We start from the raw sequence: 72,089 nt of genomic DNA, 5'->3' as shown, positions 1-72,089 counted from the left end.
GCAGCTGGCTATCATTGACTCAAAAATGCAGTCTCTCCAAGAAAATGAATCGAATATGGGGGTTTCATTCTCATCCAGCAACAGCTTCCGGCCTTTCTAATTTACTGGGAGCTTTTCTTCTCACTTTTGTTCTTGTGGTTACAAAAATCAATTAGATACAGAGGTGATTTTTCCAGAAGGTATTTGTGAGGGAGCTCAGATGGGTGCATTTTTGGTCTGCGTGGTTGTATATACCGTCATCTTAAATCGTTAAGCAGTCTTAGTCCTGTTGTCACCAGTTTCATTGGTGCCATACTTTTGTGTAAATCTTTAATTTTGTTTTATTGTATGGAAATGCTGGGTTATGAATCTACATCGTACATTTCCTGTTTCATCTACACACCATACCAAATCTACATCGTACATTTCCTGATTTTGTCAAAACATGGAAATCCTGTTTCATCTACACTCCAAACCACCTGGCTAGGCTTATAGATGTTGCCAATCATGGCCTTTAGAATCACTTCTGATCTTGAGTCTTAATATGATTCAGTTGTGCTAAACTCACCAATAATCGTTGCATGAATATGATCCAGCTACAAACTCTGAGGTTCTTCACCATCAGTATGGTCTCTCCAGCATTTGAGTTGATCAGCCCAAAAGCAATTGCCAACTTTTAGCTGTGCCGAGCAAGCACATTTTCTTTCTCTTCATCCAAGTCCAGAAGCACCTTTGATGTGTTTGGCTTATAACCCACCCTCTAATCTCTTACCAATTTCATCCAACATAAGGTAGATTTCTTTTGTTTGTGGGTGTGTCTTATCTCCAACTATAAACTCATGAATCAGGCCATCCATTTCTATGAATGTACAACCAGGAGGCTTCTTCACTCCCAAATTTTTCATCATCTTCCTCACCCAGACTGCATCTTCCCACTGACCAGCCGAGCAGTACATGTTTGATTGGAAAACATATATGCCACTGTTTAATGGGTCTAGTTCGGTAAGTCGTTTCCCAAACATCCACAGCCAGCTCCACATTGCCATGAACCTGGCAACCTCCAAGCAGAGCTCCCCAAACAAAACAAACCTGTCTGGCTCAACTGGCATCCCCTCTATAAATTCTTTTGCTTCTTGAAGTAGCCCAGCACGGCCGAGGAGATCAACCATGCATGCATAGTGTTCCATATCAGGCACAAGGCCATACTCGCTGTTCCTTGCCTTAAAAAGCCTACGCCCTTAGTTAACTAAGCCTGCATGACTACATGCACATAGGACCCCCACAAATGTGACCTAATTGGGCTTGACCTCCGCAATTTGCATTGTACGAAACTGCTCCAGAGCATCTCTGCCATGCCCGTGCAAAACCAACCCTGTGATCATTGCAGTCCACACTGATACATCCTGCTTCAATGCTTCCACACTTTGAATACATATCTATGAGTGCAGCCACCACAAACTCATCGACCGTGATCTTGTTCCTCTCCAAGTAAACATGTGCCCACATTCCGTGTTGAAGTGCACCCAAATCAGCACAAGCAGAAAGCACACTGAGCATGGTGACCTCATTGGGTTTAACTTCAGCCATCAACATATCCTCAAACAGATTCAGAGTCTCCTTGCTCATCCTGCTTTGGGCATACCCAGCCAGCATAGCATTCCAGGTCACTAAGTTTCTCATGAGGCATTTCATCGAAAACTTTCCTCGAGGCTCCCAAACAGCCACATTTTGCATACATATCAACCAGAGCAGTTTGTAGGACCACTTCAAGCTTCAGCCTACTCTCCATAATCCATGAATGAACTCGCCGCCCTGTCTCCAAATTCCCCGCTTGCTCACAGGCCTTCAACACAGTGACCATCGTGACCTCATCCGGCTCTACACCCGCACCCACCATCCTCTCAAACATATCAAGCGCCTGCGCGTAATCTCGAGACTGCACGCAGCAATTGATCATGGTGTTCCAGCAGACCAAGTGCCTCTGAGGTATTTCTTCAAACACTTGTCTCGCAGCCGCCCGATCCCCACAACAAGAGTAAAGATGAATCAACGCATTCTGAATAAAACCATCTTCCCCGAGCCCGACCGCGATCGCCCGGCCATGAATCTCCCGACCCTGGTCGAGCGATCCCGATCGGGCGCACGCCTTGATCAGGAAGGTGAAAGTGTGGTGGTCGAATCCGGCGCCAGACTCCTGAATTTCTCGAAAAAAGTCGATGGCGAGCTTAGGGGAGACACTGCCGGCGTAGCCGCGGATGAAGGTGTTGGGGTGCTGAATTTGGGAGGGCGTAGTCGAGGCTGCCGTGCGGCGACATGGCGCAGAAGGCGACGACGCGGCTGATGGGGAAGGTGAGGGAGGAGAGGTGGTGCCTGATCATGTGGGCGTGGATCATTTTGAGGGTCCTCATGTCTCTGCATCTCTCTAGCAGGAGGCATGGGTGGTGGGAGATGGAGATGGCTGAGGTGTTCCATTTGGGGGTGAGCTCAGGTGGTGGTGGGAAGTGCAGCAGCATGGTTGTTAGAGAGAGAGCTGGGCGGTGTGATTGGATGATTTTGCAGAGACCAAGATTTGGCATTGAGGGATTCTCATGATCTGCATCACCACCACCATCATCAATCCCATCATTGGTGAGAGCTAGATTGGGATTTAAGGTAGCTCAGGTGGGCGTGGAAGAGTGTGCAATGCAGTGCAGCAGAACGAGGGTTGTGACCAAAATTTGGTGACCATATTCGTAGTAGTGGCGGGCTACTGTTAACCCAAGAGTGGGTATATATTTGCTGGGATAATGTTTACTACAGTTTACATTTACAACTCATTTGGCAAACAGCATTTTTCTTTTCTTTTATTTTCTTTTCCTCACATCTAATACCATAGATGTGGTCTACATATTTTTATTAGTGGTAGCTGACTTTTGTATTGATGAAATCTGATCCGTATAGAAGTTTTTCTGGCGATTAAAAAATCAACTCTAAATGCATCAATTTTTTCCACTTTAAAACTTTTTTTCTGTCAAGAAAACATGACCCAAGGATTGATTCATACTAAATAGAGCATGCTGAACACATCTATGAGGTTAGATTGAGTCAAAACAACTCGAGATTCAACACGATTATAGCAAATCTATATCCATATTTGCTGCAGTCAATTGTACCTATAATCTAGTTGGGATCTTGCAATTGCAGTCTTTTTTTACTCAATCTAAACTTATAGATATGTTCAAGATGGTTAATTTAATGGGAATCGACCCTCTGAATAATGTTTTTTCTATGAAGAAGATTTTTTAGTGGGAAAGATTGGTGTATTTACAAATTATCGTTTTTTGTATCACTGGAAAAACCTGTACACAGGTTGGATTCAAGTAACTCAAAAACTGGGTTCATAGTAAAAACAATATATAAATCACATCTATACAGTTAGATTTAGCAAAAAATGAAAAGAAGAAGAATGAGCTTTGCTAGATTGATTGTAGCAAAAGATTAATTCCCCAAGAGTGCCTCTCTCTCTCTCTCTCTCTCTCTCTCTATATATATATATATATATATATATATATATATAGAGAGAGAGAGAGAGAGAGAGAGAGAGAGAGAGAGAGAGAGAGAGAGAGAGAGAGAATGTTATCTCATTTTGACCTTCTTTTGTGAGCACTCTTTTGCGTTGTTCTTAATATACGTGAATTCAACTGGAAAAGACTATAGGTGGACACTGGCATCTCTCTCTCTCACATGCACGAGTGCAGGAATATAAATGGCGCCTTAGGCATTCTCTTGCATTTCTAGTTTTGGGGTGGTTGGTGTCGCTAGGTCCAATGACTTCGAGCTTTGCTAGTTTTGGCCAAGCTAACTTTGACAAGTAAAAACTAGGACTGCACTCTGGCTCAAACACGGCTAGTAAAAAAACTAACTATTCAAGCTCTCGAGCTTGAACAGCATTTGTTCTAAGCTTGGCTTGGCTCGAGCTGAACCTCTTTATTTCAAAAAGTTTGTTGAAATCAACATAACCCTTATTGGGATTATTGAGATTGAAACTCAAATCTTTTGAGTAAAAGTCCAACGCCTTTCCTGTGGGCAAAAACCTTTTTTATTGTTACATTTGTCAACAAAATATTTACTTATAATAAATCTAAACACATTAACTATGTGAACTGAGCTTAATGGGGCTAATCAATCTTAACTGAGTTTCATTGCCTATTCAAGCTTGATTCATTTATGTGTATCGAGCTTAACGAGTTTTGTATGTTGGTTAACTTTAATCCAACTCAACGGCGAGCTGTTCAGCCTGTTTCTAAACAACATATTTAAGATTAATTTTGAGTTGCTCACCTTCAATCACATAATATGATTCATTCACAAAGTTGATGAGGTCCTAACGGTATATAACAGACTCGATTTAAAAGCACCATAACAGATAGTTGTTTCAATCAAGTTTGACGGACACCGACCAGGAAAACACATTTCATTGTATGGCGAAGTTATGAACCAGGGATTTGACTTATGTCCACTATGGGGTCTCTCTTTTGTTTTTCACACTCCTGAGAGAGGGTCTGTACCCTTTTATTCATGTGCCCAAAGATTACACATTTTTTAGACTTCTCCCTGCATATATGGAAACCCAATTATAGCCAGACTCCTTATGATTACAAGTTTCTTTTTACAAGTCTTCTTTTTGGAAGAAGAGCAACTACTCACATGAGAGACCTGATTGGGATCCTTATTTTCAACATTTGGATCCACCTCTACGTGTGAACTTATGTGCTGGAGATCCTGTGCAGCACGTCCAGGACCTGGATCTGGATCTTGTACAAATCTTGGATCAGGATCTCCCTTCACACCGTGGACGCGTGCGTTCTGTGCATCAAACGCCCCCTTATTTTTCATCATCTTGCTCATCTTCACCGTATCTTCCCACCGTCCAGCCGAGCGGTACATGTTTGATTGGAGAACATACACACCACTTTTTGATGGGTCTAGTTCGATAAGCTATTTCCCAACATCCACACATTGCCTATGAACCTGGCAACCTCCAAGCAGAGCTCCCCACACAAACCTGTCTTGCTCCCCTGGCATTCCATCTATAAATTCTTTTGCCTTTTGAAGTAGCCCAGCATGGCCAAGTAGATCAACCATGGACGACGCACGCGTGATGATCCATATCAGGCACAAGGCGATAACCACTGCCCATTGACTACACCATTAGTTAACTAAGCCTGCATAACTACATGCACAATTGCACATGTTCCCCCCATAAATGTGACCTTATTGGGCTTGACCCTGCAATTTGCATTGCACGAAACTGCTCCAAAGAATCACTGCTTTGGCCATCCTGCCATGCATAGACAAGCATGTGATCATTGCAATCGACACAGATACATCCTGTTTCGATGTCTTTGCATATACCTTTTATGTATTGTCGATGATTCCACAATTTGATTACAGCAAATCCAAGAATGCAGTCACCACAAACTCATCGACGGTGATCTTGTTCCTCTCCAAGTAAACAAGTGCCCACATTCTGTAACACCCCGATCTGGGACCTCAGGAGTCCGAGTTCGGTTGGTATTACTTCCCAGAGGGAAGAGTGCAAAGATTACACAGTGAAAACGTGGCTAAAAAAAAAAAACTTTTTATTTTATTTCATAATAAAACTTTTTCTTACATTGATCATCATTCATAACATAGAAAAGCAATTACAATTTATTCTCAATGACAAGGAAAGTAAAAGTATACCACTGCTCTGCTGAAGACTGAAAAGAGAACTGGTCACAAGCGACTGATTTAATACCTGGCACCTACAGTTGTAATTAAACACAAATGGGGGTGAGTCTACAACCCAGTAAGAGATAATCATAAGTAAATAAACAATAATTTACAACTGTAGTGGGCTCTAAGCCCCTAGTCTTATTTTAATTCTCGACACACCACACATGTTTGTATATTTTAATTTCCCCCATTATCATTCTCAAAAACTCTTTCTCTCTCTACTATCAATAGGCTGGCTATACCGGTAATAGCCATCTATGGGCGTAGCAACCCTGTAGAACACCCCAATTCTACGTGTTGGCCAGACTATGAACCATACACTCCCAGTGGTCCCCAGACCACCAGGCACTGCAGTGAACCACCACGGGGACCCCACCGGTAGCTAGCCGGGAGGTCAAGCTCTCAATCTCGGCATGGTTCATGCTACATCCTAACCATGATGGTTATTAACCATCCATGGTCCTCTAGAGTCTCAACCCAGTGTGAGTGAAATCCTAAGTCATAACTAAGTTCACACATTGAACAATATTCTCAAATTCAAAATTCACTCGTTCCCTCACGAGTGGTGTCATGACTAATCACAACAATCTCATTCTCAATCCCATGATGACGTTAGGACTCACACCGCTCTCACTTAGCACGCAATGATGTAGTGTCTCTACATCATTAAATCACCGGCGGCCCACTCTCCATGGTGGCTGCACTCTGGCCGCGAACCAGGTAGCCCTTGCCACAGGTCGCCACTTCCGGGATTTAAGGGGTACTGCATGCTGAACTCTAAATATCCATTCACACCACATGAATGAATTAAATGAGACTCTAATCTAACTCAATTTCATCACAATGCATGATATAAATGCTCAATTAACATGCAATCATAAACACAATCTCTTTCTATCATGCATGACATATTAACCCTAACATGCATCTCAGAATAAACATGTATTTAAAGTAACTCACAATTGTCAAGCATGAATTTTATGCATGTCATGGTCTAACTCAAAGCTATCATGCTAATCACATAACCTCTATAGCACTACGATAACAAGCAACGTGTAAAGGGTTTATTCACATCTAAAATTACTTATAGCATCCCTTACCTCAAGTGCGAATCTGTACTTTCACCAAGAGTGAGTCTCAAGATGCTCTAACAGTAGGATCTGGTAATTAAAGCAATATATTTGAATTAATCACAAAACCTCTTACTAAAATTACCAAAATACCCTTCCCGAATCTTATTAAAGAAACCACGGTTTCTGTATTACTATTTTGACTGAAGTTCATAGACCAATGGATTCCTCTTTTTAATGCGAATCCAACGCACCAAACCTCGCTCGATTCCGAGTTCGGAGTGCGAAGATATGTCCATTTTACTGAAATGGATCTCACGGATCCAAATGGATCTCTTGGTACATTTCGGATTTCGGGCCAATCCGAGACTACTTTCTGATCCAACTCTGATCTGGATCCAAACCCTGTCTGTTTGGATTCAGATCCTTCTCATAACTGAATCCAAAACTGCTCGTCGGATCCAGAAAGTCTGATTGGGTCTGAACCGGTTCGACCCAGACCGGTTTACCCAATAGGTTCGGGTCTGAACCGGTTCGACCTGAACCGGTCCATCAAACCGGTTTGGGTCTGAACCGGTTTGACCCGACTCGGTTTACCCAACAGGTTGGGTCTGAACCGGTTCGACCCGAACCGGTTCACCCCAAACAAAATTTTTTTTTAAGGGACTCGGTCTGGGCACGACCCAGACCGGATGGCTCGGTCTGGGTCGCACCCAGACCGACCCGGTTCGGTCCGGGGGTCCCCTCGATAAAAAGGGGCGGAAGGGGCTGTGCCCCTTCCGAAAACAGTGGCAGAGGGTCGGCCCCTGCCGACCCTTTCTCTGCATCCACCCACCTGGGTCGGCATCCGGGGCCGACCATCGGTGTTGGTCGGTCGCCGGATGCCGGCCATCGGTGTTGGTCGGTCGCCGAATGCCGGCCGCCACAGAGCCGGCCGACCTCCCCCCTTTCTCTCCACCTCTGTGACTTTTTTTTTTTACTGTAACTCGCCGGCAGCCATGGCTGCCGGCCCTCTGAGCTCTTAATAGGAAGAAAGGACGAAGAAGATGAAGGGCTTACCTTGCTGCTGTCGCCGCCGCCGCCGCCGTCAGGTAAGTCTTCCTCTCTCTCTCTCTCTCGCTCCCCCTTCACTCTCTGTCTCACTCCCTCTGCCGCTCGTTTGGTGCGGTGGAGGGAGGCTGCGTGAGGGTTTATAACCCTCACGCAGGGTGAGGATAACCCTCACCCCCCCCCCCCCGCGGATATCGGGGGGTGAGGCTTATCCTACCCCTTCCATTACGCGGTTTCCCCTGTGGGGAAACCACAGTTACCAATTTTTTTTTTTTTTAAACTCATCCCCTCCGGTGACTTTGCCGGAGGGGGTTTTACACATTCCTTGCTGCAGTGCATCCAAATCAGCACAAGCAGACAGAACACTGAGCAAGGTGACCTCAATTGGTTTAGCCTTAGCCATCAACATTTCCTCAACAGGCTCAGAGTTTCCTTGCTCATCCGGCTTTGGACATACCCAGCCAACAACATATTCCAAGTCGCCAAATTTCAGAGGCATTTCGCCGAAGAGTTTCATTAAGGCTGCAAAACAGCGACATTTCGTATACATATCAACCAGAGCAGCCTGTAGGATCACTCCAAGCTTCAGCTTACTCTCCATAATCCATGAATCAACCCGCTACCCATATCTCCAAATTCCTTGATTCCGCACAGGCTGTCAACACTGTGACCGTCAAGACCTCATCCGGTTCTACACCCGCACCCACTATCCTCTCAAACATATCAAGCGCATGCACAGTCTTGAGATTGCACACAACAATTGATCATGGTATTCCAGCAGACCAAGTCTCTCTGAGACATTTTGTCAAACATTTGTCTCGCAGTTGCCTGATCCCCACAAGAATACATACGAATCAACACATTCTGAATAAAACCATCTTTGTCAAGCCTGACTGCGATCGCCTGGCCATGAATTTCCTGCCCGGCTCTTGTGGATCCCAATTGGGCGCACATCCTGATTAGGAAGGTGAAAGTGTGTAGGTGCTGCTCTCCTGAATTTCTCAGGAAAGGTAGATAGCGAGCTTAGGGGAGGCGCTACCGGCGTAGCTGAGGATGATGGTCTTGCTGATGAAGGTGTTGGAGCGCGAAATCCCAGAAGATGAGGCAAGCATAGTTAGAAGCTGCCATGTGGCACGACTTGGCTGATGCTAAAACATATTCGGTCTTTCATTACGTGGAACCCTTTGGGTCTGATATAAAATGTAGCTCTGGTCTTCATTACCTAAAACCCAATCATTATTCTTCTACTTTGGACTCTACCCAAACCCATGAGTACCCCCTAAGAGAGAGAGAGAGGACTTGGGCTACATTGCTTGTAATTGGGCATGCATGCGTGCACCTGCGCACACACGTACACATGACAATGTACCTATATGTATAGGGGTATTTTAGTCTTTTATTCATGTAAAAGTATAATGGTTTTGTACATATATTTTTCCTTTTTCTTCTCGTATTTATTTTTATTTGAGTATGTAATTTAGATTTAGGGTTTGGGCATTTTAGTCAATAGGCTAGAGCAGTTGGGATCTCCCCCAACGACTATATATCTAGTTATTAGGGAGATCCCAATGGCTGCATGGTCTCTCCTTTGTTGTAACCCCTCTCTAATGCATGCTTTTTCAAGGCATTTGTCAACAAAAAAAATCCTATATTTTCAAGTGTGTGTTGTGCCCATAAGTGATTGATTTGTGTATTATTTATCTACCCATAAGTGGTCATTGTATTTATACTTGCCCATAAGATCAACTCTTGGTGTTTGTTATTTGGTATGAGAGTAAGTGCTCTATTGCTCATTTTGGAGATATCTAAAGTCTTGTGATGGATCATAAAGATTGGATAGAGCTTCGATAAGCATGCCTATAGTCTTGAATATTGGATATGCTATTGGTTGTTTTAAAGATTGTGGAGCTTTTGTCGTAACATCTATTCAAGTACCTACAATTCTAAATATTTTCTTTATCTAGCCTCTTCTCTTTTATGACCCCACAAGGAGGTGTCGGTGGTTCCAATTAAATTTGATGAAAATAACTATAATTGTAAGTCACCGCCGTCAAAAGAATTTTGATCGGCTTTTAGGAATATGTTGATGGTTTCACAATGAAACTATAATCTGTTTTGACAAAGACTACTAATAAAAAAGATGAAACTACAAAGAAGAAAGAGAAAGCTTTTTTGAGCTATAAAAAAATTATGAAAGAATGAGAAATTAGATATGCAAAGGTCTTTTTCTTATTTATAAAACTATCAGTGAAGATACTTGTGAGAACCGATTGTAGTTTGAAAGAGACGATGAATCTTGGCTCTTTATCAAACAAACATATATTCAAAGTGATGCCACATATAGATGAGAATTACAAGACAAAATTCATAATTGTAAGCTAGGATAATAAAATGTGAGGGTAATATAAGACTTTAAAAAGGTTGTGTGATCAAATGGCAAGATAGAGCCCATTTAAAATACTCCTAATGATGCCCAACAAAAAAAGAAACAAATTATTAATGAACAATTCTTTCAACTTATAAGGGGTCTAAGATATGAATTTGAACAAATAAGAAGTAACATTCTTCATAAAAAGCAAGAGAAACTTTCATATATTCATAAAGTTTTGGCTCAAGTTTGCAAGAAAGAGATAAGATTAAAGTCTGTAACTGAATCAAAGAAGTCCATGAATAATGCCTTAGTTGTGTTAAGATCGGGGCAAACTCTCATTTGTATAGGCCTCCTCATTTTTACAAAAATAATTTTGAAAAACCTCATGTTTTATGAAAAAAAAGTTGGAAATAAAAAACCCATTATTGTATGTCATAACCGTGGAGAATCTAGACACATTAAGCCATATTGTCTATAATTTAAAACTAAAGAGGAAAAGAAAGTTGATTCAGTTGGTACTTCTCAAGTCGACAAAGAAACTCCAAGCAAATCAATAGAGAACATGTCGTTATCTCAATTAATGAAAGTCTTGCAACCCCGCCTCAAAAGTTCCTCCATAACTAGATCTGGTATAACTCACCGAATTATAGATTCTGATGATTCATTTCATATGACTTATAATGGTTTCATGCTTACTCATCATAGTATTGATTGCAGTAAAATAAATGATTTCATTGTTGATGGTTCATCTCTTGATATTAAAGGAATTATAAATTTTTGTATTCCAAAAGCAAGAAATCTTCCAAAACTCAATTTAAACCTACATTTTGTTTCTCAAATCATTGATCAAGGTTGTAGTGTTTGCATTACATTTTCAGTTAAAAAGCATATCGGGAAAGGGCATAGAGAATGACACCTCGACTACATGGATCGGTTAATTCTTTCCAAAAAACCCTCTTTGTCTCAATGTACAAAAGTTGGATATATTTTTGCAGCATTAAATATTAGGTCATCCTAGTATTACCAAGTTATACAATGTATCTCATTTAAGAAATTTTTTTAATGAAAAAATCCAATGTACTTATTGTATTCTTTTGTTTAAAGGTAAGCTCAGGTTAGGCAAACCCCTATCAGTTATAAAACTATACCATTGGGTTTTAAACCTGCAACATCCCAACACAAGGTGACATGCACTAGCTCCTCTTACCAGACAAACAAAGCCCTCGTTGGTTGTACTTATTGCACTCTTGCTAAAATGAAATTCAATTCTTATCAAGAGAGAACATTTTATGCTTGAAAGCCTCTTGAATTAGTACATTCTCATGTTTGGGGACTTGCCCAAAAAAAGTTTAAAGGAGGATATTTATATTATGTTATTTTTATAGATGATTATTCTTGATTTATATGGATCTACTTTCTTAGGCACAAACATGAAGTATTTGAAAACTTAAAAAAAATTCATAAATTAGTTGCAAATCTTTTCAAGACCAACATTTCTATTTTTCATTCTTATTCAAGGGAACAATGCATGTCAAATGATTTTAAAAACTATTTGAATTCAAACAAAATCTTTCATCAAAGATCATGTGCAAATATACCATAATAAAATAATTTGACTGAAAGAAAACATAGACATATAATAGAAACCACAAGGACCTTGCCCATTTCCAAAAGTATTCCAAAATATTTTTGGGCTGAAGTTGCCCTCGCTGCTGTTTATTTTATAAATCATCTTTCATCATCAAATATTAAAAATATATCACTATATAAAAAACTTTATAAAATTCTTTCTGACTATTTTAGACTAAGAACTTTTGGATGTAAGTGTTTTGTACTCACCAATGAAAAATAACAAATTATTTTTAAGAGCCTTTTCTTATATATTTCTAGGGTATGGTGAATAAAAAAAGGTTTAGATATTATTTCGAAAATGATAAATTATGTGTATCAAGAAATGTTATCTTCTTGGAACAAAAAAGTTTTTTTGATAAAAAAGTGCCTAAGAGAGAAGATAAATGTATAATTTTAGAATTAGATTTTAAAAGCTATAATGATTTGAAATAAGATGAGAACTTTGATGATAATAATGAACCTTAAACACATGCTTAATGTGGTGGACATCAGGATCACTCTCAAATTATTCAATATAAAAAAGACAAGATAGTTATCATCCTAATACCTTAGAAAAATATTCCAACCTAGAAGACCAAGAAACTATAAACATTAGGCATTCATAAAGGCTGCATAAAGTTTCAATAGATTTGTTGCGTATGAGTCCCTTGCTCGTCAATATAGAGCATGTTTAGCAAAAATCTTCTTACTTTGAATCAACTTCATATAATAAAGGCAAAGACTACCCCGAATGACAAAATGCCATGAGTGAAAAAACAAAAGCCTTATAAAAATCTAAAACTTGAAAATTGATCAACTTGCTTTTCAAAAATAAATAAATAAGTTGTAAATGGGTCTTCAAAGTAAAAACTAAAAGTAACAAAACTTTAGAGAGATATAAAATTCGGTTAGTAGTCAAAGGGTAGTCACAAGAATATGAGACATATTGTGATGAATTTTTTTTCTATAGGTTAAGACTCACATAGTTATGACTGCTATTAAGAAATGGTCTATCTACCAAATGAACGTGAAAAAACCCTTCGTTAATAGAGAATTAAATGAAGTTTATATAGATCTACCATCTAGGTATCAAGTTTTGGTCTTAAGAAGGCTTTGTATGATCTCAGACATGCACCAAAGGCCTGATACGATCATTTTAGTTTTGTTATGATTAATCTTGAATATTCTTACTGCTTTATTTATTAAGAGAACTGATGAAGGTATTGTGATTTTGCTTATTTATGTTGATGACATAATCATAAATGAAGGAGACAAACATAAAGTAAATCATATTAAGCATATACTTAAACAAAATTTTGAAATGAATGATTTAGGCTTTCTTAGATTTTTCTTGAAGATTGAAGTAGCTATTCTCCTTGAAGATATTTGTTAACTCAATCTAAGTTTGGAACTGTGATTATTGACATCTCTAGAATTATTGACAAAAAAAGAGTACACTCATTAAGTTATTAATTCAAACATGAAGATGGATGATGAAACTTTGAAGACGATCCCACTCCATATCGATAGATGATCGATGCCTTAACATATTTGACTATTACTAGAAAAAATATATCTTATAAAGTTCACACAACTAGTCAATTTCAGCACATACCTGTGATGTTATGCATATTTTTAAATATTTAAAAAATTCTGTTACTAAATTATTATTGCTATCTTCCTTTCACTTTAATTGATTGCATATTCTGACTTTGACTGAGAGAAAATACTAATGATAAACGCTCGACCATTGGTTTATATATTTTATAATTAATTCATTAGTGTTGAAAATATAAAAATCAGCAAAAAGTATCTCTATACTCAACCAAAGAAAAATATCATAACATCCACAACATTAAAAATTATTTGGTTGAGCGGCTTACTAAAAGACATAAGAATACTATTAATGACATCAAGATTATGTTGAGACAACAAAGTGTTATACAGAGTACTAAAAGTACATTGAGATGAATTGTCATTCATTATGTTTATGTTAAAGAAGAATTTTTGCAAAAAATTATTTGGGGTATTATCTTGATGACTTCTTCACTAGAGTTCTTTCTCTTAGGTTTCGTTTCTTGTTAAACAAACTTTTGGTGATCACACTATAAGTTTGATGAAGAATGTCAATGTAATATATAGGGATATTTTAGTCTTTTACTTATTTAAGACTATAATAGTCGTGTAGGCACATGCAGGTGCATGAGCGCGCACACACACACATCTCATCCTTCTGCAATATGTTAAATCTTTATCAGATGAACAGTAGATAGACAAGCAAAGCAATCTACCTTATAAATTATAAAGGCTGAAAACTTCTTACAACCCTAGAATATGGGTTCCTAAACACCAATTTGCACATATAAACCTTCCAACAGAACGTAGCGCTCAAAATTTTCAGAACAGAATTCCCGTGTGCACCTAAAACGAACACAGAGTACCACTACATCAGCCAACTGTACATTTATCAATAATACCAACTGTAAAACCAATTTTACAAAACTCGTGCCAACACCATCCACCTCTGTACACACCCAACTTTCCCTTCTGTGATCACCTACTGAGACCACTTCGTTAATGGTAGCTTCAAGATCTTTCACACCTAGCCGAAACTGAATATAGAACTTGTCAAGTGCTCATAATCCACAGCATATATATCCAACTGTTAGATAAAAACATTAGCCAAATAGTGGCTGCTTGCATGCATGACTCGTGAACACTGATCAGTAACAAGGTAACATTCATCATGTGGTCTGTGATATCAGGTTGCAGCAGATGTCATGTTTGCAGCAGAACCGTCTCTCAATTGCTGGAGAGAGTTTTGAAGCGCTCGCAGCAAGAACTCTGCAACTATTCTTAACCTTCCCTGATTACCATCACCTCCGGCATTTCCACTCCCATAGACCTCCACTGCTTTTGTTACCCTCTGTTTACATCTCTCCCAGTCTTCTAACCGTGACCAGCAAGCTCGGCCACCATGACTTCCTTCCATTCCCATAAGAGACATATGTGTTGTCTCACCAAAAGTGTACCTCAACCGAATGGAAACACAGTATGGAAGCCAAGCTGCACCACCGGCAGCATTTATGTGTGGTACATGAGTTGGGTCTAAAACAAGAGTAAGGCCAAAAACAACAGAATTATGCACCCGGTCATAGTGAATGCTACTCTTTGATATTCCACGGCCAGAGTTTCTTGTATGCTCATCCACAGAAAAGCCAGCATGACTCTCAAGACACAGCTCAATCTGAGACCTTTGTACTGAGGCAACATCACCAAATTGTCCCTGTAACAACCCTTTCTTCCAGGATATCAGCTTCAAGAATTCCCGGAGAACTGAAACAGGCAATGTGAGTAAGGTAATAAAAGAAGCTACTCGAGATGCATCATAAGGCTCTGATGCTACACGTCGACTGAAGTAGTCACATATCTCTGATATTTCAGAGGCAGTGAGCTCCTCCTGTGCATTGAGTAGATTTTGTTGTTGTTGTTGCTGCTGATGGAACCGTTTCACGCTCAGGACTTGGAGTAGAAGCTGCATGCGGTGTACACTCACAGCAAAAACATAACCCCTGCAAAGGAAATGGAGGTAAGTACGACAGTAATTACAACAAAATGAACAAATTAAAAGTAAATCTTATGCGTGTTTGTGTGTGTGTCTGCTGTTTAGCAATTTTATAAAGAGAACACTAAAAACATTATGTGTTCCTAAAGTGCACTAACAGTTGTCACTATAAAAATTATGAAAATGCCTACGGTGGGACAATGCATGAAACCACCATGTCATTTCCGCACCTCGTAGAGGTATAAATTTGTGGTGAAGTTGTTTTATATATAATGCACAGCATAAAATGTGTGATCCAAGTCAGCATTGTATAGACCTCAAGTGTATACGACCTCAAAAAAGAAGAGCAAGCTTCATCCTAATCAATCTCGACACAAAGTCTTAATGGATGAAATGTCTCGATGCCAGCAAACTAATTACTTCTGACTTCATAGAATTTTAGTTTTGTTTTTCAAGGTTAAAAAGACAACATAATCGGAAAACACGTGCAGAAGAAATGTGCAGAGGTCAAAGGTGTTGGAGACAAAAAAAATAGAGAAAAAAAAGCCAGGATAAGATGCCAAGAAACAAAATCATTTTCCATAACAGAGATTGCATATAGATGCTCTTACCCCACAAAGAACCGCAAGGCTGGCTGCTCCAGGTCCAAGTTCAAGAGTTTTCCTTCGTTATCTTTCAAAATTGAACCAAGGATTTCCATGAGAAGGTCAGGTAACTGTGCAAACAGCCACAAGACTCCTAGATATTTTAGGATACTTCTTAGGACCTTCTTCAGAGCAGCAAGAGGAACCCAACCACCTCCATAGCCACCATCATCTCCAAGCCCCATGAAAGCAGTACTCAGTTCTCCTCTAACTTGGACCCCAGTCCCTGGTGAAAGACGTACCGGCAAGCCTGAGTTTGCAGCAGCCAAGTTTGAGGCTCCGAGCAGGTTGCTGCCTATTCGGCTCAAACCAACACCTTGGCTTCCACCCACAGTACCTGATCTAGAAAATCCAACAGAAGCAACAGTATTGATTCGGCTACCAGAGGCGGCAGTCGCCTGCAAAGACATTGAACTTGAGCTTGGATTTGCATTGCTTGAATTCACAGCCCCAACTGCACTTGGTGCTCCCCCACCAAAATTGGTATCCAAATTGTTCAATCCCTGAGCAACATGCTCTATTATAAAAGGCCGAAACTGTGGACAAGGAAGGGAGCCACCAGCTGCAGCACCACCCTTTGGAGGTGTTGCTGGCTGTAACCACACTTGATCGCCAGCAAAGCAGCGCATATCAACTGCAAAGTTTTTACGATAGATGATGCGTATCCAATAAGGACCTCTTAGTGCGACAGATACATCAGTAGGCAGCAGTGAGCTAGGAACAATTCCAGGTCCACCTCTTCCAGCAGCAGAGAGCATAGCAGCATTATGAGGGCCATGACTGCTGATGGACCCCATTGCAGAAGTGCTTCCAGCAGGATTCCCAATTGCAGGACCTGATGCAGGTTGGTTTGTGTTGGAAGACAAACCGCCTGGAAGTAATCCTTGAGATGCTACAATAGCATTTTGTCTAGGGACTGTAGAGATGCTAATGGTTGTGGCATGGACTGAAGGAGAACCAGGACCAACCATACGAGCAGGGCGAATTGCACCAGCAAGAGCAAGCAGTGGCCCAGCAGTGAGGCGGATACAGTCTAGAAGAGATGATACCTCGGCTCCATTGATGAAATCCTCCAAGAACTTCAGGGAAAGAGAAATTCTCAAATTAAAAATTATGCCAGATGGTATGAAATCAAATTGAAAAAGTTTGGGCAAAAAGAAGCATTTTAGAGTTGCCAACCAGGTAGTTTTAGTGCAAGCAATTTCAATAACTACAACAATGACAATGTTCAATCAGGAACAGGTAAAATTAGCTGTCAGAACTGCCAACTGTAATATTGTAAAATAAATCAAAACAAACACAATATTAGAAACATTTTCAAATTAACCCTAATTAAAATGGTCAAGGAAATAAGTAATGGTACCAAATAATTCAGTCAAGTTGGATATGGAAATTTTAGATCTCAACCATGTAAATGCCCGTTCAAGAGGAAATGTTATAGACTCTTGGATAAGTGCAAACTTCAAAGTCCATCGCTTGAATAATGTAAAACCAACCATATAAATTAAGTGGAGGAGCTTGCTAACAATCCAATTAGGTCAAATGAGTGGTAACGGGTTCTTCTCAAAAAAAGGTAAATGGATGAAAAATAACCAGCAGGAACAGCATAATGCTTTGAAATAAGTTGGACCTTTACATATGCTGATATTATAAGCAAGTCAATTTTCATATAAGTGCACACAATAGACCGACCCATGAAAAAATAATCAGAAGCAAAGAGCAAGAAATTAGATCAGAGAGAATAGAAACACTCCTACAAACTTCTTAAAGGCATGCATAATGTCAATTTAAGTTAAAAAGCTTGGAATATTTTGAGGGAAAAAGAAGTCTCCAATTGCTTAATTAAACTGGCAAGTGCATTCAATCAAAACATTAGCTTCAGAAAAGGGAAACTGTCAAGGTTAAAAAGGCCTGGTAACATTAACAAACTAGTAAAGCTATTGGAAAACACAAACAAAGATCTAAGCATCTTGATCGAGCAACAAGTTGAGTGGCAATCAAGAAGATGATTGATGAAAAGAAATACAGAAATGTCATAGCATGGAGAAACCAATACGGAATCAGGAAGTCAAGGTAATCAACCACGGAACTTTTACATCTCTGCATGTAACATAGGTCGCCCAGCTGATTAAAAAAACCAAGAAACACTGGGAGTGCCCGCATTCCAATACTTGGCTAGGTTTTTGGTTGACCAATTAACAATTTACAAATTTCATCTTAATTGTTTTTCTTTTTATTCTCTAATTCCTCCCTTTATGCACCACTTGGACAATAATAACTACTATTCAAAATTTACATTTCTCATTATAATTAAATCAGAATAGTTCACAAGTCCAGGAGTGAATCACAAAAAAATGGCAGAAAACGTGTTCATACTTTGTGCCTTATCAATTTTTAGTTTCTGTATTAGGCCAACACAATGCCAACAGAAAGGTAGCCTTTGGAGCATAGGGGCAAGGACTAACTTTTGCAAACAAAAACCAACAGAATCAAGTCACTATTGGGATCTACAAGATATTTAAGCCAATGTTGAAAGCTAACCTTAGTATGAGGCCAAAGTTGGTCAGGTGAGACATGCATTGTGCAGCCCTCTTTACCAGCTTCCCATTCAATAACAAAACGTACAACTATGCCTGGCATCGAACCGAAATAACAAAACCACAGACTCATTAGGCCAACAGCTTCAATCCTGAATGACTTCTTCAGTTGATCAGACATTTTATCAGCAATGTCAGTCATGCTCTTTGTCCCAACCTGTCCCTTATCCTCAGATCTCCCATGAACATCATCTGGCTTATCCTCCATTCTTACACCTAGTAATTTCCGCATACCAAGGGCAAATAAGCGTGCATTTGAAAGCCTTCGTAAATCCTCAACCAGTTTTTGAATACTAGATTCCTCAACAGTTTTGTAGCAAAGTACGACACCTTCGGAATCATAATGAATATGAGAATCTATGTCAGATGCATTTGCAATTCGAACTCCACCACCCCATGCACTACTAGTACTCCCTTTCTGAAGCTCCCAGAGGTCCCTAAAATGCTGGTCACTAACTTTAACGTCCCAGCACATGGTTCCAGGCCTACCAAGACGCAAGCATATTCGTTGCCATGAATTATCACTGGACAGTGGCAACCGGAACCACAAGTTACAGGATGGGTTCCTCAGGCCTACTTCCTCTACATAAGAGATGTCAAGAGCATCCATCTGACTCGTAAGCCTAGCATGCTTGATGCTGAGGGAACAGTGACGGACTACATGAAGAAGAAATGCAAAATATACACTAGACGGTGCATGCCCATGATTTGCTTTAGTTAACAATTTCCCATATGAGCAAGACCCTGACCTAGATGTCAATGAAAAAGAGCAAATATCTGGTGAAACAGCATGAAGTGAGCTGACTGATTCTGATATTTTTCGTCTCTTGCACGGTTCAGATAGAGCTTCTAAGTTTTGCAATGAAGGAATGCTGGTCAGTATACTAGAAAGAGAACGCTTTTGCAAGTTTTTCTCACTTCCTGTAGTTCCACCAAGAGCTGAGCTAGGAGATGTTCCAGACTCTGGTGTTTGACCTAAAAAAGAGGACATCAAAACAGTCAGATATAATGTGCCAAAAATAAAGGGAAGGCAAACTAAAAACATCAAGTACATAAGTTACAAGAGCTCGGGTCTTACATATGGGAGATGCCATTCGTGAGCTGGATCCAGAACTTCTCATTGGAGAACCAACTGAATGAACAGAAAGTGAACCTTTGGGCCCACTAGATTTAGTAGTTACTGCTGAACCTCGGGATGTTGTTCGAACTGGAGGTGCCATGTGACTTGTCCTACCTCCAGACACCAATGTATGTGGTTCTTTTGGGACTTCATTTAATATTCTTAACTGGTCTTCATCCATTGTGGAATACAGACCAACATCGGCAGGATGAGGTGGTGATCGAAATGATAAAGAATCTATATCAGATTTTGGCACTGATGGTTTTGGAATAGGTGGGCTTTTTACAAGGCCAGTGGAAGAGAAAGAATTCACTGAAGAACTATGAAGCATGTTCTTCATACTGTTTGATGGAAAGGAAGGATTACTAGTTGGCAGGGCCCCAGTAGCAAATTTTGAAAAATTACTAGCCTGTGGAATCGGTAAGCCACTGTCAGACTTCGAGGAGGCTAAGCCTACTTTTATCCCTTGGTAACTTACTTGACTAGAACCAAGAGGAGAATTAGAAGATGCAGCTATTGATGAGATTTGACTCTTAATCGGCAAAGAAAGAGGTAATGATGCACCCTTCTCAATTTCAAAAACATCATCAGCGATAGATGAAAAAGATGACTTTTTAGAACCAATAATCTGAATAGAACCCTCATGTGCAAAATCAGAAGAAAGTCCATGTTCTGAGGAATGAGTAGAGATGGCAACATCTTTAGGAATAACATTTAACTTTTCCCAGTCCAGAAGATTTAAGTTCACCTCATCATCTGCCAAATGCATCTTGCTGACATCAATTTTTTTGAAACGTTTAATACTGTTAATATCACCAACTACACCAGACATCCCAGATGGATCTGCTTGCGACTCCAGAAGTGTAAAAAGTGGTTTGAAACCCCTATCGAGCTGCATCAGCAGATAATAAGAGCTTCCACATTGAGGAAACCCCATTAATAACAAATCCGATTCATTTGTTATGATCTTGGGTAATTTAACAATGGCAAAACCCTGTTCATACACCTGCAAGGTATACATAATACATAGTGGATATTACTAACAGAAAGGACTTCAAACAAACTAACAAGACATGAAAAGAAACAAAGCATTAATAAAATCAAGTTAGCAACAACAGGGACCCATGACAATAAGTAAAAGAATAGAAACCTTCAAACACCAGAACCACAAAATGTGAAAAACATTTTAGAACATGCCAATTCTGCAATAGGACCAACTAAATAATGAAAAGAGGCATCATTTTAAACTACCTCATACTGTTACAACAACAAAGGTCTGGACTTTAAAAGCTATACCTACCATGGTCCTAACATGAAGTGAAAGTTCTATTTATATTAAAGAACTCTAGTAGTGTGTTGTACAAATAGCAGTCAAGTGTGCAATACTACAACATGCCATTTATGAATGACATTTTAACTTGATTTACAATTTTAACCTCATAAGCTACAACAGTGACCAGACTAGCTCTCCCCGCAAGTTGAGTCTTGCTTTTAAACATGCAGAACTTGCTGATTAGATAGTGTTCTTTGTTTTAACATCTCAACTATCATAAGATCTTAAAAACCACCATCAGACCTAAAATATAGCAAAAAACCAATGCATTAATGGAGATAAACTAGCATGACCAGAAGGCATAACCAGATCTGACTCCATCAAACCCAGACCCAGTAACCTTTCATTTGTTTCTATAGCCTTTGCAGGTGTGCATGCTAAAAGGAAGTTCAGGTGCAATATGAATAGTCTAATTCTAGAGGTAAACTAATATACAAATTGAATATTAATTACTACTCTGAGTTCCCTCGTGTCAAATTACCAATATCCAAACATAACCAGATCTGACTCCATCAAACCCAGACCCAGTAACCTTTCATTCGTTTCTATAGCCTCTGCAGTTTTGCATGTTAAAAGGTAGTTCAGGACCTCAGGGGCAATATGAATAGTCTAATTCTAGAGGTAAACTAATAAACAAATTGAATATTAATCACTACTCTGAGTTCCCTCGTGTCAAATTACCAATATCCTTTGAAATTTCATCCATCATCAAATAAGAAATTTTGCTTCCCAAAGCTTGGCACAAAATAAATTTTCTATAGAAGAGCATACAATCAGTAACTGCAAAGTTCCTTTCCACAAACTTGATACACAACAAGATCTATAGACAAAAGTGAAAATAACGAATTAATGAGCTGATATAGTTTCCTGTTAAAGCTTTGCCTGCAAAACAATTCTTAGTACATTATAAGGCACCTACATCTAAACAAACAATATGGTCTAACAATCAAAATATCAGGAATGTTTGAAAAGCTGCATGAATGACAACTATCACTTAGTAGTACATAAGAGAAGACCAACAGTTGTCCTTTTTTGGTATTCATAACAAGAAAAGTTAAATCAGTCTACTTTGCAAGAAAAAAATGAGAAGGAAAAATGAAAACATCTAAAACTAAGGCAAGTGAAAGTCGAAAGAAATTGATCCGTTAAGTGAGAACAAAAGAGAAGTGCAACCCAACATGTCCTGTTCAATGTAAAACAACTCAACATAATAACCAAAAGCACTTCAGAAAACAGACATGAAGGTCCTTAGAATGATGTCTAAATGTGTACATTACCTTTAGGCCTAGGAATCTGCCCATTGATGCGAACAAGTGCAAAATACTCTTATTCCGCAAGCTTATAAACACTTCAGCTGAAGTCATGATCCCTTGGTTTAATGCTTCTTCACATTCTAACAATGCAGATGGTGAAATAATATTCTTTGAAGATCGAAGAAGATAGTAGCCGTTCCTGTAATTTCAGTGGTTGCTTAAAACTATGAAGTAATCACACATACAATCAGATACTTTACTTCAGGAACCAACACAAATAGACTCTATAATCACACCAACAAATGTGATCAAGTTAGTCTGACTTCTACACCAGAAACAGCTGCAACTTCATATGCATCATATTGGTAGTGAGAAATACAACAATATGAGGCTCCATGAGGATCAAACTATCACTTTTGATCTAACATCCTATAGGCACTTCATTATCTTGAAACCTTCAAATCTATTGCTCTCAATAGATTTTCAATGAACCAAGGATATTACAGCTAATGCTATAAGCCATTTATAAATTGGTGCCCTTTGGTTGTTGTTTGTGAACCATCAAGCTCGTGCCTAGTGCCATAGGCCTCGGCCAAGAGCTACACAGCCAATATGGTGATTAGCCTATAGGTTCAAAGCTAGGATATTAGGCCTTCTTCCACAAACCATTGGATCCCAAAAGGGATTGTTATAGCTTCAGCAAAACCTCATAGTGATGAAAAACCCATAAGAGCACTTAAAGTGAACATCACAATTAAGGTTTTAACTATGTAACTACCCACACATCCAGCATCTTTTCAAAGTTAGCATGACAAAACCAGCAAAGCTCGAAGTCACTGAACTTAACAATACCAACCACCCCAAATCTAGAATGTGAGAGCATGCCCCAAGGGCCATGCACTTTCCTGTGTGTGTGTGTGTGTGTGTGTGTGTGTGTGAGAGAGAGAGAGAGAGAGAGAGAGAGAGAGATGCATGCGTGTAGGGATGGCAGTGGACCTGGGGGAAACGGGGCCCCGCCCCTCCTCGCCCCTTTTGGACATGAAACGGGGATGGAGGTTAAAATCAAAACCTGTGCAGGAATATACTTACGCTTTCTCCCGCCCCGCCCTGTCCCCGATCTCCGTTAGTAAAATGCTAAAATACTCTTTAGGGATGGTAATGGACCGAGAGGAAACGAGGCCCCGCCTCGCCCCGTTTTGACCGGAGATGGAGGACATGAAACGGGGATGGAGGTTAAAATCAAAACCCGTGCGGGGATGGAGGGCAAAATTTTGAGATGGGGCGGGGGTGGAGACCTTGTCCCCCGCCCCCGTCCCAGTCCACTACCATCCCTACATGTGCGTGGGTGAAAAGAAACCTTAAGTGCAAGCTTACTGAGAAGTTAAACAAAGAATAGGCCATGGATAAGATCAGGAACCTTATAAAATTGAAAATCAATAAGTTTTGGCATCCAACCTACTTACAAAAATGTCTGGTTTAAAGAGAACACAGGTAGTAGGACTAGCATTATGAATTCAAAGCAAACTAGTGGTGTGTCAACTGCTAACAAGATGTATCTCTAACATTGTTATAAGTGTTGTAATGCATTGTATGATACGTTACGATACATGACTTTATCAATCCTAACCATATTGCATGTGTTGTGTGATACAGGATTGTATCATATAGGGTGTACAATAGCAATGCTCAATGAGTTGTATTGTATTGTTTTGTTTTAAAATATTTTAAGAGGCCCAATCACCTTGTCCAGACTCCAGACCTTTTAGATATAAAAGGGTCATTTTTAATCCCCAAACACATTTGGGAATTTTTACACCTTGCATTTTAGATGATTTTATGTAAGAAATTAGTGTAGCCTACCCTTTCTCCATGATGAGTGCAGCCTATGCATAGAGAGCTTCCACATGTGTAGCTCAACTCTTACTCTCGCTAGCCCTTGATGTGAGCAAAGCTGCCCTCTTCGAAGCCGCCTTACCTTACATGTGCGGCTAAGGTTGGAAGCAAAATGCTGTCTTCAAGACCCAACCAATCTTTAGGAACAAAGAGACGCCTGATAAAGGTATCACAACTAACTGCAATTGCATGCACACATCTGCATGGGTTTGACTTGTAGGTTGGAAAGCCTAATTTTCCCCTTCCTCTGCTTTGAGAACCGTGTGAATGGAGAGTGGGTAGAATGGAAGGAGATCCTCATACGGAGTTGGAGTCGCACACTTGAGCTATGCGGGAGACGAAAAAGGGGCCAGAAGGTTTATTAAAGATGAATTCAGCCTTCTTTAAGGTCTTTCTTTTGTCTTAGTGACTTGAAGGAAAGGAGGGCACCTGCGTATGTTATTTTAAGGGAAGGCAAAGGTAACACATGAATGGTGAAGAGAGGCTTTCGGACCATTGAGAAGAAGGTGAATTTCATTACTTTCACCTTTTTTGAAACCTTTGAGGTAAAAAATCCGCTCTTTTTTTCTTTTGATTTTTAAGTTTTTGGAGTGAGATAACCTTGAATGATTTGGCAAGACAACAATTTTATTGATTTTATCAATGCAGGGAGGAAGAGGACAAAGAAACATGAATGATCCCACGTGAAAATATTGTGAAGTAGTTGATTGTGAAAAGTTTTTTAAGTATCAGTTTTGTCTGCTCAAAATTCTCACTAAGGTTGGTGTGCTCTATAATTTCAAAACGCTATATTCCAAAAGATGGCTAAACCGTATGACCATGTGTCCTGATATTTCACATGGTGCTAGTATTAAAATAGTTGGGGACAAGGCTTGATGATGATGATCATGCTTGTATTAAAATAGTTGGTAGTTTCCGAGAAGGAAGAACATAGGCTGCACAACCACTTTCAAAGGCACAACCTGCATAGCTACTACTAGAAACCAAGCTTGCATAGTCAGGGCTGGAGGTCATATTGGATTCCAATGATGAACTAGTTGATGAAGGTCCACTGTCAGTCTTGTTTCCAGAGGACATTCTAGATTTGTGAACTTTTGAAGATAAATATTCTAAGTTTTAAAAAGTAATCTAATCATATGATTGGAGTCTGTCACACAAACACTTCACTTAGCATGCACGTTCCCATGTGAAAATATTGTGAAGTAGTTTATTACAAAAAGTTTTGAAGTATCAGTTTTGTCGGCTCAAGATTCTCAATAATTTCAAATGCTATATTGCAAAAGGTGACTAAACCATATGACCATGTGCTGCTTATATTTCATATCGTGCTCACTAAGGTTGGTGTGCTCAAATATTTCAAACGCTATATTGCAAAAGGTGGGTAAACCATATGACCACGTGCCTCTTTTATATTTCATATCGTGCTCATATTAAAATAGTCAAGGACAAGGCTTGATGATGATGATCACACTCATATTAAAATAGTAGGCAGTTTCAGAGAAGGAAGAACATAGGGTGCACAACCACTTTCAAAGGCACAACCTGCATTGCTACTACTAGAAACGACGCTTGCATAGTCACGGGACATTCTAGATTTGTGAAGGGACTTTTGAAGATAGATAAGTAATCTAATCATATGATTGGAATCTGCCACACAAACACTTCACTTAGCATGCATGTTCCATGTTGATGACATGATGCTTGGACACACAAGGACTTCATGGACACAATCAAACCAGTATTCGACATATTCAACATTGTGTCATTAACTTTATCTCTGTCCTTTTATGAACTTGATTACTTGTTTCTATTCAAGTGCATTCTTTTTTTTAAATTTATCATTAATTACCTATGTCACAGTGACACACCCAAATGGGCCCGTGTCAAGAAAAACATGCACAGATACAAAGTCTCACACGTTTTAGATCACAACATGCTGGTGACATGATAAAAAATGTGTCTCACTAGGTCAAGGCTGTTTTCCTGTGAGATTTATATTGTCCAAAACGTTCCTTAAAAAAGGTCATTTGTTGTGTGGGTTGTGGGTTTTGAGTCTTTTGATCGTTCCCCAAAAGAGAGAGAGAGAGAGAGAAGACATAATCTTTTTTTAATGAATCACATGAAGTCATAAGCATCATTAGATAGAGAAAGAGAAGGTCGATTGAAGAGAGCTACACTCACCAAAGATTTACAAGAATGCCCTCGTAAGTAGGTAATATAAAATATTTTATATTAAATGTATTACATTAATAGAAAAATGTTTTCATAAGTCCTTAATACAAAACACAAAAACACTTTTTTAGATTTTAAATGAATAATACAGAATATTTTGTAGTAATATAAAAACAATTTATTTTAATTATGTGTGTGTGTTGCAATGTCATACTTTTAAATATTTTGTTGAACCCATCACGTTTATGAGTCACATCAATGTATGTACTCATGTCTACGTGAATTAGTTAATTACATTACATTTCTATTTAAACTTAGTTTGATTATTTGACATTGTTAATTATAGTGATTTAAAACTATGTCACACGGACTCTTCTAACAGGGCACCGCACCCGTGTCGCACCCGCACCTAGGCGGGTGCGACACTTGTGTTAAAATGTAAAACTGTACATATATGTATATATAATAATATTATATTATTATATATATAAATACATTTTTCATTTCTTTCTTTTCTGTTATTTTTTTCCTTTATTTTTATTTTTTGTCTTTATGTCATCTAGTTCAGTTTGAACTAGAATGACTCTTGCTAGTCAAGTCCTGTCCAGACTTGACTAGCAATAGAGCTGTTGGACTGACACATTCCAACAGCTCTTAATAGAGCTGTTGGACTGACACATTCCAACAGCTCTAAATAGAGCTGTTGGACTGTGCCCAACAGCTCTATTGAGTCCTCTTTCAGCTGTGTATATAAAGGGGTGCAGCCCCTCTTGTATTTTACTCCAATGCTTCTTAAGCAATTGGTTTTTCATATCAATAAAGAATACATTTTTATTTTTATTTTGTTTTCAGTTATACCCTTTTAAGGGTTATGCTTTAGTATCATTCTTGACACTTGCTCTTGTTAATCTAAGCTCGTGTTTCGAAGATCCCCATTTCATTTCATGGTATCAGAGCCGCGGAAGTACTAAATCTTGAGGAAAAGCTGCCTCGGTTTTCGTGCCCATTTGCAAAAGTGTTCGCCACTTGAAGAGAAGTGTTTTATAACTTCATTGTTGAAGATTTCACATCTTGTTGTATTGTTTTTTTTTCTTTCTTTCTTTTTCATTTTCCTTCTTGTTTCTCTTCTATCCCTATTCTTTCTCTCCTTGTAATCGATGGATGACAATGATAAAGTCACCATCATGCCTATGAAACTAAGCGATACGAACTATGTAACATGGGCTTCAATCATGAAGCACCATATATGGGAAAAAGGCTTATGGGGGATTGTGGATGGTTCCGATTCGGAACCTAAGCTATCTCTTACTAAAAAGGAGGGAGATAAAGAGGTCCCTCTATCGGAAGAAGAGAAAATCAAGGCTATTGCCTCATACGAGAAGAAATGGAAAGAATGGAGAATATCTCATGCGAAGATAATGTCATGGCTTATCAATAGCGTTGACATTAAAAAATGCTCAAGTCTTGCCAAATTTGATCATGCCGATAAGGCATGGGAATACCTTAAGAATATGTATTCCCTTAAAGATATTGCACACGTGTGCAACCTCCAAGAAAAAGTTCGAATGATGACACAAGGAGACAAAACTATTCGTGAATATTACAATGGGTTGTCCGAACTTTGGGAAGAACTTTCCCTTTTAGAACCAAAGTGGCATTGTGCCGAAGACATCGAGCTTCGTCAGAAACAACTCGATGCTGAACATTTTTACCAGTTTATCACTGGATTAAGGCCGGAATTTGAAACCACTAAATCGGCCCTACTTCACCGGGGAAAAATTCCTTCTATTGTTGAAACTATTGAAGAGTTAACAATGGAAGAAAATCGTCTCCGGAAAGGTTCTTTAAAAATTGAAGATGATTCCGTTTTAGCCGTGTCTAGACCAGGGAATCATGTTCGATCATATAGGCCTCCTCACTTTTACCGACAAAATGGTGACTATGATAAGAAGAAAGTTATTTGTCATCACTGTCATGAACCTGGACACTATAGGCCACAATGTCCCAAACTTAAGGAGCTGAGAGAAAAAAGAGTTGCAATTGCTGGATCGAAGCCTAAAGATCAGGATGCACCAGTTTCATTGGCCCAACTAATGGAGATTCTTCAGCCTCTCATCAAAGGTGCATCTTCCTCATCTGAAGCTTCAACCGGCGCAGCAACCTCATTTTTTTCTGATCTAGGTAAAATTTCTTGGCTTCTTGACTCTGGTGCATCTTTTCATATGACCCCAAATAATCAAAGTCTATCCAAATGTGTTAAAAATAAAACAAGTGTGTCAAACGTCTTTACTGTTGATGGGACTTCTCTTGAAATAGAAGGAATAGGAAATTTTGAAAAAAATTATAAAACAAAAAAATTTTTTATTCCAGAAATTAGACATGTTCCCAAATTAAATTTAAATCTTTTATCTGTATCTCAAATTTTTGATTATTGGTGTAATATTTCTTTTTCTTCTCATGGTTGTTGGGTACAGGATCGCCAGTCAGGCAAGCTGATTGGGGAAGGCCATAGAGAAGGAGGACTCTATTACATGGATTTTTTGGAAATGCCGAAGAAAGTTTTTTGTTATAATATTCAAAAAATAGAGTTGGAACTATGGCATAAGAAACTTGGTCACCCACATATAGCCAAAATCCAACATTTTCCAAATCTAGGGAAATTTTGTAACTCTGAATCATTTGATTGTAAAGATTGTATTCTCGACAAAATGAAAAGATTACCATTTCAGAACAAAACATTTTTCTCTTCAAGACCACTTGAATTAATACACTCGGATGTTTGGGGTCCTGCACCAGTAATTTCTGAAGGAGGATTTGTTTACTATGTTATTTTTGTCGATGATTTCTCCCGACATACGTGGATGTACTTTCTTAAACATAAGTCTGAAGTATTTTCATACTTTCAAACTTTTCATAATATGGTTAAAAACAAGTTTCAAAATGATATTACTATTTTTCGCACAGATTCAGGGGGAGAGTTTTTATCCACAGATTTTCAAAATTATCTTAAATTGCATAGCATCACACATCAAAGATCTTGTCCTTATACACCTCAACAAAATGGACTGGCAGAACGAAAACATCGCCATATTATAGAAACCACTAGGACTTTATTAATAGCAAATCAAGTCCCGAAAGACTTTTGGGCAGAAGCTGCCTTAACTGCCACCTATCTCATTAATAGGATGTCATCTTCTTCGTTACAAAATATCACTCTCATTGAAAAACTTATGAACATTTCTCCAGACTACTCTAGACTAAGAATATTTGGGTGCAAATGTTTCATATTTACTGACAAAAATGATAAACTTTCCCCTCGTGCGATTCCCTGTGCCTTTTTAGGATATGCTGAAAACCAGAAAGGTTATAGATGTTTTGACTTCAAAAATAATAAACTATATGTGTCTAGAAATGTTTCCTTTCTTGAAAAGGAGAGCTTCTTTGATTTTAGAAAATTAAAAGACGTCACTGAGTACTCCTTTTTGCTAGATCTAACATCAACATCTGATGAATATGACCTTGACTGTAACTTTGATGATGATCAAAGAATTATTGATCTTAATGTTGAAAATGAAGAAGTTCATAGAGATACTAGTATTCAATATTCCAGGCGACAAGAGTCTAATCCTCCATGTGCACTTGAGAAATATTCTAACATTCCAACTAGACAATTAACCCGAATCTCGAGGCCTCCAGGAAAGTTTGTATCATACGAGTCTTTCTCACCCACATATAGGGCAGTTATTGCATTAATTCACTCATATGAAAAACCATCCACATATTTTCAAGCAAAAAATGATATCAAATGGATAGAAGCCATGAAAGCTGAATTAGATGCACTTGAAAAGGCTTCTACATGGAATATTCAAGATCTTCCTCCAGGGAAGAAAACTATAGGATGTCGATGGGTTTATAAAATTAAAACCAAGAGTGATAGTACTCTTGAAAGATATAAAGCCCGTTTAGTAGCCAAAGGTTATGCCCAAGAATATGGGATTGATTATGAAGAAACCTTTGCTCCGGTGGCTCGTATGACTACTGTCCGAACCTTAATTGCCTTAGCTTCTATCAAAAAATGGTCTATTTTTCAAATGGATGTCAAAAATGCTTTTTTAAATGGAAAGCTAGTTGAAGAAGTATATATGGAACCCCCCTTGGTCTAAGTATTCCTAAGGGTAAAGTCCTTCGCTTAGAAAAAGCTCTTTATGGACTTAAACAAGCACCAAAAGCTTGGTATGATAGGTTTAGTCGTGTTATGATTGATATTGGTTTTCAATTCTGTTTAACTGACACTGCTTTGTTTATTAAGAATTCTGATGCAGGGATCATTGTGATTCTTCTCTATGTGGATGATATGATCATCACCGGAAGCGATAAACAGAGAGTTGAAACAATCAAAATACTTCTTAAATCTCATTTTGAAATGACTGATTTGGGCTTGTTGAGATATTTTTTAGGCATTCAAGTTGCTTATTCTCCTAGAGGATATTTATTATCTCAGACTAAATTTGCTTTTGATATTGTTTTCAGGTCTGGTATTACTGATGATAAGAAAGTCGACACTCCAGAAGTTGTTAATGTTAAAATGAAGATTGATGATGGAGAACTTCTTGCAGACCCTACTCCTTATAGACAGCTTGTCGGGGCACTTTCCTATCTATCCATTACCAGACCAGATATAGCACATGTTGTTCATACAGCAAGTCAATTTCAACATGCTCCTACTTCTGTTCATATGGGAGCAGTCATGCGTATTATCAGATACATCAAGTCCTCTCTTTCACGAAGACTTTTCTTATCTTCCTCCTCTTCTCTTAATTTAATTGCATATACTGATGCTGATTGGGGAGGTGATCCCAATAACAGACACTCAACCACTGGCTTTTGTGTCTTTTTAGCTATGTCACATGGGTGCGGGTGCGGGTGCGGGTGCGGGTGCGACACGGGTGCGGCGCAATTTCAAAAATTTTGGACACGGGGACTCGGCTATATATATATTAAAAAAAAAATATATATATATATATATATATATATATATATATATATATATAAGACTCGGTCAAAGTTGTGCCCATTAGGGGACAGGTGATGAGTTGTGAAGGCATTCTGTACACTTTCTTCATACAGGAATAATTCACTTTTGGGCACTTTCTTCATACACTGTAATAATTCACTTTCTTCATACACGAAAAAACCACAAAAACTTGAGTTGTGCCCATTCTGTACTTAAAACTTGAAAGTGTACAGGTTTTTTAGTTGTGATGGGTTTTTTTCCTTACAGCTATAGCCCAGAAAATTTTTAAAAAAAAAATTCAAAAAATTTTTTTTTTTCCAAAAAATAGACCAAAATGACCCTGGGTGCGTTGACCACACCCAGGGTCGGGTTGACCGAGTCCGAGCAGAAGGTATCTCTCTCATCCACCGAAGCTGAATACAGAGCCATTGCAACCACGACCATGGAAGTAGTTTGGCTCCGACGACTGCTTGCTGACATGGGAGTTGAAGCAACAAAGGCTTCACAAATGTGTTGTGACAACAAAAGTGCGATCTACATTGCCAGTAACAGAACATTCCACAAACGCACCAAACACATCGAAATGGATTGTCACTACGTCAGAGAGGAATATCTACACGGGATAATTGATCTGCCATATGTCACTTCAGAATATCAGTTAGCAGACTTCTTTACAAAGCCTCTCGCTGCTCCCCGATTTCACTTTCTCTTAGACAAACTTTCGCTCATTGTACCGTAAGTTTGAGGGGGAGTGTTAAAATGTAAAACTGTACATATATGTATATATAATAATATTATATTATTATATATATAAATACATTTTTCATTTCTTTCTTTTCTGTTATTTTTTTCCTTTATTTTTATTTTTTGTCTTTATGTCATCTAGTTCAGTTTGAACTAGAATGACGGTTGCTAGTCAAGTCCTGTCCAGACTTGACTAGCAATAGAGTTGTTGGACTGACACAGTCCAACAACTCTTAATAGAGTTGTTGGACTGACACATTCCAACAGCTCTAAATAGAGCTGTTGGACTGTGCCCAACAGCTCTATTGAGTCCTCTTTCAGCTGTGTATATAAAGGGGTGCAGCCCCTCTTGTATTTTACTCCAATGCTTCTTAAGCAATTGGTTTTTCATATCAATAAAGAATACATTTTTATTTTTATTTTGTTTCCAGTTATACCCTTTTTAAGGGTTATGCTTTAGTGTCATTCTTGACACTTGCTCTTGTTAATCTAAGCTCGTGTTTCAAAGATCCCCATTTCATTTCAACTTGCACACAGCTTCCTTTGTGTTAGGTGAAGTCAACCACACTGAGGTCCATTTCTATCCAAAAGTAGATTCAGTTAACCCTAATCAAGTCCATTTTTATCTATATTATATATATATATATATATACACACACACAAATGCACACAAATACACAGTGTTAACTTAAAACTGTTAAAAATTTTATATATATATATATATATATATATATATATATATATATATATATATATATATATATATATATATATGTCCTCCCTGCACCCAAGTTTTTTTAAAGTGCCGCATCCCCGCATCCGCACCTGCACCTATGTGACAAAGATTAAAAATTATTGTTCACAAGTTTGCAATTGAGATGATATTCATGTTTTATTGCTTTAGGTTAAGAACTATATAGACACACACATCCCTATGTGTGTGTGTCTGTGTGTATGATCATCTTTCCATGTCTTAATTTCTGAGAACAGTCGTGTTGTACCAAGCTTATCTACATCATGTTCATTCCCACATCCACATCTATATTACCTAGGTTAGGGCATTTAGAGTTAGTTTTGGATACCAGAATCCTAAGAAATTAGGATACTAAATTGTCACGAATTATGATCGTTCAAATCAATTTTAGATCGAATTGAAATATTAAGACTAAAGACTATGTTTTGGACTTTCAATTATTTATAACTGTGCATGTTAATCTATTCTATTGTATATTTACTGCATTATTTGGCGTCATTCATAATCAATATTATGTTTTTTTCTTTCTACTATTATATTATGCAAGTTTACAATATCTTATGATACGTACTTTCTTTTACAATTAATATGAGTTATAATACACACTTTACAACCTTGATCTTCGATTTAGAAGCATTTTTATAAGACCATAATAAGACCTGCATTATAATGTAACGCCAAGATCAAGTAACAAACAAGTTACAAAGAGAGACAGAAAGCATGTCATTAAGAGGGGACATCTTAATAAGGATAACTACTATAACAGAGGAATATATTGGAGGAGACCAAAAAGCAGTACTAATAGATTATGTATGTTTAACAAGGAGACTAGAAAATAAAAGGGTGATCTGATATAGATTTAAGGAAATTGGGAAGCTCAGGATCAATACAAGAAATGGATGGAGATAAGTGGAGACATGAAAGATCACAAACAGCTTATCAGTGTTTTGCTTTAGATACAATTGAATGACAAGCATGGCTCGCACCCATATAGAGGGGATAATAAATGATGATGACATGATGATCAAGGTGATGATGATGATAATCATATGAGCAATGCTGTACATTTTATAAAACAATCTGCTCAAGCTTAGGAGTTGATCACATTAAAAGAGTGGATGCAGTAAGTTGATTTTCCAATTTATAATGTAAAGTTGGAAAAGAAAGATATCTATCAGAAAAAGGGTTTTAAGTTTTAATTAAAAAGATATGCATATATGACAAAAGATTCTAGCAGCAGTCTCCCTTCCTAATTCACCAAAGAGTACCTAAATATGTCATTGAGAAAGGCATACTAGTCATGTGACAAAGGATAGAGGAAAGTCCTCAGCATTACAACGAGCAATTATCTGTCCAATTAGAAGGGTGCAAATGTGGAAATGAAAATGGAAACTGTCGCCACCATTACTCCCAACCATTGTCAAACTCATCGAAAACTCAAAAATCAACAAGAATGAGGAATGTTTACACCATCTAGTGGAATTTTCACAATCACACCTTTCACAAAAGAAAGCCAATGATACCAAAGTCATCACCAGTTGTATTGTACAATATACCTATGTATTGACCTGTATCATGCAATACAGGGCATATTATACGATACGGTATCAACAAACTTTAACAAAGATGAAAGTTATTTTTTTTTATTTTGAGTTTTAAATACCTTTTGAGGGCAGACTTCTCCATTTGTCTAAAGGTCATTAGAAGGGAACCCACGCACCCTAGGAACCGTGAGAGTGATTTAGGAACCGATTTGTGCGCTAAGGAGAGGGTTTTTGTAATTTTCTCAAGAGTGCATTTCCACCATTTTTCCACTCAAAGAAGTGGGTTAAGGTAAAAAATCCATATTATTTGCTTTTTATTGAGTTTTTTGGGGGGAAGATGGCACCAAAAGATCCGATATAGCAATGGGGCACTCAAGTAGTGAGCGAAAACCGATTAAAAATCAAGTGCAAGTATTGCTAAAATACTTTTTCAGGTGGTATCTCTCGGTTGAAGCATCATTCATTTAGCCTGGACACATTTTAATGTTGCGGAATGTGCATGAAGAAAATTACAAAATGTCGTGAAATGGTTACTTTTCGGGTGGTATCTCTCGGTTTTATATAATATATTTTTAAAAAAATGGTTATTTAATACTTAATTGTTCACAAACTTGGTCATTTTGTTTTTTGTTTATATAATATGAAAGTATGAGTTTTGTGGCATGTTCTTAATTGCAAGATATTTAATATTTTGCATTATTCTTGTGAGATATGCTTGCAATATTATCTATGATTTTATATTAGTTGATGTTTGATGATGTCTTATGCGGCTCATAGAGACAAAAATGCTTCATATGTGACTGTATGGTTGTATTTTGTGCAATAAAAATTTGTTGCATGTGATATAATTTTTTTAGATTTTTTGCTAATTTTTTCTTTTTTTTCAAAAATCTTGAAAAATTTTTATTGAAAATTTATGATATTTTACGATATGATACAATACAATCTTAATTTGGGCCAGACCGATATGAGTAAAGATACAATACTTACAACCTTGTTATATATTAGTTGATCCATAATATAAAATACTATTCTAAACAGTAATTTTAAAAAATTACATACTAATTATCATTGTCACTAGCATATTCACAAACAGGCAAAACTGTATTAAGGGGCAAAGAGTTGCCAGATTCTACATGGGTAAAGATAAAGTCTAGGCTACCTTTTAAAGCATGCAACACCCCTACTCAAACGTAGAGCATATAAATTAGTTAGTATTGCTAAATGATAAAATAATAAAAAGCAACTATAAAAACTGCAATTATTAAAACCTTTGAACAAGCAAGTCCATTATAACATAACTAAATTTTGCATCCATTCAGAAGTCAATAAACACGGAGCCTTTTCCTTAGTTGGCATGCGTGTTGCGGCAAGTAGTTTATCTTCATGAGCAATGGTTCAATATACATTTATTATGAATAATCAACAATTCAATAAAAAAATCATGGACTTGTCAGCTAATAAATATATTCCCAAAACAGTCACTGTTGACTAATAAAAGAACTGTTAAAGAGATATATCATACAAAGGCAAACCTGATGTTTATTCCAAGGGTAATATATGATGATCCATATGCCCGAACACACAATACTTCCTCCCCACCTTCCATGACATCAGCCTTACAACTGGCCTGCAAACAGTCCAAAAGAATTTACATGATGTAAGAAAAAATACTAAAGAAAACTCAGATCCATGTAGAATGTATTTGCTTAAGAGGCAAAATTGGTGGTAAAAAGGAATCCTCATTAATGAGGCTTCCTAAAAATCTGACATTAGAATTTTGAGGTGTTGTGGGTCCTGCAATTTTCAGGAAATCTATTTACCACATCTACAGTTGGTAAATCTAGATACAACTGAACTCTTTTTGAGAGCAAGGGGTCAAAGGGAGATAAGAAGTAAGAAAGATGAAAGCATCAAAGTCCTGAACTTAAAAAACACCACCTCCTGGGGGAGGCATTTGCCAACTATATTTTACAAAAGAATAAAAACGTGAACCATCTCATCAATTCCCAAATTCCTGCCCCATGCTTTTCTTCTTAACACCTATTGTGATAGGAGTTTGGTCAACTGTATCATGAATCCTTAACTCCTACCCCAGTTACCAGCTCAAAAACAGAGCCTTAATGGAACTTTGACACCATTCTCAGCTTTTCCACATTTGACAAAAACAAGTGAATGTAACCCATTAGGGACATCAAACTAGAAGAAAAGAAAAGATGACTACCCATGTCAAGCATATTTACAAAATGAATTTGTGGAGTAAAATATTTCAGGAGTAACCTTTGCCAAGTCCGACTCGGTTTCATCTGACAAGCATCTAAGGATAACATCACCAACAGTCTGACAGATTTGATTATTGCTGCTAAGCTCTTTATGGACTTCGAGCAAACGCGTATGCCTGTTACAGGCAATAGCTCTTAGCAGCAACTGTTCTACGTCAATGCAACTTTGATCAAGTAAGAACTCGGCTTCATTCCCTGTCGCTGGGTCAATCACAAAAGCACTATGAGAGCACCTTATGTACAGATCTTGACTGCGCTCAATTTTAATGAAAGGTGATAAACCCGGATCAGAACCCCCACTACTTCTGTCAGGGTCTAACCAGTACATAATTCTTAAACCAGGGGTTTTTAGGCTTGAAGTAGCCAATTCTGGCTCGGTGTCCTGAGGTAACTGAACATGGGTCCCATGCAATCCAGCTCCATCAGAGATAAGTTCAAAGCGAATCGCATCTTTCCACCTACTCTGTCGAAGTATCTGGAGTTGCCTTACAACAGTATCCATCACAAGGGCAATACAGAACTCATGAAGGACAGAATACATTGTCATAAATGGATTTTCTGCAGCAGCCATTCTGCGCTCTAAGTCATCACGAATAGCATGTTTGTGGAACTCTTCAAGCTTCACAAGCCCATTTTTATCACCTACAAGAAGTTCCAAATGCAATATCCTCCACATTGATAGATGTCCCCGATATCCCAGAGTAAGTAGCACCTTAAATTCTCCACCAACACAAAGTTGTGCAGCTCCATCAGATACTGTAACTTTAGAAATTTCCTTTGGCAGTGCTAATTCAAGCAATCTTGACCTTAGAAGTATGTCCAATTTTTTTAAAGCAGGTTTTTTTTGCTCCTCAGCAAGCACATTTTGTCTCCCAATATCTTCAATGCATTTTGGCAAGCGTTGATATGTTCCAGTAAGAAGAACTTCAATAGCAGAAGGAACATCAAATATAGGGGCACGGGCTTGTTGCAATCCTTCATGTGTGAAGAACAAATTATCTGCAGCTTGGGTAAAACAAGTATCATGACTTGAAAGAGTTGATGCAAGTTGTTGACAATACTGAACCAACGGGATCTGCAAAGGCATACATTAGCCACTAGTAGAAGTACTTTGACCAAATTGCAACTGCTACAGCTTCAATAGAACAGAATCCCACAAATCCATGGTGGAAAAAAACTCATTTTTACACCTCTTATTTTACTAGTGTAATGGGATAAGAACAAGAACAATGGAGTCTCTTATGGGCTTATAAGAACACAACCAAATCACAAAGGACCACTTATGAGTCAATCACATGCACATAACCTATACAAGGGCAAAGAGAACACATAAAAAAATATCGGGAATTGTATTACAATAAGCTTGAGAAAGCATAACTTTACAAGGGAGAGAGCTCCCCTATTTATACACAGCATGAGGCCCATAGGGCCATTGGGACACTCCGGAACGGCTACAAATAGAGCCATTGGGGAGGTCCCAACGACTCTATGGGCTGAGTTACATAAATACCCTCAAAACCAAATGTAAAATCCTATTCTAAAATGAACAATAAAAAGACTGTTGTGCCCCTAATGGAAACAACCAATTACATGACTGTGAAAAGACAAAAATACCCCTAATAGGTATTTGCCTATTACAACAAGCAAATCATACATATTAATATATGTGTAATATATATGACTATCTTAACACCCCCCCCCAAACTCACGGTGTCACAACCGAGAGTTTGCCAAGGAGAAAGTGAAACCTGGGTGACGAAAGTGGTTTGGTGAAGAAATTAGTCAATTGATGCACAGATGGTACATATGACAAAGTAATGTTCTTCTTCAAGAATTCTTCTATAACGTAATGGCAATCCATTTCAAAGTGTTTGGTTCTCTCATGAAAAGTATGATGGTCTACGATGTACACTGCACTTTTGTCGACACAATATAATCTTGAGGGTTATGCAACATGAACACCCAAGTCTTCTAGTCGTTGCTTCAGCCAAACCAACTCAGAGGTAGTGGTTGTCATAGCTTGGTATTCTGCTTCTGTAGAGAACAAAGAGACATTTTATTGCGTCTTGTATTACCATGAAATCAACGAATCTCTTATAAAAACACAAAAGTCCGTAGTTGAACGACGATCATTCACATTCCTTTTTCCAATAGAGTCAAAATATGCAATGACTTCTAATGTGAAATAGGATGACAAAAATAAACCATAATTAACAATGTTTCTGATATATCTAATAATTCTCATTACAACACTCATATAAACTGTAGTAGGAGCATGCTGAAATTGACTAGCAAAGTGAATAGCATGTGCAATATCAAGATGTGAAACAAAAAAATAAGACAAAGCTCCAATCATATGTCTGTAAGGAGTGGGATCTATCAGAGGTTCTCCCTTATCCTTCTTCATCTTTGCATTGATGACCTCCGAAGTATCAACTCGTTTTTCATTTGAGAGTCCTGATCATTCTATGATCTTGACTGCATACTTAGTATGTGACAACAAGTAACCATGACGTAAGTAAGTCACTTCTATTTCAAGAAAGTATTGTAAAAAACCCAAATTTGTCATATCAAAGTTGATGTTGAGCATTAGAAGACTTAACAAACAATGCATTGTCAGTATAACAAGATTTAAAACCAAGCTATGTCAACACACTACTGAATCGATCATACCAAGCCTTAGGGGTTTGTTTTAGACCATACAAAGCTTTTGTAACCGAAGAAATTTTCCATGTGCTAATCCTAACCCTCGTAGAGGAATTATGTAAACTTTCTCATTGAGATTACCAATCAAATATTTTGTTTACATCTATTTAAAAAACAGATCATTTTTAATTGATATTATAGAAATAATGATTTTAGCAGTGATCATTCGAGCAACTGTAGCAAAAGTTTCATCATAACCTATTATGTACTCTTGACTATATCCTTTAGCTACTAGTCTTACTTTATATGTTTCTAATGTCATATCACTTTTGGTTTTAATTTTATAAACTCATTTGCATCCTAAAGTTTTATTTCCTTTGGGTAATGTTTGAATTTCTCAAGGTCTATGTATAGCTATTAGATATGCTCTATATTTGGGTTCACAAGAATCATAGGATACAAATCTATTAGGAGCTTTTGAAATTGTCATGAATCTTCTAATGCTAGAAGAATTTATATCTTGATTTTGAGAATATCTTTTTAAAGCACATGGAGGATGGACTTCGGTACGTCGAGTATAGATTTGAATTTCACTACGAAGTTGGTCTATATTATCGAGACCTTCATTCTCATTCCTATATGCACCATGAGTATCCTCATTGTCACTCTCATGCACATCATGAATGTCATCACAACCCACATGCTCATTGACAAGGTAAAAAAAAAAGAATAATCGCAATGCTCTCGGATTTTATCTTTACTAAATTTGTTTTTGTTTTCAAGAAAAGTGATATTTCTTGAAACATATAGCTTATCCCTTTTAGTTTCATAACATTTATATCCTTTTTTATTTTTGGCATAACCCAAAAAAATACAAGGAATAGCTTTTGTGAAAAGTTTGTTATTTTTGTTGGTAAGGACAAAGCATTTACAACCAAAGACTCTTAACCTTTTGTAATGTAAAATGTTTTAAATAAATTTTCAATGGGATCTTCTATAGTTTTTTAAGGCATTTTATTTATCAAATAAACTGTCGTAAGGACGACTTCGGCCCAAAATATTTTTGAAACGTTTCTCGATATAAGATGTGTTCTAGTAGTCAGAACAATATGTTTATGCTTCCTTTCGACTAGTCCATTTTGTTGAGTATAAGGACATGATTTTTTGTGAATAATCTCATGTAAATCAAGATAGTTTTTGAAGTTCTTTGAAACAAATTCTCCTTTAGAATCGATTCTAAAGATTTTAATATTGGCTTTAAATTAAGTTTTTGTATAACAATGATTTTTTTAAAACAATCAAATACTTCAGATTTGTATTTAAAGAAATATATACAAGAGTGTCGACTATAATCATCCACAAAAATAACATAATATGATACTCCTCCTTTGGATATAACCGGAGTCGGTCCCCATACATCCGAATGTACTAACTCAAATAGTTTTTTTGATATAAAATGACTAGGCTCAAAAGGTAAATATTTCATTTTACCAATAATGCAATCTTCGTAGACACATTTTTTTTCTTTATAAATTGTGCAAAATGAAAAAAAACGTAATTTTGGGTTGATACGAAAAGAAACACTAGTCTCTTATACCAATTTGTTATCTTTTTTTTTCACAAAATTACAAAAAGTATGTTTTAAAATTCAAGATTGTCCATAACATAGAAATCTCCTCTTCTATGCCTCGCATAATCGGCTTTCCGAACTGGATATCCTATATCAAACAATTATTAGATGAAAACAAGATTTTGCACCCATGATCCACAATTTGGGAAAAGGATAAGAGGTTTAAATTTAATTTTGGCACTATTTTAATATTGGGTACATGAAATGTTTTTGCAAAATTCGAAAACTTTTAATTTTTAAAAAAGTTTCATCGACGGTTGAAACATAAGAATCATTTGGGTTAATATGGCATTCAGATAGTGTGGACTCATTTGGGGTCATACAAAAAGAAGCACTGTAATCAAGAATCCAAGAAGTCTTGCCGAGATCAATACATGTGGATACGACCTCGCTCGAGAGAGAAGTTTGATTCTTAAACATTGGTTGTAGTGTCTTCATGAGTTGTGTCAAAGACAATGAACCCACGCTTTTGGAGTTATCATCTACGCAATTTCTTTCAAGAGATGGTCCCACTGAAGCCACCTTTTCATCTCTTTCATCTTCTCTCCTTTTAGGACAAAAGGGCTTCATATGACCCGGCTTATAGCAATGAAAGCATATTAATCTGTCACTTGTATTCATGAACCCCTCTTTTATCGTTTTTGCTCCTTACATCATCATTGGAATTTCTTTCATTCTCATTACTGCTTCCAAATTGAGGGAGGCTTATAAGTCATTGTGTGATTTTCGGGTATTGACATAGCAAGCACGAATTCTTCATCTTTAATAAAAAGAGTTTTCTTTGACCCATTTTCCTCCATAGTGAATTCTTCAAGCGTTTCCACTATGGTAGGTACTCCTCCTTTATAAAGAAGGATCGATTTGGTCCCTTCAAATTCGAGTCTAAGCCCATTTACAAATTGATAAAAGTGTTCCGTTCTAATTTGTTTTTCACTGAGTTCCACATCTTGAGGGCAATGCCACTTTGGCTCTAAAAGAGTCAATTTATCCCAAAGAAGAGAGAGGGCATTATAATATTCTCTAATGATCATCTCTCTTTTGAGTCATAATTATTACCTTATTTTTCATATTACATATGTGAGCTATGTCCCTTAGACTATACATATCTTTAAGATATTTTCATGCATCACTAGCAAAATCAAATTTTGCTAAGCTTGAACATTTTTTGATGTCAACATTATTGATGAGGTATCCAATGATCTTGGAATGATCCATCCTCCATTCTTTCCATTTTTTCTCATATTCGATGACGATCTTAGACATCTATTTTCCTTGGAAAGCAACTTTGATGCAGGGCAGGACCGGATCGGGCCTGTACCGCGTGACCTAGGCACGGCCAAGGAACCCGACCCAAAGAGGATGGACAATCGAACCCAGGAGTTGGATCCGATGGAAGGTGCCTCGAAGCAGGGACGTGACCCTGCGTACCTACTCCAAACGAGGGAAGGCCCAGGACGTCCCAGATCCATCAGCAGAGTGAAGACGTCTCGGGTCCAGGACCGGACTCGAGACCCGGGTCCACTTGCATTCTTTAAATACCCTATTCTAGGGTTGCGTGGGTAAACGTGATTGAAGTTTCAACAGCCACCTCTGATATTTTTTTTTTCTGCAATTTTTCCTTTGGATTCTAGTCTCCTTCATTGTTATTTCCATTGGTGTCATTCTATTGTTGCTTAAAGTGTTACGGAAACAAAGCAAGCACCGTCGTTTTACGGTGATTATTCTTTTGGTTTTCTGCACTTCGCACGACCGTGGAAGTTTTGCCATCATCTTTTGAAATCGAGTACGTTTGAAGTCGATCCCTGCATTGCATCAAGAAGTATCAGAGCACCAACCCTCCTCCTTGGTCAACGACATGGCGCAAGAAGCGAGAAACGATCCTACGAGCGGGAAAGAGCAGGAGGAAACCGGCAACGAGGATCCGATGATGCGGATGATAGACATAATGACCAAGATCCAAGAAAATCTACTACGCGTAAGCAAAGACATATCTGGCATGTCAAAACGTATGGACGGGATCGAAGGTGGATTGTCGCCCTTGAGTTGACGGTGGAGCAACACGCGACGTCAATGCAAAGAACGGGAGCGGAGCTGGATGACGGCGCAGTTGATCGTGTGAATGCAATACTCGCGGAATCAATCCAGCCGACACACCGTCATTCTGTCAGCGCCACCATTTCGCATCTGGTACCCTCTCTCCATCCAGAATCGGTAGCGGCTGTGAATCACACAGTCGGTACCTTCCAACCGAACCAGGGGATCACGGCAGGACCCCCCCCACGTCTCGGGTGGGCTACAGCCCTGGCCTCGAGACTGGGTGGCTGTGTCGCAGACCGGGCCTGGTCTGCAGGACCCCAGCCCGACCCGGGAAGGAACTCCCCTTCCCTCCTGAGCCCGTGCGTAGAAGCCTTGTGGCAGCACACCCGTGAGCGGGAGCAGGGGGATCCCTGTGGATGGGTTTGAACCTGAGAGGGTCCAGACCGGAGTTTGTGATAGCGGGACCCAGACCCGGATCTCGAGGACCATCCTTTGGGTCCCAAGGAGCGGGTCTGAGTCTTGAACCGCCATACCTGACCTACCCAGTTGGGTTCGGTTCGCCCTGAATCAGACCCAACCCTCTAATCTTGATCCCCAAAATAGATCCAATACCGACCCAAACCTATATCGGACCCGGACGGAGCTCCAGTTTGAATTTCAGCCGGGTCAAAACCAGACCCATCATGTTATGGATCAAGGATCGAGTTCTAACCAAGCCTTTTTGCACCACAACTCGATCCTGATCCAACCTACCCCATTCTGGGTCCGACGAATAATTTAGGACTTGACCCGATCCAGATCCAATCGGGTGAATCATCCCAGTATTACACCAACCAAATCCAATACCCATACCAGACCCAATCCGTTAACTCGTCCCCGATCTAGAACCCGGTATCCTACCCGACACACTACCTCTACCCTGACCCAACCCATAACCCGAACCCATATTATCTCATTCCCACCAACCTAGAACTCGTGAACCGACCAACCCTTCCACCTTTAGTAGTACCTCCTGTTATACCGGTGCCTCAACACCGGCCGCAGATGGCTCCCACCCATGGGCGGGCCAGACCGAGGCAAATTCAACAGGGACCGGTGCAGCCTGAGCGCCGACCACACATCATGGGAGTTCGCCAACACCAGCCTCCAGTCGAGCAGTACAACAACAACAACAACAACAACAACTACGCCTTCATCCCAAAACAATTGGGGTCAGCGATATGAACCAAAAAAGAAATTCATTTTGGGTCTTCCACATGAATCCTTTTCCTCCAATCATTTCTATCCAATGCCATGTCCTCGGTGAGGTTCAAAGCATTCATATCCTTTCCTATCATCTCCATCCAAGTCTTCCTAGGCCTACCCCGACCTCTTTTAACTAATATATTTTCCCATTTCTCTAACCTTCTAACTGGAGCATCATTAGGCCTTCGCCGAATATGTCCAAACCACCGTAAACGATTCTCTCTCATCTTATTTTCAATGGGTGCAACACCTACCTTCTTACGTATCTCTTCGTTCCGAATCTTATCTTTTATTGTATTTCCACACATCCATCTAAGCATCCGCATCTCAGCTACACTCATTTTTTGAATATGATGTCTCTTGGCAGCCCAACATTCCGTACCATATAGTAAAGCGGGTCTAATAGTCGTCCTATAAAACTTTCCCTTCAACCGCAATGGCATTCTACGATCGCACAGCACTCCAGTAGCACTTTTCCATTTCATCCACCCAACCTTTATCCTATGATTTACATCTCCATCAATTTCTTCATACTTTTGAATGATAGATCCCAAATATTTGAAATAATCATTCACCGGTATATCTTGCTCACCAAGCTTCACTACACTCCCATCACTACTTCGTTGCTTACTAAACCGACATTCCATATATTCAGTCTTACTCTTACTCAACTTAAAACCTCTAGCTTCCAATGTCTGCCTCCAGTCGAGCAGTACCGTGACAAAAATGGCGCTGCCATGATGGACGATGAAGCCTTCTGGAACGAGCACCCTGCATGAATGGTAGAACCTCATCAACAAAGAGCGTCAGAGCACCCCTCCACCTACGGGGTGAAGTTGGGCCTTCCAGAGTTTGCGGGACGATTCGACACCGAGCAATTCTTCGACTTGGCCTACGCCGTGCAGTTTTTCTTCGACTACCATACTGTGACTGAGCACCGCCGTGTCTCTCTAGTGTCCACTCGATTGAGAGGCCTAGCGCAGACATGGTGGGTTCAGCTGCAAAGGTCAAGGGAACGGCAGGGGCAAGAGCGTATGCAGGCATGGGAAGAGATGCAAAGGTTGATGCAGTCCATGTTCGTGCCTTCAGACCATGCCGAGAGAGCCTACAAGGAGTACCTAACCCTGCGTCAAGGCACCCGTACCGTGGCGGAATACACTGTTGAGTGTCATCGTCTATCACTGCGAGTGCAGATCGAGGAGACTGCCCGCCAGCAGGTCACGAGGTATATTTCTGGTCTTCATCTTGCTATTTCTGGTGATTTCAGTTGTGTCACGGTCGAGTCATTGGATCAGAACAGCAATTATGCAATGAATGTGGAGGAAAAATTGAAAAGGAGGCAGGAGTATAGAGTTTCCCAGAGTGACCAGTCCAGTCGACCCAAGTCGAGTTTCCCAACCAGGAGAGCGAGCTCCCCAAGAAAGGAAGACTCAAAGTTTACCCCAAGAGCAGACTCTAGCAAGCCTGACCAGCCTACCATACCAGGTCCAAGTCCAAACCTAGTGAGTCAACCATTCGTTGTTTTAGGTGTCAGGAGTTAGGACACGTCGCGTCCAAGTGCCCCACCGTGAACAAGAACGCCCATTTCATTGAGGGTATTGTTGAGTCTGCATCCGATAGTGAGAGTGAGGGTGAGTCATCGGTTGAGGGAGAGAATGAGAAGGAAGTCGTAGAGTTCGACGGTAACGTCGAAAATTTATTGTTCATCCGTCATGTTTTGACCGCACCCCGAGAGTCGACCCATGCAAGATGGTTGCGGAATAACATTTTTAGGACCCGATACAACTGTGAGGGACATGCATGCGATGTTATCATTGATACTGGGGCTTGTGAGAATATGGTTTGCGAGAGTGTTGTGTCCACCCTGAACCTGAAAATGGAGAAATTGTCTCAACCATACAAGATGGCATGGTTCAAAAGAGGAAAAGAGGTTCCCATTACCCAACGTTGTTTAGTTCGGTTCTCCATGGGGGAGCATTACCACGATGAGATGTAGTGTGATGTAGCCCCTATGAGTGCGTGTCATATTCTTTTGGGACGTCCTTGGCAGTTTGATCGGAAGACCATTCACGATGGCCGTAGAAACACGTACTCATTTATTTTTAAGGGGCATAAAATAATCCTCCTCCCTATCAAGGAGACCGGTTTTCCCACTGTGGACAAGCCCGAGCGAGTTCCCCGGCTCGCGGGCCTATCATACCGGACTTTCTTGAGCCGTTGTAGGGAGGATGGTTATTGTTATGCCCTGGTGGCTAAGCCGTCTATGAGTACGTTGTTGTCCGTTCCCGCGGACATCGCGCCCCTTGTTGAGGAGTTTTGTGACATTATGCTAGACGACCTTCCTGATGGCCTACCTTCGATGAGGTTGGTGCAGCATGCCATTGATTTTGTCCTGGGGTCGAGTTTGCCTAACCTCCCCCGCATATTGAATGAACCCATCCGAGCACGCCGAGTTGTTGAGGCAGGTACAAGAGTTACTACAAAAGGGTTTTATTCGTGAGAGTGTAAGCCCTTGTACAGTGCCTGTCCTGCTCACTCCTAAGCAGTGTTGTGAAAAGAGTAAAGGCGTAGCGAGGCGCAAAGCGTAAGCCTCAAAAAATTTTTTTATTAAAACTTAAAAAAAACTATAAAAATTATCTAAAATTATAAATAAATAAAAAATGCTTTATTGATGAAGCAACAACCAACAAAAAATAAAAAAATCTCAAATAAATACAGAAAAAATATGAGATTAACATGTAAAAGTAACATTAATCCAACAACTTGATCTATGTAAGTATCTAAGAAATAAAATATGAGCAATCATTCAATAAAAAATTAACATTAACAACAAAATGCATATTAGCACTACCAACATCATGTCATAATTAGAAAATGCATGTTAACATTAACAACCAAATGTTAATATATTTATCCAAAACTCTTCAAAATGAAAGTGTTAACATTCATAATTACAACTCAAAGACCCAAAAAACATATAAACGACCATAGCTCTATAATATAAATTAGGGCCTAGGCTCTTCTTGTGTCTCGTCATCATCAATATCTAAGTCTTCAATATCATCATTTGAGGAATCCATATAAATAGGTTCTCCTTCATCTTCATTCCCTGACTCTTCATCATTTGCACTTTCTTCCTTCACGTCCTCGGTAGCTTCTTTTGCTTTTCTTTTTCCTTCAATAAAAAATCATGTATTAAATACTTATGTTATGTAATTAAAAAAACACATTTATATTCATACAACAACAACAACAACAACAACTACGCCTTCATCCCAAAACAATTGGGGTCAGCGATATGAACCAAAAAAGAAATTCATTTTGGGTCTTCCACATGAATCCTTTTCCTCCAATCATTTCTATCCAACGCCATGTCCTCGGTGAGGTTCAAAGCATTCATATCCTTTCCTATCATCTCCATCCAAGTCTTCCTAGGCCTACCCCGACCTCTTTTAACTAATATATATTCATAATAAGGTAAAAAGAATATAGCTTTACCTTAATCTCTTGAAGACCTGGCTTGCCTAGAACAACTTTGTGAATCATGAGGTGAAGTGACTTTTTCAATAGGCACATACTCAATGGCATTTATGTCGAAGTTTGGATCCAACGATGAATCCTTCAACCAATTGGGATCACTAGGCAACACTGGATCTTCCTTCTCTACATCCACTCATCGTCTGAGTCTATATGATCTAGACATATAGGGTCTTTGGTAGCCCACCTCATATTTCTCTCTCTTAATTTCATATTGTACATTACATTACAAAAACCAATGCATTCATCTTCTCTTGTTTAAGTCTATTCCTTTGTTTCGTATGTACCTATAATTTCAAATCATTGATAATCAGTTATAAGATAATTAAACTTATAAAAATGTATTTCAAAAATAAAATACAAAGTCACAAACCAATGAGAAAGTACTCCAATTCCTCTCACAGCCCGATGCACTGCACATCAAACTTAGAATTCAAATTGCAAAATTCATCAACTCAGGATTTTCGTGCCCAAATGAACTCCACCAATCAGCTGCATTCAAATAAAACAATAAAAAAATGATAAAAACATTAAGAATGTCATAATTAACAAAAGCATAAAAAAATATTGACAAATAACAACATAATTGCAAACTTACCAAGACTTTTAATTTTCTTGTTGTAACAGTTGTCTCTCTACCAAACAACCTATTTGCCTTTTTAAATGCATCGATTTGTGTTGTAATTTTTAACCGAATATTTGCATCAGAAACCAATTTTTCAACACAATCATAAAAGTCACTCAGCACTTCTCCATCTAGGTTGAAGTTGTCAGCATAATGAAAATGTGGATTTAAATAATAGGCAACTGCATGCAAAGGCTTATGAAGTTGCAAGTCTCATCGTCTATCAATGATATCCCAAATAGGTTTATATTTTCTTTCAACCTTATCAAGGTTTGAAGCAATTTCTACATTTGCTCTATCCATTGCCTCATACAAAAATCCCATAGCAGGTTCATTTGCATCAACTAATCGCAACACTTTCACGAGAGGTAGTGTAGCTTTAATTGCATATGATTTGGCAGCCCAAAACTTATGATCATTAAGAACAATATAAGAAATATTTTTAGCATCAGATTTCTTATAGTAATTAGATGATCTAAAATTTGAAGATAAGAACATCGACTTTAACTCTTTCTTATAACATCCAATACTATGAAGTGTGAGATATGTTGTGGCAAAACGAGTGACGGCAGGACGTAGAAGTTCTTTCTTTGTGAACTTTCTCATTAAATTTAATACTCATGCATGACTATAAATGTATCTTGTAAATTTTTTTGCCTTTTCTACTGTATCTTTAAAAATTGATATATTTCCAATATCTTTAAACATAAGATCCAAGCAATGCGCTGCACATGGTGTCCAAAAACATGTTTTTCCTGCTATTAACATATTCTCAGTTGCCACATAATTTGGTGCATTATCTATAATGAATTGCGCCATATTACTTTCACCAACTTCTTCAAACAACTTACACAAATTTGCACCAGTTTTTTCCATTTCGCTGATGTCAACAGACTTCAAAAATACTGTTACAGATGAGCTCTTCACAAGAAAATTAATTAAGTTTCTTTTTTTTCCATCTGTCCAACCATCTGCCATAATGCTGCAACCAACCTTTGGCCATTCTTTTTTGAACACTTTTAAAATTTCGTAAGTACAATCAACCTCGTCCTTCAAAATCCACGTTCTGGTCTCATGATAAGAAGGTGGTTTGAACCCTCGCCCGTAATTTGCAATAGCTTCTACCATTGCACCAAAATATGGATTGTTGCAAAGATTAAATGATAAGGCATTTGCATAAAAAAAATCTATCAATGGCACAACATACATTTTTTCTTTCATCCCTTTTGAAAGCAGTGTTTATTGTGGTTTGCCGTGCTTCTTGTTCACAAAGAGGTTCATAGGACATGTGCTTGTTTTGGCATCACTACATGATCCACTAGTTTCTTTATTCACATTATCGCCGGTTGATGATCCAAAATAAACACATCTCCCGATATCCAACTTGTTTTGTTCTTCCTCTTGTTTCTTTTGCTTCTGTTCTTTTAGATGATTATGAAAAAATCGTTTCACATCAGGTGGAACTGCTTCACACATGTTTACACCATGTTTTGTGCCAGCTAAGTGATGCTTTAACCTATAGATGCCTCCCGTAGTTTTTTTATGACAGTAATTGCAAATTACATGTCCTACGAATTTGGGATCTTTAGTAGGATTTGAAACTTTAACTCCATGATCCCATCCTACATCTTTTCTCATTGTTCAACTGCAAAAATACATATAACAAAATATATATTAACACAAAAATTAGATTCATATTCAATAAGAATAAATATATATAAATTGAAAACTAATGGAAACACAAACACATGAAGTCAGTGAGAACTAGAAAATTATTAGTTTAATTTTTTTATTTAGGAACCAATTTGAATTACTTGCGACTAAAAGGAGAATATAGAAAAAACTAACAATGTATTCAATGTGAATGATAACATATCATGGGCAAGTAAATGGGCAAAGATTCAATGTGAATGATAACAGATCATGGGCAAAGCTAAGTAAACCCTACCAGATTATACATGTAGTAAGCATTGAAGTTGCAACTCCGACCTCAATGAATGTGAATACATAAGGTCAATTCAAATATAAAGAAATTTTATGAAATAAAAGACATAGTTACAATGCAAAGATTCAGAGTTTTTCCCCTTGCAGTAAGGGGGTCCGAGGGCTCCCAAGGGCTGCCAACGTTGTGTTGGGACGTTGCCAATCAATTATTTGAAATAAATTTCTTATGCTAGTTCGTTGGCTGACTTGGTTAGTTTTTCCTTCTTCCAGGTCCGACTAAAGCGTCATAGGTGGCACAGGAAAGCGTTGAAAACGAGAGACCCAATCATTGTTTCGATCGGTTGGAGGCGTTATCAAACAATGCTTGTGTATGCCATTGAAGACCAAAATGGTCGGCATCGTATGCTGAAATACACTCCAGAACATATGCACATCCTAGCCATGTTTTGGGGACCTCTGGCTCCACCAAATTCCAGAGTCGTAGCTGTCCAGAATGTATCAAACAATCAAGTCCGATGGTATATGTTATTCCTTCTAGTTTCTTTATCTTATTTTTTAGTAATGAATCCCGTAGAAATTTTTGAGGTACATCTTCCATAAAGTGAACTATAGTTCATGACCACCACCGGGTGAATTGTATTGGTCCTATTGGATGCTTGGTCATGACTCGTGAGTCATGGGATATAGCTGACATGGAGAATCTGGTATGGACTATGCTGCCAGTACTGATACTGGGTGGGTTGGTGGTGCTATGGTTTGGGGAAGTCAACTTGATTTGCAAAAGTTCCATTGAACCTTGTTAGTGTTGTTGACTAGATTCACTTGTTTCGTTCCTGCACTATGCTTTGAGCACTCTTTCAAGACTTGTTGTTACTAGTTCCTATCTACTTACATCTGTAGAGCATCCCAATATGTATACATTTGCTTCCACTCTAACTGAAATTTATGTTGATCATATATCGTAGAATTTTTTGTGAGACGAGAGAGAGTACAGGCATGTGAGAGACAAGACGAGAGAGAGACAACGTACCTATTTTTTGGGCTCGACCACGAGAGAGAGCCTGCGTGTGAACGACGAGAGAGAGAAGCTGCGTGAGAATAATACGAGAGAGAGAGAGAGAGACAGAATGCAAAAATAAAAGCTTAGGGCGCCCAACCCTAATTAGGGTCGGGCGCTCTTTGTTTATACCCCAACTTTTAGTCAAATTAGGGCTTTGCCTCTCATTTGACCAAAAGCAGTAAAGGCGTATATGCCTCATTTTGAGGCATGCCTCGCCTTGAGGCGCACACCTTGGGGTTTTTGCGTTTTATTCATGCACCTCAAGGCATAAAGCCCCTTGCCTTGAGGCAAGGCGGGCTTTTTGCTCCTTGAGGCGCGTTTTTAATAACACTGCTCCTAAGAAAGATGGGTTCATGCGAATGTGTGTCGACAGTAGAGCGATCAATCACATCACTGTTAAGTAGTGTTTTCTCATTCCTCGGTTGGATGACATGTTTGATATGTTGGTCGGTGCCTTTATTTTTTTCAAAATTGATTTAAAGAGTGGGTACCACCAAATCCGTATCTGAGAGGGGGATGAGTGGAAGATGACATTCAAGACACGTGATGGATTGTATGAGTGGTTAGTCATGCCATTTGGGTTATCAAATGCCCCAAGTACTTTCATGAACATGATGACCCAAGTGTTGCGTCTTTGTATAGGGAAGTTCGTCGTTGTATATTTTGATAATATTTTGGTTTATAGCTCTTTGTTGTCTGATCATCTGAGTCATTTGTGTCAAGTCCTAGAGATTTTAAGGAAGGAGAAGATGCATGTCAATGCCAAAAAGTGTGAGTTTATGACGTCAAGTGTGGTATTTTTTGGTTTTATTGTGTCGTCTGATGGAGTTAAAGCGGATCCCGCCAAAGTCCGTGCGATTATAGAATGGCCTACCCCAAGGACTATAGGAGAGGTCCGTAGTTTCCACGGGCTAGCCACTTTCTACGGTCGTTTTGTGGGAAACTTTAGCACCCTCATGGCCCCTATCACGGAATGCCTAAAGGGTACTAGTTTTCATTGGACTTCGGCCGCGGGCAAAGCTTTCACGCTCATCAAAGAGAAAATGACTAGTACCCCTCTCCTCCCTTCCTGATTTTAGCGCAGTCGTTGAGGTTGAGTGTGACGCCTCTAAAGTGAGAATTGGTGTTGTCTTGAGTCAGAACCGCAAGCCCATTGCTTTCTTCAGTGAAAAGCTGACTCAGGCGAGGTGCCAGTACTCCACTTATGATGTCGAGTTGTATGTCGTTGTGCAAGCCCTTTGTTACTAGAGGCATTATCTCATTTATAAAGAGTTCGCCTTGTACACGGATCATGAGGCATTGAAGTATTTAAATAGCCAAAAGAAGATAGACATGCCAAGTGGGTCAGTTTCTTGCAAGAGTACACTTTTACGATTCGCCATCAATCAGGTACTCTGAACAAGGTAGCTAACACATATCCGTGCAGGTCATTGGGTTTGAGCAATGCAAGGAGTTGTACCCAACGGACCCTGATTTTCAGCAGGTCTGGGAAGGGTGCCTCTCCTCTACCAGCACAGCAGACCCACGATTCGCTATACATAACGGTTACCTCTTTCGAGGTAATAAGTTGTGTGTGCCAGCATTCTCTCTTAGGCTATAATTGATTTTCGAGTTACATGAAAGGGGACTAACTAGGCATTTTGGACATGATAAGACGTTCGCTCTGTTAGATGAACGCTACTTTTGGCCCAAAATGCGCAAAGATGTTGTCAAGTTTATCCAGAGTTGTCGAGTATGTCAAGTGTCCAAGGGTCGACGTCAAAATAGTGGTTTGTATACTCCTTTGTCCATCCCTGAGCGGCCTTGGGAACACATTTCCATGGACTTTATTGTGGGCCTTCCCAGAACCTCACATCGTTTTGATTCGATCTTAGTTGTGGTTGACCGATTTTCCAAAATGGCTATCTTTGTCCCGTGTAAGCGAACCACTGATGCCTCGTTAGTAGCCCTGTACTACTTCAAGGATGTGGCCCGCTTTCATGGATTGCCTCACACGATCACCTCAAATCGTGACACTCGCTTCACGAGCCATTTTTGAAAATCATTGTGGGCCTTATTGAAAACCAAACTCCAGTTTAGCAGTGCATACCACCCACAAACTGATGGCCAAACTGAAGTTGTGAACCGCACCTTAGGGAACCTACTAAGGAGTCTAGTTGGTGAAAATGTAAAAACTTGGGATCTAGTCTTGCCGCAAGCCGAGTTCGCCTACAATAGTTTCATCAACCGGTCCACAGGCAAGTCTCCTTTTCAAGTGGTTTATGGGCGGTCACCAACCCATGTAGTAGATCTAGCAGTTGTGTCGAGTCTTTCAGACCCAGCCCCGGACGCGTTTGATGTTGTTGAGTACATGTGTGATATACATAGGCAAGTCCGAGCCAAACTTGTTGAGAGTTATGAAGCTTACAAAGCTTTCGTGGATCAGGGTCGTCGAGATGTCCAATTTCAAGTTGGTCAGGTAGTTTGGGCTAACCTGCGTCCAGAGCGTTTCCCAGTGGATACAACAACAACAACAACTACGCCTTCATCCCAAAACAATTGGGGTCGGCGATATGAACCAAAAAAGAAAATCATTCTGGGTCTTCCACATGAATCGTTCTCCTCCAATCATTTTTATCCAATGTCATGTCCTCGGTGAGGTTCAAAGCATTCATATCCTTTCCTATCACCTCCATCCATGTCTTCCTAGGCCTACCCCGACCTCTTTTAACTAATATATTTTCCCATTTCTCCATCCTTTTAACTGGCGCATCATTAGGCCTTCGCCGAATATGTCCAAACCACCGTAAACGATTCTCTCTCATCTTATTTTCAATGGGTGCAACGCCTACCTTCTTATGTATCTCCTCGTTCTGAATCTTATCTTTTATTGTATTTCCACACATCCATCTCAGCATACGCATCTCAGCTACACTCATTTTTTGAATATGATGTCTCTTGGCAGCCCAACATTCTGTACCATATAGTAAAGCGGGCCTAATAGTCGTCATATAAAACTTTCCCTTCAACCGCAATGGCATTCTACGATCGCACAACACTCCAGTTGCACTTTTCCATTTCATCCACCCAACCTTTTGTTAAAATGTATACTCAAAAACATTATTGTAAATATAAATATATATACGTATCTCTATATATAAGTATATATATTTATATATTTTTCTATTTTTCCCCTTTTTTATTTTACCTAAAAAGGGTATTTCTGTCTTTTTACATTTTGCGCATATTCCATTTGGAATATGCTATATTTTTTTCCTTTTATTTTTTGTAATTCCTTTTCTTTTATTTTTTCCTTTTTGCTTAAACAAAAAAGTGCATTGGGGGTCTCCCCAATAAAGTCATTGGGGAGCCCCCAACGGTCACAATTGTGCCCCTTGTTGTAGAATAAGGTTGAGAGTCTCAAGCATTTGCTTCCATTTTATGAAATACATGCATTATTGCATGTTTATTATTTATACGCTTTTTGCGTATTTTGTTCAAGTGTTGTGAGAGGGCTTTCGTGCACTTCTTTTATAAAGTATTTGTGCTTGTATGCGTATTGTCTCTTCGTAGACAATTTCACATGGTATCAGAGCAAGGTTGGTGATTGAAGATCGTGGGATTCTCCTTTTTTCGAGTGCCTCGAAAATCGTGCCTTCGGATCTTTAGAGATTGAAGTGGTGGATCTTGCTTCTCAAATATTTTAGAAGGATCTTGTGCAAGCTAGAAGTTGAAACATTGTGTTGGTACGCCCCTTTTCTCCTTCTCTTTACGTATTAATGGGTGAGAAAGAGTCTCACTTTGCTCTTGGCTTCAAGTTGAATGGGTCCAACTATCACATTTGGGCCGGGAACATGGAGGCTCGTATAAAAGGAAAATGATTGTGAGGTTATGTGCAAGGCACAATTCCGGAACCGGAACCCAAAATAACCATAATAGACGGAAGTGAAATCAAGATTCTTGAGAGAGAGGAAAGAATCAAAGCTCTTGAATAATACTCCAAGAATCACGACGAATGGGAAATGAAGAACTTCAAGATTCTTTCTTGGTTTTTCGCATCCGTCGAAACAAGGATTAATGCCAACATTATCAAGTTCAAAAAAGCATCGAAAGCTTGGCATTATCTCGAGAAAATGTATACATCAAGAGATCTATCCCATAAATATTACCTTCAAAAGAAGACTCTCTCCCTTACTCAAGGCGAAATGTCTATTAGGGAATATTTTGTTGACCTTTCCTCTATTAGGGATGAGCTTTCTATGCTTGAACCAAAATGGAGTGGAGAGGCAATTGAACTCCACCACAAGCAACTTGAAGAAGATCGGTTCTTCAATTTTTTGAATGGGTTAAGACCGGAATTTGAGCAAATAAGGTCATCACTTCTATCCTCATTTACTCCTCCCTCTCTTGAAGATGTTCTCACCAAATTAAGTGGTGAGGAGACTCGTATGAATTTATGTAAACAAGGATCAAATGTTCTTGTGGTTCCTTGTAATCATGAAGAAAACAATGAGGTCAATGTCGTATCAAGACCCGGAAATAATGTAAAGACCTATCGTCCTCCTCATTTCAAATTCCAAAATCAAGGAGGAGATGGTGGACAAAGAGGAAAGATGGACTATAGCAAGACTATTTGTCACTTTTGTAAAGAACCGGGACATATCAAACCCGTATGTCCCAAATGGAAGAAGCTTCTCGCTATGGCCACCACCGGTGTACCACAAAAGAAAGAGGCATCATCAAGTGGGTCACTCTCGTTAAATCAAATAGTGAAAGCCCTTCAACCTCTTCTCAAGGGAGCTACATCCGGTGCCGTCGTGTCTACTTCTTCCATTTCAGGTAAAGTCTCTTGGCTTTTGGACTCAGGTGCATCTTTTCATATGTCCCCAAACATGTTTTCACTTTCCGATTATTCAAAAAATGTTTCTCCATCCTTTGTTTCCACTGCAAATGGAACCTCTCTTGAAATTAAAGGAATAGGTAATTTTGAAACTCAAGATTTTTTCATTCCAAAAATTAGATTTATACCTAAACTTAACTTAAACCTTCTCTCTGTTTCTCAACTCTCGGACTATGGATGCGATATTAAATTTTCATGTGACAAATGTTCAATACAGGATCGCCGGTCCGGGAAATTGATTGGGGAAGGCTTTAGAAAAGGAGACTTATACTATATGAAATCTCTTCAAGTTCCAAAATCTTTTTGTAATGTTGCCCGGAACAAAGATATAAACATGTGGCACAAAAGACTTGGTCATCCTAATATCACCAAGTTATCTTATTTGCATTTTGCAAAGGATTTATGTAAAAGTTCATTTTCCTGTAATGATTGTATTCTCGGAAAAATGCAAAGTTTACCTTTTGAGCAAAGAACTATGTTCTCATCTAAAACCTTTGAAATTGTTCATTCCGATGTTTGGGGACCCGCACCTGTTGTTTCAAAAGGAGGCTTTTCTTACTATGTTATTTTTGTGGATGATTTCTCCAGGTATTCATGGATCTATTTCCTTAAGTACAAACATAAAGTTTTTACATGTTTTAAAACCTTTCACTCAATGATCAAGAATCAATTCAACAGTAATATAAAGATTTTTAGAAGTGATTCGGGAGGAGAATATCTCTCCAACCAATTTAAAATATATCTTGAGGATCACAGGATTATTCACCAAAGGTCTTGTCCTAAAACCCCTCAACAAAATGGGTTGGCCGAAAGAAAACATAGGCACATCATTGAGACCACTAGGACCCTGCTTATTTCTCAAAACATTCCTAAGAACTTTTGGGCTGAAGCAGCTCTTGCTTCTATTTATCTGATAAATCGCTTACCATCTAGGATATTAGGAAAAATATCCCCTTTTGAGATCTTATATAAGTTTGAACCTGATTATAATAGGTTACGTGTTTTTGGGTGTAAATGTTTTATACTTACGGATAAAAATGACAAGCTCTCTCCCAAAGCTATCCCCTGCGCCTTTCTTGGCTATTCCGAAACTCAAAAAGGGTTTCGTTGCTATGATCTTCGAGATGATAAATTATATGTTTCTAGAAATGTAACATTTTTAGAAAATGAGAGTGGATTTGGAAAAAATGTTTCTCAACAAGAAAATTTTGATTATTCATTCCTTTTTTATTTATTGGCTAGTAATGATGATATATCTAGTGATGATGATGTATTATCAAATCACGATGAGGAAAATGATGGTGATGTTGAAGAACATAACCCTCTCAATGATCAAGAAAACAGGATTTCAAGTGATCCGATAACCTACTCCCGTAGAAACCAAGACACCTTTAGAAGTGTCATTGACCAATATAGTGAGCTTGTTCCTACTCTCGATCACCGAAGATCTGAGAGGAATAGGAGACCGCCAACTCGTTTTGTCTCCTTTGATTCTTTTTCACCCCGGTATAGGGTTTGTCTTAGTGCCATTCACTCTTATTTTGAGCCAAGAAATTTTGAAGAAGCTAAAAAATGTATAGAATGGCAAGAAGTCATGCAAAATGAACTTAATGCTCTCAAAAGAGCCGAAACTTGGGATTTTCAAACTCTACCCATAAGAAAGAAAACTATAGGTTGTCGATGGGTTTTTAAGGTTAAAACTAAAAGCGACGGATCCCTGGAAAGGTATAAAGTTCGCTTAGTTGCAAAAGGGTATGGGCAAGAGTATGAAATTGATTATGAAGAAACTTTTGCTTTGTAGCCCGAATGGTTACAGTTAGATGTCTTATTACTATTACATCTATTAAAAATTGGAACATTTTTCAAATGGATGTGAAAAATGCTTTTTTAAATGGTGATCTTAACGAAGAAGTGTATATGGATGCCCCACTAGGCATGAAGATTCCTAAAGATAAAGTTCTTCGTCTTCGAAAGGCCCTCTATGGTTTGAAACAGACTCCCAAAGCCTGGTATGACAGATTTACCAGTGTAATGTTGAAAAATGGTTTCTCCTTATGTTATACTGACACTGCTCTATTTACTAGAAAATCTAATGCAGGGATTGTTATATTATTACTCTATGTTGATGACATGTTAATTACAGATGATGATATTCAAGGAGTCAAGGGTATTAAGTCCGTCTTGACTTCAAAATTTGAGATGTCAGACTTGGGTTTTCTGACATATTTTCTTGGAATTGAGGTTGCTTATTCACAACGTGGTTATTTTCTATCTCAGTCTAAACTTGCTTGTAAGATTATTGACAGATCCGGGATTTCTGATGACAAAGTATGCGAAACTCCTGAAGTTGTAGGAGCAAAAATGAAGATTGACGATGGTGTTCCCTTAACCGATCCTACCCCTTACAGGCAGTTGGTAGGTTCTTTAATGTATCTTAGTATTACTCGACCTGATTTGTCACATGCTATACACATCGCCAGTCAGTTTCAGCACGCTCCCACAACCGTTCATATGAGTGTTGTTCTTCGCATCATCAGATACTTGAAGGGCACAGTAAATAAGGGAGTATTTCCATCTTCTTCTTCTTATTTAAAATTACTTGCTTAGGTGACCCTAGTAACCGTCACTCCACCACTGGTTTTTGTGTTTTCTTAGGTGAATCTTTGATTTCATGGCGATGTAAAAAACAACAGAAGGTCTCTCTGTCATCCACTGAAGCCGAATACAGAGCCATGACATCCACTACCATGGAAATCGTATGGATTCGACAACTTTTGGAAGATATGGGAGTGCCCATCAGAGAACCAGCAAAGTTGTGCTGTGACAACAAAAGTGCAATCTATATTGCCAAAAACCACACCTTTCACGAGCGAACAAAGCATATAGAGATGGACTGCCATTATGTCAGGGAAGAATACTTGAAGAATGTCATTGATTCACCATACGTGACGTCTGAGTATCAACTTGCGAACTTCTTCACAAAAGCTCTTTGTTCGCCTAGATTTCATTTCCTCCTTGGCAAACTTGTAGTTATCACACCGTAAGTTTGAGGGGGGGTGTTAAAATGTATACTAAAAAACATTATTGTAAATATAAATATATATACTTATATACATAGAGATACTATCTCTATATATAAGTATATATATTTATATATTTTCCCATTTTTCCCCTTTTTATTTACCCAAAAAGGGTATTTCTATCTTTTTACATTTTGCGCATATTCCATTTGGAATATGCTGTATTTTTTTCCTTTTATTTTTTGTAATTCCTTTTCTTTTATTTTTTCTTTTTTGCTTAAACAAAAAGGTGCATTGGGGGTCTCCCCAATAGAGTCATTGGGGAGACCCCAACGGTCACAATTGTGATCGTTGGGAGCTCCCCAACGACTCCTTTGGGGACCCCCCTCTTGCACCTCTTCTCTCTTGTATAAATAGGGGTGTTCCCCCTTGTTGTAGAATAAGCTTGAGAGTCTCAAGCATTTGCTTCCATTTTATGAAATACATGCATTATTGCATGTTTATTATTTATACGTTTTTTGCGTATTTTGTTCAAGTGTTGTGAGAGGGCTTTCGTGCACATCTTTTATAAAGTATTTGTGCTTGTATGCGTATTGTCTCTTCGTAGACAATTTCACACCTATGTCACATGGGTGCGGGTGCGGGTGCGGGTGCGGGTGCGGGTGCGGGTGCGACACGGGTGCGGCGCAATTTCAAAATTTTTGGACACGGGGACTCGGCTATATATATATAACAATAATTCTAGTAAACAATTAAAATTAAGTAGCCAAAACTATATAAGATAAAAGGATATTATCATTGTACAGATATAATTTAAATTGACTTGTAATAGTAAACTTCAAGTCTGCAGTAAATTAAGTAGCCAAAACTATGACCTTAATTTTTTCGAAAGTTTCAATTTGGCACTCCCATTTCTTTATGGTAGTTCTTAAGCTAGCTTTTCTAATACTTGTGAAACTAGTATTTTTTTAAACTGGAAAAGCATTTATTTAGCTACCTCAAATGGTTGGGTTACCTTTTATCGTGTTTTATACATATTTTTACATAAGTTGTGAAACAGTCACACGGACTGTGCACACAGTCTGTGCAATGCAGTCTGTGACTGTGCAGACTGTGCACAGTCACACAAACTGTGCACAGTCACAGACTGTGTGCAGTGACTGTGCAGTTGCAGTTGCACAGTCTGTGACTGTGTAACTGCATTGCACAGTCTGGTTATATATTAAAAAAAAAGATATATAAAAATGTTTTTTTTTGTCTTAAAAATGGACATTTTTGGACTCGGTCAAAGTTGACCGAGTCCAAAATGTGGACGAACTCGGCCTTGACTCGTTGACCGAGTCCAACTCGGCGTTGACCGAGTCCGGGCCGAGTCCGAAGCCGCACCCGTGTCCGCACCCGTGTCGGGGCGTGTCGACTCGGGTGCGGCACCTCCCTAGCCAAGTCCGTGTGACATAGTTTCACACCTTTATCCTATGATTTACATCTCCATCAATTTCTCCATACTTTTGAATGATAGATCCCAAATATTTGAAACAATCATCCACCGATATTTCTTGCTCACCAAGCTTCACTACACTCCCATCACTACTTCGTTGCTTACTAAACCGACATTCCATGTATTCTGTCTTACTCTTACTCAACTTAAAACCTCTTGCTTCCAATGTTTGTCTTCATAATTCTAACTTAGCATTAACCCCAGCTCTAGACTCATCAATCAAAAAAATATCATCAACAAACAACATACACCACGGCACATTTTCTTGAATTAATCTCGTAAGCTCATCCATCACTATAGCAAATAGGAAAGGGCTTAATGCAGATCCTTGATGTAACCCAACCGTTATAGGAAAATTGGTTGTCACCCCTCCACAAGTGCGAACATTGGTTACTACTCCTTCATACATATCTTTAATTATACTAATGTACTTGAGAGAAACACCTTTCTTCATCATTGTCCACCAGAGAACGTCCCTAGGTACTCTATCGTATGCCTTCTCCAAATCAATAAAAACCATATGCAAATCTTTGTTTCTCTCTCTATTTCTCTCAATAAGTTGTCTAAGAAGATGTATAGCTTCCATAGTTGATCTTCCAGGCATAAAACCAAATTGATTCTCAGATATCATGACAACCTTCATCAACCTAGACTCAATCACCCTTTCCCAAAGTTTCATTATATGACTCATGAGTTTTATACCACGATAGTTTGTGCAATCTTGTATATCACCCTTATTCTTATATAGAGGCACCAAAGTACTCTTCCTTCACTCATTAGGCATCTTATTTGTACGCCAAATCTTGTTAAAAAGATTTGTCAACCATTCTAAACCTTTCTCTCCCAAACATTTTCAAGCCTCGATAGGTATACCATCTGGGCCAACTGCCCTTCTTGATTTCATTTTCTTCAAAGCCTCTGCAATTTCTTTCTGTTGAATCTTGCGCATGAAGTCACGATTCATCTCATAAAAAGGAATGGAGAAGTCTCCAAGATCCTGAGCATGACTTTCATTAAATAGCTTATCAAAATAATCTTTCCATCTCTCCTTAATCTCCTCATCTTTGACTAAAACCCTTTGTGTTTCATCTTTGATACATCTAACCATACCCAGATCCCTCGATTTCCTATCTCTCATCTTTGCAAGCCTATAAATATCCTTCTCGCCCTCTTTGGTATCCAACTTGTCATAAACCTCCTTATATACCTTATCCCTCGCGTTTCGAACTACTTTTTTAGCTTTCTTCTTTGCTATCATATACTTCTCTAAATTCTCATTATCACGACTCTTACTTAGATTTCTATAACACTTTCTTTTAACCTTAATAACTAATTTAACATCCTCGTTCCACCACGATGTATCCTTACCTAGCGGTGCACCGCCTTTAGACTCACCCAATACCTCCTTAGCCACCTTTCTCATGCCACCCGCTATCTTATTCCACATTGATTCTAAATCCTCCTCGAGACACCAATCAGCTTCTTTAACTACCTGCTCTACAAACATTCCTTGTTTAGCTCCTTTCAGTGCCCACCACTTAATTCTAGAATCTATCCTATGTATATCCCTTTTGCGGCATTATCTAATTCTAAGATCTAAAATTAAGACTCTATGTTGTGTAGCTACACTTTCTCCCGTATAACCTTACAATCGATGCAACAACCCCTATCTCCCTTTCTAAGTAGGAAAAAATCTATCTGACTCGTATTAACCCCACTTTTAAATGTTACTAGGTGAGACTCCCTCTTCCTAAACCAAGTGTTTGCTAAGATCATATCATAGGACAAACCAAAATCTAAAATCTTTTCTCCACTTTCGTTTCTTTCTCCTATACCATAGCCTCCATGGATACTCTCAAATCCATCTCTACTAATGCCTACATGCCCATTAAGGTCACCGCCGATGAAAAGCCCTTCTTCATAAGATATCCCTTATACTACTCTGTTAGAAAGTAACTTTGAATATATTAGGTTCAATAATGAACCCATACACATGCACATGAAGTGCGAATAAACCCACTCAATGGAACAACACAAGCACATTATGTGCTAATACACAAACCCATAAAAGGGGTAAATATGACTTAAAGTCATAAGTTGAATATTATTGAAGAAAAAGGAAGAGGGTAAAAACCCTATACAATGGAGCAAATGCTCCTCCAAGGAGTGAAAGAATTACAAGGGGAAAGCCCCTATTTATAACACAAGCAAGGAGTCACTTAGGGGGCTCCCAAAGGAGTCGTTGGGAGCCCCCAACGGTCACATTTGTGACCGTTGGGGGCTCCCCAACGACTCTTTGGGGAGCCTCCCTAGGTGGCGCAAACCACTAAAAAAGAGAAAAAGAAAAATAAAAGTAAAAATTACAAACATATTTCAAATGGAATATGCGTGAAACTGTGAAATGACTAAACTACCCCTATGCCTATAAATAAAGAAATATATATTTTATATATATAATTAGGATAATGCATATGCATATATACCATATATGAATATGTATTATCTTTTATATATATAATATTACAAATGTTGAATGATACATTTTAACACCCCCCCTTAAGCTTTGCGTGGGGGAACGAAAAGATTGAAGAAAGCAAGAGGAAGAATCTCAAGGCTTCAAGAGCCTTTAGTACGAATGCCATTGCAAATGTCTTCCTCCAACGTCTTTAACGATGAGCACCTTCCATGATCTATCCAAGGTATTTCTTTTCCTCTTATCTTCAAGATCCCGAGGAACAACAAAGAACAAGTAAAAAATATCTTTGCACTTTTACTCAAAAAGGAACATTCCTAACAAGGTGCAAACTTTATGCATAATAGGATAATTACTTTAGCATGAAAAGAAAATTTAGAAAACCAAAGTTTCAAAAGATCAAATATCATGTTAAAGAGTGAGCGGAAACGAATTGCAAGAATGCATAATGCATTTATAAGGTCCATCATTGGACAATCACAACCCCATAATGGGAAATAACAAAATGATCCACTAAGGGACACCACAATAAGTCTACGAAGAGGCATAAGCTACATATGTTTTAATGAAAGAGGGCCTTAAAAGGCCATAATGAGCATATGCATATACTATCACGAAATGAATTAATACTTAAATAAAATCATTAATGAACATGCTTTAAACATGTAATGAAGTGCCAAACAAGATAAACGAAGTCTCCAAGCATACTTTAGACAAAATAAACACAAGAGTTCACAAGGTTTTAAATCCATTTACGAGGCAAAACAAAGAGTGTTATTTGAGTAGAGAATCTTACCCATTTAGGAAAATCTCACTCAATTGACAAAAAACACATTTTGCATACAAAAGTGGCCAAAAAACCATAAGCACTTAATATATAGATTAAATGTCAAAAAATCAACTTGATTTTAAAATATGCATATCAAAAATATGATTCAAGTCATGAATGAAAATTTGCAAATTTCAACAATAGTTCATCCATTACAAACAACTACCTCATTAGTCTTCCAAAACCCATAAATCAAGTGTATAAGCTACTAGATCAAGAATATAAATGAAATGCCATTAAAGGCCAAATGACACACACTAAGGTGTGTAAAAATACCTCTTGTCTACATATAATAATACTTGAAATGAGTGCATCAACGACAAGAACAAGAGAATACACGTCAACATGGACAAAAAGCATCTCTTGTCTACGTAAAAATATACTCAAGATCAAGTATGTTCAGCTACTAGAACAAGAGTATTAAGCCAAACATGGGCTAAAAACACAATGCATCTCTTGTCTACATAAGATGGCACTTGAAATGAGTGAAAGAAGCCAACCATGGGCATACAACTCAGCGACTAGAACAAGGACACAAATGCCAACATGGACTAAAATCACACACCATGGTGTAAATCAGCGTGCCTTGTCTACATATAATAACACTCAAGACAAGTGTGTTCAGCTACTAGACCAAGAGAGCAAAAGCCAACAAAGGGCTATCAACACACAAAAGTGTAATAAAATTCTTGTTTACATATGATGACACTTAGATAAGAGTTATAAAATGAAAAGACTTTTGAGGTAATAAAACTTGTAATGACAAACATATATATAAATCAAACCTTGAATCAATAGAACAATATTCTTCAAAAAGAATACCCATAAAAATAACATTTTGGAATAAACTATGTAAAAGTATCTTCAACAAGATACAACAACCGATAGAACAATATTCTTGAAAATAAATGTATGAACATACGCACACCAAGAACATATGGAACACTTGTGCACAAAAGCACGAAATCATAAATGTGCAAATGCACTCATAATTTTTCATAAACAATAAAAGGTTGGGCAATAATCCCTAAAACCTTGATTTTAATATACCTTAAAACATTTTAAGGTTTCAAACATCATATATCCATCATATTTATATATAAATAAGAGCATCCATAAGATCAATGGCCAACATCAAACTAGTGACACACTCATATACCAAATCATTTTAGAGTCCCAAAGTGCCCATAACTCACCTCAACCACCATCTATAATATGGTAAGTGGACAATCTAAAATGACATAACAACGAGTGACACACTCATAATTAGAGATCATATACCAAATCATTCTAGAGTCCCAAGGTGCCCATAACTCACCTCAACCACCATCTATAATATGGCAATTTGGACAATCTAAAATGACATAACACAAGGTGCCCTTAACTCACCTCAACAAACATCTCTAATATAATAATAAGGCCATAAAAAAGGATTGATGCATCATATAACATGTGATGGATAGAAGATAAAATGTCATAAAAGGCAATAAACTCTTAGGGAAAACATTTTCCAAATATGTGATTTTACAAAGAGGGCTGATTCAAAGGTCCAACATAATTAATCACAACAATATGCTTTATAACAACAATTTTGCATAAACACGAATTATGCTTAATCTTCAAAAGAAATCATTTATACAAAAAAGACTTATTATGCAACTAACACAATTATGAAATATTAAGCAACATCATGCGTAAAAACCGATTTGGAATAATCAAAAAGTCAAAAACAAGCCTCAATTATGATAGATATAAAGTGCAATTAAATGCACACCAAATGATAATAGATGCACTTTTATGCAATGCAAGATTTTTTTTTAAATGACAATAATCTTGAATGAGCAAATAACAAACTTAGGCCAATATAGGCATTCATAAAGATGGTGAAGTTTGAAAATCTTATGAAATCCACTATTGTAACTTAAAAAATGATGCTCACAACCAATCTCAAAAGATCCACAAAGGGTTACAAGTATTAATGAATCTTCGAAGGATATTATGCAAGGGAAAAGATACTCACAAACAATCTTCTCACAACAACTATGAAATCTTCATAAAAGAGTATATACTCACAATAAGATTATAAGGACCGAAAGGCTCCTTAAAGAGAGCTCAAAAAAACACACAAAATTCCCAAAGAAATGAGAAACTCCACTAAAGTGAGAGAAATCCCAACAAAGAAGAATAATAGATTTGTTAAAAAACCTTATGATAAAGTAAGATTGTACTATGGCATAAATCTATAAAATTAAACATTTCTTGAGGAAAAATTCAAAAGCTCTTAAGTATTATCAAACAACATGACTTAATAGATTATTATCAACTTCTAATATAATAAGAACGCAACAAACATTAGTGAAGACCATAAATTTTATAATGAGACAAACTCTTTAAATCAAATTGAAAAATCTTTTAAGAGTATAAAGATGCAAAGAAAATCACCATATTCCATAAGACTATTTTAAAACTTAATTCAACCGGAATAAAAAAAAACTTTCTTAATTAAATGTTGCTCATATAAAAAGGACACATTAGGTAAGTGAATCAAAACTTATTAAGGAATTTTTCATATATGTCAAGCATTTTTCGAAAAACTACATCTCACAAACATTTTAATCTTAACATACCTTTCTTTAAAGACTTACCATATATAAAAGGTATTCTTATAAACAAAGTTAGGTTTAAAATATAAATTCAAGGCTTCCATGGTCATAAATTTTTACCGACCCATTAAGTTTTGAGCAATCATATATCTAATTTTTCGCCAAACAAGTTATCATTTTAAAAAATTTCAAAGAAAAACATACGAAAAAGTATGTATACGAAAAAGATTCAATAGAGTATCAAGTAACTCAAATTTTTATAAAAAGATATAATGCCAAAGAGTACGCATAAAAAAAAATATATTAAATTCTTCATATAATACTTAAAGAGATAGAATGCATACCGAATAACTTTAAGAAAGAAAAGAGAGAGAAATGAATACTTCACCATTTTTCTTTAAAAACTTCTTGACTACCACGCTTTCCAATGCACCAAAGAGCAACTCGATCTCAACCTTGCTCTGATACCATGTTAGAAAGTAACTTTGAATATATTAGGTTCAATAATGAACCCATACACATGCACATGAAGTGCGAATAAACCCACTCAATGGAACAACACAAGCACATCATGTGCTAATACACAAACCCATAAAAGGGGTAAATATGACTTAAAGTCATAAGTTTAATATTATTGAAGAAAAAGGAAGAAGAGGGTAAAAACCCTATACAATGGAGCAAATGCTCCTCCAAGGAGTGAAAGAATTACAAGGGGAAAGCCCCTATTTATAACACAAGCAAGGAGCCACTTAGGGGGCTCCCAAAGGAGTCGTTGGGAGCCCCCAACGGTCACATTTGTGACCGTTGGGGGCTCCTCAACGACTCTTTGGGGAGCCTCCCTAGGTGGCGCAAACCACTAAAAAAGAGAAAAAGAAAAAAGAAAAATAAAAGTAAAAATTACAAACATTAATGTAATATGTTGCACCCATTAGGGGCACAACAGTCTTTTTATTGTTCTTTTTAGAATTGGATTTTACATTTGGTTTTGAGGGCATATATATATATATGAACCGATAAACATGTTTGGCATGGTTGATTTGCTAGGAAACAACACTTGGATCATGTTTTCCATAAGAAACATGATTATTGAAGCCTTGAATATTTATGTAAATCTTAGACCGTTGATTTCCAAACCTTATAAAAACCTACCTACGTATTGGAATCAGACGATCCAAGAGTCAAGTCCTATAAAAATCAAGCATGAACACGTCTATACAGTAAGATTTAACAAAAACATGAAAAAAAAACTTTAAAAGCCCAGTAGGCTGGCGATAGGCAGCTACTATATATATATATATATATATATATATATATATATATATATATATATATATATATATATATATATATATATATATATATATATATAAGTTCCAGACCATTTATAGCCCAGGCAGTCCTAGACACCTTTAAAAGACATATTTACATGTGTTTTTTACTTAATCTAAATGCATACATGTGATCTCTATGCTTTATTTAGTAGAAAACATGTATTAGTTTAAACGCTTTTCATGTTTAGATGTGTTTTTAGTTGAACAAAAAAATCGATGGTTCATATTACACCAAAAACTTGATTTCTTGTTAAATTTGTTTGATCCAAAGCATGATTCTTAGTGAATAAGCAATGATAAATACATTTACAGGTTTGGATTAAGCATTAAACACATGCAAGTACGCTTTTTAAAGGGGTCTGGGACAGTATGGGAGATAAATGGCATGCAACTTACACATTACTCTCTCTCTCTCTCTCTCTCTCTCTCTCTCTCTCTCTCTCTCTCTCTCTCTCTCTCTCTATATATATATATATATATATATATATATATATATATATATATATATATATATATATATATATATATGTGTGTGTGTGTGTGTGTGTGTGTGTGTGTGTGTGTGTTGTATTTATATTCATGATTAATTGCTTCTTTGCTTAACATGTAGTTTTTCTTATTTATTCCAACTTTTATATTTTCTGAAAATTTCCAGATATTTATCGAGAAAATGATAATATCCCGAGTTTTTTCCTTGTCAAGATATAGCTGAGACTGATTGTGACTATGATTTAGATGAAGATCTAAAGTACCAGACCTGGTTTGTTTACAGAACTAGATATTGTTATTTGCTATACTAGTGTCGCTTGGATTATGCATTTAGGTGCACAATATGAGGATTGTATGTTTATGATGTTCACCATATAACCCTGCACACTTTGCAATATGTATATGAATGCCTTTATGACTCCCTCTAAATGAATCATGTGTACATGGGTGTCTCTTTCAATCATGTTCATACTCAAATCCAATTCAACAATATGGTTTGGATCCGTATCTCTCAAATAATGTGTATATGATCAAATTTAGACTTGGATCTAACCAATCCATGTTCAAGAGAGTTGAGTAGAATATGGAACAGGTATAACGGGCGCCTCTTTGTTTGTAGCCATATATTGAAAAAAGATAGAGCTGTAAACAGGTCAGGTATCTGACCATTCAGGGTGCACCCAAATGTGAGCAAGTAGAAAGTATTTGGGTTATATCGGGTCAATAGAAAGAAATCCCAAAACCCTATTCATGCAACTTAAGGAGCTTATATTTAATAAAAGATACATGTAAAATACTTGTGTCAAGCCAGGTTGGGTCAGGCTTTTGTTGTCCAACAAAAATCATAACCTAAACCTGATCCGCATGATATTTGGGTTTGGGTGGGCTTGTGAATAGAATACAAACCCAGCCCTAAAAAAAATGTACAAAAAATGTCAAAAAAACTTTTTCCCTACCTGCATCAAAAACTAGAAAAATTGTCACTAACTTTTTTCCCTTTCTGCATCAAACACTCAAAATTTTATCTACCAAGAAATAAATTTAGAAGAAACTTGTCTTTGGGAAAAGTTTTTTGCAATCAAACAGGGACTTGGGAAACTCATCAGTAGTCCAGGGCTAGGAGTTACTTACACATCTTACAAGTAAGACAACTAAGAGCTTGTCAATCAACGCAAAAAATAAAGGATCTCCTTCGAGTTCAAGTTAGAAATCATGCAAATTATGCAGCAATACCGACATAAAGGAGAAAACAACAGTTCTGAAAGAAATTGTAGCACCCAGCACAGAAAAACAGTAACAAACTACATAAAACTAAAATCGATCAAAAAAAGTGAACAATAAAGAAAAAAACCACCACCTTCTCAAAAAGAACCAATAATTCAGCAAAACCTCAGCAACACAAAGTTCAGAGTCAATAAGCCATCCAAAGCATCAAAGAACTATTCATAAAACCTCAGAGCCACCTCCAAAATTCAAGATTCTTCATACAACTAAAAACCCCTAATCTGATAAACCGACACCTATGCTAGAACGAAACTACATAGTCCACCAACAGGCTACAAATCAAACCGATTCAATCGCTTAATTCCACCATAAAATCCAAAATATTCAGTACCAGCACAAACCCTAAACACAAAGACATCACGAAAAACACCTCGGACAAGAAAAAGGGAGAAAAAACATAATCCGGCGAAAGAAAAGCAAGAAACCGCAATCCCTCACCTGCTGGCACCATTTTGCGAGGACGTGGAGCCGGAGCATGCGCTGCCGCGTACGGTTGATGTACTTGAGCAGGATGATCTTCTTCTCGGAGTCCGACTGTCCGGACGACTTCTCTACGAGCTCCTTGAGCGAGAGGAACGAGTCCTCGGCGGCCCGCCGGACGAGTGTGGAGAATTCCACCGTCTGCTGACCCAAACCCGCCATCTCCCCCCGCAAGTCTCCCGGCGACCCGCTCCCTAGGGCAGAAATCCGGCCTATTTCCGAAGAATCAGGACGGAGGGTTCCATTTTTCCGGCGAGGGAGAGAAAAAGAGGGCGAATCGCTCCCTTCCCCGACAAGCGAAAGTCAAAAACTAGCGAAAACGTTAGGGCGGTGTATTTATAGACGGGAAGAGCTAGAGAGAGAGAAAGAACCAAACAAAGGAGGCCAACTGGATCACCTGGACAGGCTGCAAGAGCATGAGCGTGGTGTGCCCAACAAAGTGGGCCCTGGTTTTTTCTTTGCATTTTGGTCATTGGTAGGCTCGAGCCCGGGCTCGCTACCTCGCTCGGTCTAGGTGTTCATGGTGCCGGCTTAGTAGGGCATGATTTTTTCGAAATTAGATTTGGGTTTGGATTTAAATTGTTCAAGCATTTGTATAAATGAGATTTAGAAATTAGATTTGGATTTGGATTTAACTTTGGGTTCATTGTCACAAATCTTGTTCTTGATTTTTCTTTTTATAAATGAAAATATAGTGATAAATTGAAAATCTTATTTCCTAAAGCAGTGTTTGTTTCATTCCAAAACATGGGAAAGAAACATATGAAAGAGGGACTCTTTCTCAAGTTTGTTGAAACAAATCCAAGCTGGGTTCATATGAAAGAGGCACTCTTTCTCGTATGAAACTCGCATCACACCACCTGCCATTAGAGAAGTATGAGGCGAGTCTATAAAACTCTATAAACCGCAAAATACCTGGAAGAGGGAAGACGATGAAAAATTCAGTCATTATCAGGATTTTTCACATCTTATGAAAGTCTTCCAATAATATCGTGTGATTTTCAAAATCTTGAAGATATTTGCAACTCTTAGAGTAAACTATAGGTTTAGATTGAGGATGCAACTGAGTTGGGGTTTCTACTAAGGATGCAAACAAACTGGATCCAGTATGAAAGTTTTATGATTTTTGGTTGTTCCAACCTGATCCAGATCTGACTTTCCTATGTAATTAGCTGATCCTGATCTGATCTGTTTGTATGCCAAGTTCCTACTGATGTTCTAACTAAGTGGGATATGGGTACGACTCTTCTGACGTGATCTGATCCAGATCTCACTTTCCTATGTATTTAGCTGATTCTGATCTGATCTATTTGCATGCAGTGTAAGGTCCATGATTTATTTTATGGTAATATTACGCAAATTGTGTTGAGACCGATGAAATTTTGTTGAATTGACAATTTTTGTATTTTAGCCTACATAGAGATACGGGTCAAATCGCATAATTTTACATAAAAAGGCAATTGAGGAAAATCTATAACGAATTAACCTCTGAATTTTTTAGGGCAAGTTTATAATAGGTCTATTGTAATTTACTCCAAATTTGAGGTCCTAACGACGAAAAAACTTCGTCAGTGCATGTGATTTATGGGAGATCGCTTAGAAAATTAGCTAGGGCCTAAACGAGACCTATTTCGTTCATAACAGAGATTTCTTTGCTTGGGTAGCTTTGAAATGACATTTACATTAATAACATAAAATAAAATAATTATACATCATGGAAAAACAT

The 72,089-nt window shown here is 38.0% G+C and overlaps 3 protein-coding genes and 1 long non-coding RNA gene across 4 annotated transcripts in view; 2 read left to right on the top strand and 2 right to left on the bottom strand.

Annotated features, from left to right (window-relative positions):
• Window positions 1–348, top strand: part of LOC149829205 (protein OSB1, mitochondrial-like) — a 5,805-nt gene extending 5,457 nt beyond the window's left edge. The window contains exon 5 of the mRNA XM_090017972.1: window positions 1–348. This exon is cut by the window's left edge and continues 89 nt beyond it. Within this exon, the coding sequence (XP_089874098.1) occupies window positions 1–100 (100 nt within the window). The 3' untranslated portion in view covers window positions 101–348.
• An 891-nt stretch (window positions 349–1,239) lies between these two features.
• Window positions 1,240–1,936, bottom strand: LOC149829204 (pentatricopeptide repeat-containing protein At1g08070, chloroplastic-like). The gene is made up of 2 exons (XM_090017221.1): window positions 1,716–1,936; window positions 1,240–1,606 (listed from the first exon to the last, which is right to left on the bottom strand). Exons 1-2 carry the CDS (start codon window positions 1,934–1,936, stop codon window positions 1,240–1,242), a joined length of 588 nt encoding a protein of 195 aa, XP_089873347.1.
• Window positions 1,937–7,602: 5,666 nt separating this feature from the next.
• Window positions 7,603–9,309, top strand: LOC149829203 (uncharacterized). The gene is made up of 2 exons (XR_016434214.1): window positions 7,603–7,897; window positions 8,681–9,309. It is a non-coding gene; the product is annotated as an uncharacterized LOC149829203 (long non-coding RNA).
• A 4,804-nt stretch (window positions 9,310–14,113) lies between these two features.
• LOC149829202 (mediator of RNA polymerase II transcription subunit 14-like) lies at window positions 14,114–70,673 on the bottom strand. The gene is made up of 8 exons (XM_090017969.1): window positions 70,322–70,673; window positions 36,752–37,828; window positions 36,007–36,101; window positions 22,375–22,549; window positions 19,723–20,770; window positions 18,589–19,619; window positions 16,015–17,126; window positions 14,114–15,410 (listed from the first exon to the last, which is right to left on the bottom strand). Exons 1-8 carry the CDS (start codon window positions 70,523–70,525, stop codon window positions 14,600–14,602), a joined length of 5,553 nt encoding a protein of 1,850 aa, XP_089874095.1. The 5' UTR covers window positions 70,526–70,673; the 3' UTR covers window positions 14,114–14,599.
• Between the last annotated feature and the right edge of the window lie 1,416 nt (window positions 70,674–72,089).

This window comes from Nuphar pumila, chromosome 9 (genome assembly GCF_984573655.1).
Source record: "Nuphar pumila chromosome 9, dmNupPumi1.hap1.1, whole genome shotgun sequence".
NCBI classification, from domain to species: Eukaryota; Viridiplantae; Streptophyta; class Magnoliopsida; order Nymphaeales; family Nymphaeaceae; genus Nuphar; species Nuphar pumila.
This window is presented reverse-complemented; position numbering and strand designations above follow the sequence as displayed.

Bases quoted from the DNA above. Each gene is read 5' to 3' on its own strand.
- LOC149829202 (XM_090017969.1), bottom strand. From the start codon at position 70,525: ATGGCGGGTTTGGGTCAGCAGACGGTGGAATTCTCCACACTCGTCCGG. The intron at 36,102-36,751 runs GTTACTCCTGAA...GACTGTTTGCAG, and splicing joins CCGAGTCGGACTTGGCAAAG to GCCAGTTGTAAGGCTGATGT. The intron at 19,620-19,722 runs GTAAGACCCGAG...CCTCTTTTTTAG, and splicing joins ACGAATGGCATCTCCCATAT to GTCAAACACCAGAGTCTGGA.
- LOC149829204 (XM_090017221.1), bottom strand. From the start codon at position 1,936: ATGATCAATTGCTGCGTGCAGTCTCGAGATTACGCGCAGGCGCTTGAT. The intron at 1,607-1,715 runs GTATGCAAAATG...TGCCCAAAGCAG, and splicing joins CAAACTGCTCTGGTTGATAT to GATGAGCAAGGAGACTCTGA.